Source organism: Haematobia irritans, chromosome 2 (assembly GCF_050003625.1).
Source record: "Haematobia irritans isolate KBUSLIRL chromosome 2, ASM5000362v1, whole genome shotgun sequence".
In the NCBI taxonomy this organism is placed as follows: Eukaryota; Metazoa; Arthropoda; class Insecta; order Diptera; family Muscidae; genus Haematobia; species Haematobia irritans.
Genome location: NC_134398.1, coordinates 219,526,048 through 219,597,740, shown reverse-complemented (window position 1 = coordinate 219,597,740; position 71,693 = coordinate 219,526,048). Strand labels below are relative to the sequence as shown.

The 71,693-nt window shown below is 30.8% G+C and overlaps 2 protein-coding genes across 2 annotated transcripts; both read right to left on the bottom strand.

The window, feature by feature from the left end:
- Nucleotides 1-12,323: 12,323 nt before the first annotated feature.
- Nucleotides 12,324-21,967, bottom strand: LOC142225292 (uncharacterized). The gene is made up of 2 exons (XM_075295068.1): nt 21,565-21,967; nt 12,324-13,622 (listed from the first exon to the last, which is right to left on the bottom strand). Exons 1-2 carry the CDS (start codon nt 21,594-21,596, stop codon nt 12,755-12,757), a joined length of 900 nt encoding a protein of 299 aa, XP_075151183.1. The 5' UTR covers nt 21,597-21,967; the 3' UTR covers nt 12,324-12,754.
- A 31,723-nt stretch (nt 21,968-53,690) lies between these two features.
- On the bottom strand, nt 53,691-66,014 carry sob (sister of odd and bowl). The gene is made up of 2 exons (XM_075297467.1): nt 63,733-66,014; nt 53,691-54,737 (listed from the first exon to the last, which is right to left on the bottom strand). The coding sequence occupies exons 1-2, from the start codon at nt 65,355-65,357 to the stop codon at nt 54,254-54,256; spliced, it is 2,109 nt and encodes a 702-aa protein (XP_075153582.1). The 5' UTR covers nt 65,358-66,014; the 3' UTR covers nt 53,691-54,253.
- Between the last annotated feature and the right edge of the window lie 5,679 nt (nt 66,015-71,693).

The window sequence follows — 71,693 nt, the reverse complement described above, 5'->3', positions numbered from 1 at the left end:
TTTTAGATGGAAATAAATTTTTTTACAAAATTTTGTATAGAAATTAACTTTTGACAAAATTTTCTATAGAAATTAAATTTTGACAAAATTTTCTGTAGAAAAAAATCTTGAGAAAATTTCCTATGGAAATAAAATTTTGAGAAAAATTTCTATAGAAAAAAAATATTAAGAAAATTTTCCATGGAAATACAATTTTCTATAGAAATAAAATTTTGACAAAATTTTCTATAGAAAAAAAGTTTTAACAAAATTATTTATAGAAATGCAATTTTGATAAAATTTTCTATTAAAATAAAAAAATAAAGAAAATTTTTATAGAAATACAATTTTGACAACGTTTTCTATAGAAATAAAATTGTGACAAATTTTTTAACAAAAATAAAACTTTGAAAAATAATTCAACAATAATAAATTTCTATAGATATAAAATTTTGACAAAAGTTTTCTATTTAAATAAAATTTTGACAAAATTGTTCTATGTAAAGAAAATTTTGACAAAACTTCTCTATTTAAATGAAATTTTTTTGAAATTTGGCACAACTTTCTATGGAAATAAATTTTTTTACAAAAATTTGTATAGAAATAAATTTTTAACAAAATTTTCTATAGAAATAAAAGTTTGACAAAATTTTCTGTAGAAAAAAATTTTGAGAAAATTTCCTATGGAAATAAAATTTTGAGAAAAATTTCTATAGAAAAAAATGAAAAAATTTTTTTCCATAGAAATAAAGTTTTGAGGAACATTTCTATAGAAAAAAATATTAAGACAATTTTTTATAGAAATAAAATTCTTACAGAATTTTCTATAGAAATAAAATTTTGACAAAATTTTCTATAGAAATAAAATTTTGACAAAATTTTCTATAGAAATAAAATTTTGACAAAATTTTCTATAGAAATAAAATTTTGACAAAATTTTCTATAGAAATAAAATTTTGTCAAAATTTTCCATAGAAATAAAATGTTGTCAAAATTTTCAATAGAAATAAAATTTTGACACAATTTTCAATAGAAATAAAATTTTGACAAAATTTTCTACAAAAATAAAATTTTGACACAATTTTCAATAGAAATAAAATTTTGACAAAATTTTCTACAAAAATAAAATTTTGACAAATTTTTCTACAAAAATAAAATTTTGTTTTGTTATTGTTGGTTTTGTTCTTTAAGCATTGTTGTCGTTTTTTTATTTCAGCTTAAAACCATACATTGACTAAACTACAAGAGTAGCTTAACCAACAGAGGAAAAGAATGTTTGTCAAATTTATTTGGGCAAAGCCCTATAGACTGCAAGATGGTTGGATGGACGCACGTTTCGGAATTACCACATTCCTCATCAGCATCCTCTACTTGCAGCAAAACTATCAACCAATTATCAGAATAAATTCAGGCAGTTTATTAAACCCAACAAAAACCACACTTGAACCCTCCGAAAAAAGGTTTTACATTGATAGCCGGCTTATGCCGAAATAAACTCGAAACGGAGGGTTCAAGTGTGGTTTTTGTTGGGTTTAATAAACTGCCTGAATTTATTCTGATAATTGGTTGATAGTTTTGCTGCAAGTAGAGGATGCTGATGAGGAATGTGGTAATTCCGAAACGTGCGTCCATCCAACCATCTTGCAGTCTATAGGGCTTTGCCCAAATAAATTTGACAAACATTCTTTTCCTCTGTTGGTTAAGCTACTCTTGTAGTTTAGTCAATGTATGGTTTTAAGCTGAAATAAAAAAACGACAACAATGCTTAAAGAACAAAACCAACAATAACAAAACAAAACAAATGGAAAAAGAAGAGGAGGCACGCTCAAAATAAACCCAGCCATGTGAATTCAAATCGATGATTTGACAGTGGCATAGGAAAAGAGATATGTTTGTTTCGAGTTTATTTCGGCATAAGCCGGCTATCAATGTAAAACCTTTTTTCGGAGGGTTCAAGTGTGGTTTTTGTTGGGTTTAATAAACTGCCTGAATTTATTCTGATAATTGGTTGATAGTTTTGCTGCAAGTAGAGGATGCTGATGAGGAATGTGGTAATTCCGAAACGTGCGTCCATCCAACCATCTTGCAGTCTATACACGCAAAAAAATAATTCTTTCCTCCCAAACGAAATTTTAGACAAACAAAGTTCGTTTCTTATTTGCTTTTCGCTGTAAGGAAGTGTATTTGGAAGAAAAGTATATACTTTTTGTGATAAACATTTATTCTTTTCCAGGATGTAACAACAATTTCATAAAGACTAACTAAAAAAAAAATTTTTTTCTTGCTAATTGCATTTTCCCACACATCTTTCTCACATCAACTAGTTTTTTTTAGTTCTTAACACCTTTTCCTGTAATACCAACAATGTAGAAGAAATTATACGAATTTATAAATTTTTAAAATTTTTTTACCTTTCGCCTGGACGGAGAATCGAACCGCGGACCATGCACTTTGTAAGCCAACACACTAACTACTGAGCTATGTACCTGTTATGGTCATCAATAGATAATTATCCATATAAGTTATATTTATATAGCATAGCTTGCGGCGCCCACGAACCGAATAAACAAAGTTTATTTAACAGAAACAAACATTTAGTTTGGCACCGTGGAGCAGTGGTTGCTACGTCTGACTCTCATGCCAAGGGTCGTGGGTTCGATCCCTGCTTCGACCAATGTTTTTGTTTTTGTTTTGTTTTTTTTTTTTTTACATACATTCTACATATGTTCGGAAGATTTCGAAAAAATGTTCAACATTACATTGTACTATATTAAATTTTGAACTGTAAAATGTGTTTTATTAAAGACCAAAAGTCAGAAAAGAACAGTGTTTGATATAAACGAAATGGACTCTGTTGTTGTTTCAAAAATAACTTTTTTTATTGAAAAAATAAAAACTTTGTAACAAACGAATTTTTTTGGTGATAAAAGTTTAAAATTTTCGAAGTAATTCAAAAAACTCTAACAAAAGAAAAACGTTTTCGGTACACGTTTTCCAAACGTTTTTTTTCTTTGCGTGTAGGGCTTTGCCCAAATAAATTTGACAAACATTCTTTTCCTCTGTTGGTTAAGCTACTCTTGTAGTTTAGTCAATGTATGGTTTTAAGCTGAAATAAAAAAACGACAAAAATAAAATTTCGACAAAATTTTGTACAAAAATAAAATTTTAAAAAATGTCTATAGATATAAAATTTTGACAAAATTTTTCTATTTAAATGAAATTTTGACAAAATTTTCTACAGAAATTATTGACAAGTAAAATTAAAAGTTGGACCAATTTTTCTATAGAAATAAACTCCTGACAAAAATTTCTATAGAAATAAAATTGCGACAAAACTTTCTATAGAAATGAAATTTTTAGCAAACATTCTAAAGAAATAAAATTTTGACACAATTTTCTATGGAAATAAATTTTTTTACAAAATTTTCTATAGAAATAAAATTTTGAGAAAAATTTCTATAGAAAAAAAAATTGAGACAATTTTTTCTATAGAAATATAAATTTTAAGGAAATTTTCTATAGAAAACAATATTAAGAATATTCTATAGAAATAAAATTTTGAGAAAAATTTCTATAGAAAAAAAAATTGAGACAATTTTTTCTATAGAAATATAAATTTTAAGGAAATTTTCTATAGAAAACAATATTAAGAATATTTTCTATAGAAATTTTATATAGACATAAAATGTTGACAAAATTTTCTGCAGAAATAAAATTTTGAAAAAATTTTCTGCAGAAATAAAATTGTTTTGTTTTGTTATTGTTGGTTTTGTTCTGTAAGCATTGTTGTTGTATTTTTATTTCAGCTTAAAACCATACATTGACTAAACTACAAGTGTAGCTTTATCAACAGAGACAAAATTTTCTATAGAAATAAAATTGTGACAAAAATAAAATTTTGACAAAATTTTCTACAAAAAAAAAATCTATAGATATAAAATTTTCGACAAATTTTTTCTATTTAAATGAAATTTTGACAAAATTTTCTGTAGAAATAAAATTTTCACAAAATTTTCTGTAAAAATAAAATTTTGACAAAAAGAGAAAAGAGAAAGAAGAGAAAAGAAAAATTTCTATAGAAAAAATATTGAGACAATTTTTCTATAGAAATAACATTTTGAGGAGAATTTCTATAAAAAATATTAAGAAAATTTTCTATAGAAATAAAATTTTGACAAAATTTTCTATAGAAATAAAATTGTGACAAAATTTTCTGTAGAAATAAAATTTTCACAAAAAGAGAAAAGAGAAAGAAGAGAAAAGAAAAATTTCTATAGAAAAAATATTGAGACAATTTTTCTATAGAAATAACATTTTCTATAGAAATAAAAAAAAAAAGTTTTTACAAAATTATTTAAAGAAATCAAATTTTGACAAAGAAATAAAATGTTGATAAAATTTTCTATAGAAATAAAATTTTGAAAAAAATGTGTATAGATATAAAATTTTGAAAAAAATTGTTCTATTTGAATAAAATTTGACAAAATTTTTCTACTTAAATGAAATTTTGACAAAATTTTCTATAGAAATAAAACTCTTGACAAAAATTTCTATAGAAATAAAATTGTGACAAAATTTTCTCTAGAAATGAAATTTTGAGAAAATGTTCGAAAAAATAAACTTTTGACACAATTTTCTATGGAAATAATTTTTTTACAAAATTTTCTATAGGAATAAAATTTTGCAAAATTTTCTATGGAAATAAAATTTTGACACAATTTTCTATAGAAATAAAATTTTGACAAAATTTTTTAAATAAATAACAAATTGATAAAACTTTCAAAAGAAATAAAATTGTGAAAAAATCTCTATAGACAATTTTGTCAACATTTTTTATAAAATTTTCTATAGGAAAAAAATTTGTCAAAATTTTCTATAGAAATATTTTTTTTTTACAAAATTTTCAATGTAAATAAAATTCTTGACAAAAATTTCTATAGAAATAAAATTGTGACAAAATTTTCTATATAAATAAAATTTCTTGACAAAAAATTCTATAGAAAGAAATTTTTGACAAATATAACTAAAATTTTGACTTACTTTTCTATAGGAATAAAATGTTGACACAATTTTGTATAGAAATAAAACTGTGACAAAAATTTCTATAGAAATAAAATGTTGACAAAATGTTCTAAAGAAATAAAATTTTGACAAATTTTTCTATAGAAATAATATCTTAAGAAAATTGTCTATAGTAATAAAATTTTGACAAAATTTTCTATGGAAATAAATTTTTGACAAAATAAAAAACAAAATAAAAAATGAGAAATATTTGGTAGTTTCTTGATAAATTTTTCTCATTTTCTTGGAAGATTGTGTTTGGCTCGAATAGCTCGACTAAAGGGGAAGAGGTTGATGTATTCAGAATTCATGTTTTTGGAGATACCTCAATCGGTTCAAGCGTATGCAAAATGGTATAGATCTTAATGGGCAATATTTCGAAAAACAATAAACCAATATTTCTTTTTATTCTCTTATCCCAACAATATAAAAAGCTCCCTCACATATATGCTTGCAGAAGTGTGTTGTAGTCCCTAGTATCGTGCTCCCACTTATCGTCCCTCTGATATCTATTCTGTTCAGAATTTCACCATCGGCAGTCATGTGGCCAATTTTTTCAACAAGAGGAATTTTGCGCAAAGTTTAAGTTTTACGATTTTATCCCACATTAGAAAATGATCAATGGCATTGCCGTTTCTCTCCATGTTTACTCCACTATCTCCTGACGGTTTGTCATGTTTCTACACGCAAAGAAAAAAAACGTTTGGAAAACGTGTACCGAAAACGTTTTTCTTTTGTTAGAGTTTTTTGAATTGCTTCGAAAAGTATACACTTTTATCACCAAAAAAATTCGTTTGTCACAAAATTTTTATTTTTTCAATAAAAAAAGTTATTTTTGAATCAACAACACAGTCCATTTCGTTTATATCAAACACTGTTCTTTTCTGACTTTAGGTCTTTAATAAGACACATTTTAAAGTTCATAGTAAAAATTTAATATAGTAGAATGTAATGTTGAACATTTTTTCGGAATCTTCCGACCATATCTGGAATATATGTAAAAAAAAACAAAAAAAAACTTTGGTCGAAGCAGGGATCGAACCCACGACCCTTGGCATGCAAGTCGGACGTAGCAACCACTGCTCCACGGTGCCCAACTAAATGTATTTTTCTGTTAAATAAACTTTGTTTATTCGGCTCGTGGGCGCCACAAGCTATGCTATATAAATATAACTTATATGGATATTTATCTATTGATTACCATAACAGGTACATAGCTCAGTGGTTAGTGTGTTGGCTTACAAAGTGCATGGTCCGCGGTTCGATTCTCCGTCCAGGCGAAAGGTAAAAAAAATTTTAAAATTTATAAAATCGTATAATTTCTTCTACATTGTTTGTATTACAGAAAAAGGTGCTAATAACTAAAAACTTCGTGGAAGTGAGAAAGATGTGAGGGAAAATGCAATTAGCTAGAAAAAATTTTTTTTGAGGTAGTCTTTATGAAATTGTTTTTACATCCTGGAAAAGAATAAACGTTTATCACAAAATGTATATACTTTTCTTCCAAATACACTTCCTTTCAACGAAAAGCAAATGAGAAACGAACTTTGTTTGTCTAAAATTTCGTTTGGGAGGAAAGAATTATTTTTTTGCGTGTATCCATTCACCAATCATCGTCAATATATTCGATGTCATCACAGCATTTGGTCCCTCCATTTTTTAAAGTCCAGTTCCCTTAATTTATGAATGATAAGGTGAATGAAAGGAGTAGCCCGATTCTATGTTCAGCTCAATGACAAGGAACCATTTTCTATAACCGAGTCCGAAAGACGTGCCACAGAATGTCTGAAGGCACTTAGACCAACGCTCACAATTTTATCCTCTCTATCATTTTTTGAAATTAAAAAGGTAAAAAGATGTATTTTATTTAGTCTTTATTTTATATAGATTTTATTAATTATACCCTGCGCCACACTGTGGAACAGGGTATTATAAGTTAGTGCATATGTTTGTAACACCCAGAAGGAGACAAGATAGACACATGGTGTCTTTGGCAATAATGCTCAGGGTGGGTCCAATAATGCTCAGGGTGGGTGAGTCGATATAACCATGTCCGTCTGTCCGTCCGTCCGTCCGTCTGTCTGTGAACACATTTTTGTGATCAAAGTCTAGGTCGCAATTTAAGTCCAATCGCCTTCAAATTTAGCACATGTTCCTAATTTGGGTCAGAATAGAACCCTATTTATTTTGGAAGAAATCGGTTCAGATTTAGATATAGCTCCCATATATATCTTTCGCCCGATATGGACTAATATGGTCCTAAAAGCCAGAGTTTTGGCCCAATTTGGTTGAAATTTTGCACAGGGAGTAGATTTAGCATTGTAGCTATGCGCGCCAAATTTGGTTGAAATCGATTCAGATTTAGATATAGATCCCATATATATCTTTTGCCCGATATGGACTAATATGGTCCTAGAAGCCAGAGTTTTGGCCCAATTTGTTTGAAATTTTGCACTCGGAGTACAATTAGTAGTGCAGTTAAGTGTGCAAAATTTGATTGAAATCGGTTCAGATTTAGATATAGCTCCCAGAGTTTTATACCGATTTGCTTGAAATTTTGTGCAAACATAACACTTAGTCGTATAGTCAAGTATGCAAAATTTGATTGAAATCGGTTCAGATTTATATATAGCTCCCATATATATCTATCGCCCGATATGGACTTATATGGCCCCAGAAACCAGATTTTTCGCCAAATTTGGTTGAAATTTTGCATTAGGGGTACAATTAGTAGTATAGTCAAGTGTGCAAAATTTGATTGATATCGGTTCAGATTTAGATATAGCTCCCATATATATCTTTCGCCCGATATGGATTTATATGACCCCAGAAGTCAGATTTTTGGCCGAATTTCGTTGAAATTTTGCACTAGGAGTACAATTGGTAGTATAGTCAAGTGTGCCAAATTTGATTGAAATCGGTTCAGATTTACATATAGCTCCCATATATATCGTTCGCCCGATTTACACTCATATGACCACAGTGGCCAATCCTTTACTCCGATTTAATTGAAATTTTGAACAGGGAGTAGAATTAGCATTGTAGCTATGCGTGCCAAATTTGGTTGAAATCGGTCCAGTTTTAGATATAGCTCCCATATATATGTTTTTCTGATTTCGACAAAAATGGTCAAATTCCAACATTTTCCTTGTAAAATCGCCACTGCTTAGTCGAAAAGTTGTAAAAATGACTCTAATTTTCCTAAACTTCTAATACACATATATTGAGCGATAAATCACAAATAAACTTTTGAGAAGTTTCCTTAAAATTGCTTCAGATTTAAATGTTTCCCATATTTTTTTACTAACATTGTGTTTCACCCTAGTGCATTAGCCGACGTAAATTTTGAGTCTATAGATTTTGTAGAAGTCTATCAAATTCTGTCCACATCGAGTGATATCTAAATGTATGTATTTGGGATAAACCTTTATATATAGCCCCCAACACATTTGACGGATGTGATATGGCATTGAAAATTTAGATCTACAAAGTGGTGCAGGGTATAATATAGTCGGCACCGCCCGACTTTAGACTTTCCTTACTTGTTTTTTACTAACATTGTGCTCCACCCTAGTGCATTAGACGACTTAAATTTTGAGTCTATAGATTTTGTAGAAGTCTATGAAATTCTGTCCAGATCGAGTGATATTTAACATAAATGTATATATTTTGGATAAACCTTTATATATAGCCCCCAACACATTTGACGGATGTGATATGGTATCGGAAATTTAGATCTACAAAGTGGTGCAGGGTATAATATAGTCGGCCCCGCCCGACTTTAGACTTTCCTTACTTGTTTTTTTTTTTTAATATTTATTATTGGAGAATTAGTTTTTAAATTAAAATGATGAAATAAATAAACAAAGTGGTAAACGATCCCTTGAAATACTTAAAAAGTTTTCGTTTGCATAAACTTCCATATTTAATTTTTGATGGAATTGAGTACCCTTCATATGTTATAACGAATTTAACGGCTCATACTTGAAACCAAATCGCAAGGAATTTTGTGAAAAATTAGTTCTGCCATTAATTTTACGAAATGAATTTCCCTTGACACTACCCAAATGATTTAATGGTTCTCTTGTATTTTTTTAGCTAAAAGCTTTTATTTAACAACCCATTTTGTTGGAAGTTTACAAATTCTATGAAAAAATAATAAAACAAAAATCCATATCTCTCTTCAAGGGCTCGCTGTTTTTTTTTTTTTGTCAATGGAGGTTGTGTAACTCAAAATTTTCCCACCGCCCAGATTGACTTCCATACAAAAGAAGAATGTGACAGATTACACCAAATATTCATGGGAGTACAACAAAACCCAGCAAACCAAACCACCGATGACCTACCATTCACCCAAAGCATCCATCACCTCATAGATCCATTTGTCATAGTGGTTTGCTGTTATTGGCTATTACACCACCAGGTATTGTTGATGTTTTGTTTGGGACAGGAACTCAACTTGTCAAGATTATGATTGTTAACAGATATTTCAAAATAAAAGTCCAACATTGCGTTTCGTTTCGTTTGTCTGCTTTAATCATTGATGGCACTGATGGGTTGTGGAGGAGTCTTTGTCGTTGGACCTTCCCACGATTGTTGGTTGGCGTTTCTCTTGGAATTGATAACTTTTACATGTGTTCTTCGCCACACCATTGATTGATTTATGTGATGATACATTTCCGATTCTAGATCATAGTTAATGGGAACCTTAAATGTTTGTCTCTAAGGAACGGAAGAAGCCTTCTCGATTTCAAAGAATTTGACAAGGGAGCTACACATGTCTTTCTTATCAGTTTCTAGTACATACACTAAGTGAAGCAAGTAGGTACACTCCCATGTCAGAAGGCCTACAAAGATAAGTTACTAGAATTGGATTTGACCAAACATTGAAGGAATTTTCGATAAAACCACAATTCTATAGAAATTTGATTTTCTTCGAAATCTTCTAAAAAATTTTAATTATAAAAACATTTTCCTTAGAAACAAATTCGATAAAAATTTTTGCAAAATTTTCTATAGAAATAAAATTTGGACAAAATTTTCTATAGAAATAAAATTTGGACAAAATTTTCTATAGAAAATAAAGTTTTGAGGAAATTTTCAATGGAAAAAAATGTTGACAAAACTTTCTATAGAAATAAAATTTTGATAAAAATTTCCATAGAAAAAAGTTTTGGCAAAATTCTCTATAGAAATAAAATTTTGGCAAAATTCTCTATAGAAATAAAATGTTAATAAAATTTTCTTTAAAATAAAAAAATTCACAAAATTCTCTATAAACAAAAAATGTGAAAATTTTCTATAGAAAAAATGCAAAAAATTTGCTATTTTCTATTGAAATAAAATTTTGACAAAATTTTCTAAGAAATACAATTTTGCCAAAATTTTCTACAAATATAAAATTTTGCCAAAATTTTCTACAAATATAAAATTTTGATATAATTTTCTATAACAAAAAAAAAAAATGGACAAAAATTTCTATAAAAAGTAAATTTTAACTAAATTTTCCAAAGAATAGAAATTTTAACATTTTCGACAGATATAAAATCTTGACAACATTTTTTATAGAAAAAGTAAAATTTTTAAAAAATTTCCTACAAATATAATTTTTTTTGAGAATTTTGACAAAATTTTCTATTACATAAAACTATGGAAAAATTTTCTATAGCAATAAAATTTTAAAAAAGTTTCTTTAGAAATGAAATTTTGAAAAAAAAAATCCAGTAAAAATACAATCTTGACAAAATTTTCTACAGATATAAAATTTTCTATAGAAATAAAATTTTGACAACATATTCTAAAGAAAAAAAAAATTGACAAAATTCTCTATTTAAAAAATTGTGAAAATTTTCTTTAGAAAAAATGAAAAATTTGCTATTTTCTATTGAAATAAAATTTTGACAAAATTTTCTAAGAAATACAATTTTGCCGAAATTTTTTACAAATGTAAAATTTTAACATAATTTTCTATAAAAATTAAATTTTAACAAAATTTTCCAAAGAATTGAAATTTTAACATTTTCGACAGACATAAAATCTTGACAACATTTTCTATAGACCAAATAACATTTTTACAAAATTTCCTACAAATATAAATTTTTTGAGAATTTTCAATTTTCTATTACATAAAACTATGGAAAAATTTTCTATAGCAATAAAATTTTGAAAAAGTTTCTTTAGAAATGAAATTTTGACAAAATTTCCAGTAGAAATATAATCTTGACAAAATTTTCTGCAGATATAAAATTTTCTATAGAAATAAAATTTTAACAACATTTTCTATAGAAAAAAAAAATTGACAAAATTCTCTATAGAAAAAATTTTGTGAAAATTTTCTATAGAAATAAAATTTTGACAAAATTTTTTACAGAAATAATAGTTTGATAAAATTGTGTATAGAAATAAATATTTGAAAAAAATTTCTACAGAAATAAAATTTTGAAAAACTTTTCAAATGAAATAAAATACTGAGAAACTTTTCAATAAAAATAAAAATAAAGAAATAAAATTTTAACAACATTTTTTATAGAAATAAAATTTTGACAAAATTATCTACAGAAAAAACATTTTGTAAAAATTTCTATAGTAGAATATTGTTAGAAATTTCTATAGGAAAAAAATTGTATTAAACTTTGTTTGTATATTTGCTTTAGAGGTGTGCTCGTGACAAGAAATTGTCGTGAATCACGAAAAAATTTCGTGACTTACGCGTGAGTCACAGTGATGGCAATGGCGTGAGTGAGCGTGACTATCAAAACAAAAGTCGTGCATGAGCGTGAGTCACGAAAATAATCTCTTCGTGAGTGTGCGTGAGTAACGAAATTCCGAAAATATGCCCACGAAAAAAATCCCGCCCACGGACATAAAACACTTACGAGATGAATTCATTTACAATTTTAGTTACACCTGGGTTGTTAGGAGTTTAATAACGCTCTCGATTTTAATCGTGCTCATGTTTTCAAACACGTCTCTAAGGTAAATTATTCATAAAATTTTTCGTGAGTCACGACATTTTTCGTAAGTCACAATATTTTTCGTGAGTCACGGTATTTTTCATGAATCACGACATTTCGTGCGTGAGTGTTCGTGAGTACAAATTTTCTTTTCGTGAGTGTGCGTGAGCGTGATTCCTACCAAAAATTATCGTGCGTGAGTAGGATTTTTCCGTAGTGAGCGTGAGTAAAATATTACTCACGTGCACACAGTGTAGAAATAAAAATTTGAGAAAACTTTTTTTTAAATTGTACACTTTCCTGGCTTGGTCTTCTGAAAGTGGACTGTATTCGGTTTTATCGAAGCTCGGAAAATGTAAGGAGTGCCAAGTAAAAGAAAAGCAAAAGAAATAGAACAAAGACAGGTTTCAGATTCAGAATATGTGTAACAGTTTTTATTTAAGGATCGCTGCTGCTTACCAGGTTGAAGTGATAAATTGAAGTGAGTAATGAAAAAAGTGGTAAACTATGAACAACTATTACAATCAAAAAAAGAGTACAATTCAGTGAAAATGAGACAACTAGTCTTAGATATAAAAGCTTTTCTTGCTTGACGATTTAAAGTAGAGTTACCACTAATAGAATATAAAACTAGAGCAATTATTTTCAATGCAAGTTAAGATGATAAATTCAATAATTCAATTCATTTGAAAGTAATTCATGTTCTTAAAGATACATTTTAGGATGTAATTAGAAAATAGACGAAAACTGTTAAACTGGGTTTAACATGCCGCCCGCCTTGCAGGACTGCAACGTTGGTAGCGACATGCTCCGGAAATAAGCCAACCGAAAATGCTGCTTTGTAAAATGGGCATATTTGATGATGTTCTTATCATTCCAGCTCTAAGTATTCCAGGTAATAGATCGTTGGCAATTATAATTTCAATGTTAACTGGATTATAGAAATTCGGATCTGCCAGTTCATTTATATGGTTATAAATAGCCTTTAGAGAAGGCTCCGTTGTTGGTTTTGGCAAATTGTTGTGGAATCGAGGTTGTACCAGGGCGTTGATTTGTATTTTAACCTGAGGGTCGTAATATGACTCTAAGTTAATCGTACAATATTTCATATTTTCTCTGGTAGTAGTACGCAGCTTCAAACGATCGACCAACCCTTTCAATATTGTGGTTTGAGCTTCTCCAGTGCTCAACAGAAGTCGCACTTTCTCTGGGCCATTTGATGTAACTACTCGGGCGAGCGCTGTGGGTACGAAGACGTGAGTGTGAAGACGGCGGCTCAATCTTTCGTGAAGATGGGATTGTCGACTACGACGATTGGGAACACTTTGTATTTGACGACTCACATTAGAACTTCGGCGGTTTCGAGGAGTGGATGATTGGACAGAAGGAGGTTGTTGTTGTGGAGTGTCTACGTGGACCATTGTATGGTGATTTTTCTGGCAAACCATGCATTTGTTTCGGGATGGACAAAAGTTTCTCTGATGAGCGGTACAAAGGCAGTTGAAACAAAATCCTTTTTCTCGGATAACATCACGGCGTTGTATTGCTGTCATTCTTTGAAACTGAGGACAATGTTTAACAAAATGACGCTTCTTGCAAATGCGGCACGTTGGTATACTAGAGTTTGAGCTGAAATGGTAAGATTTATTAGGTATGTGAACGGTTGTGAAAGAAGCTAAGGTTGATCAATTGGAAGTATGCACAGTTTGATTAAAGGACGTGTCAGAATGCCGTTTTGAGTGCGTATTTCGGCAACGCGTACATTACAGTCTGATCCTTTGAAGACCTTTATCACTCTGCCTAAACACCATTCGTTAGGAGGAAGGTTGTCTTCTTTGATTACCACGAAGTCATTAGGCTTCAGATTCTGTTGAACAGATTTCCATTTGTATCTCCTTTGGAGCTCACAAATGTATTCAGTCTTCCAGCGCTTGGCAAATTGCATTTGTAATGCCTTCAATCTTTGCCATCGATTGAGTAATGTCAGATTCCCAGAATATTCTTCAGGGGCAGCGACTAAAGCAGCTCCTCTCAGTAAATGACCAGGAGTGATGGGCACTAAATCAGTTGGATTCTCACTCATTGGGGAAAGTGGACGAGAATTCAGAACACTTTCGATACGAACAAGAAGAGTGGAGAATTCTTCAAACGTAAACTTAAAGTTGGAGGCCACTTTGCGTAAATGAGTCTTCATGCTCTTTACTGCTGCTTCCCACAGGCCACCCATGTGTGGGGAATGCGGAGGAATGAATTGCCACGAGAAACCATGCAAATTATATTTATCAGAAACAGATTTCTGGACATTCTTCAAAAATATTTTGAACTCAGCGGTTAATGCCCGACTAGCACCCACAAAATTAGTTCCATTGTCGGAAAACACTTTATTTGGGAATCCTCTGCGGCCAACAAAACGACTAAAGGTGGATAAGAAAGCTTCAGTTGTCAAATCTGAGCAGGTCTCCAGGTGGACGGCTCGAGTGGAAAGACACACAAATATGGCAGCATACCCTTTTATCAGTTTAGCATTTCTAAGTTTTGAGGATTTCAACTCAAAAGGTCCTGCAAAATCTACGCCTGTGTGCGTAAAGGGCAAAGAAAATGTACATCTTTCAGTTGGGAGGGATGCCATTATTTGAGTTCTTATACGATGCTTATATATAGTACAGATACGGCATTGTCTTATACAACTCCTGATCGCATTTTTCAAACGTATAACGTAAAATTCCTGTCGAATTGTGCGCAACATAACCTGATGTTCAGCATGTAACAGCATCTTATGTGTAAATTCAATAAATAATTTACACAGACGTGATCTTTCAGGCAGTATGATCGGATGGCGTTCGTTATAACTAAGATCTGAGTTACTTAAACGACCATTTACTCGTAACAGTTTGTTGTCATCAAGTGTCGGATTCAATGTCAATAGACGACTTTTTGAACTTATGGGCAAGTTATTTTCTAGCGAATGGTATTCAGAAAAATAATATTTCTGCTGAGCCAAACGAATCAGCTTGTATTTAACAAACGATATTTCCTCATGAGTAATGAAATCAGTATTACAGGTTTGTCTTCGACATTTGTTCATGAACCGATAAATAAAACATAGTACTCGCAACGCTCTCGGAAAAGATGAGAAACGATCTAATACATCTTCCTGTTGTGTATCAGTGTGAAAGTTATCTATTTTTCGTTCTATGTCAGGTTCTTTGAAGGTAGTAGATTTTGGCCAGCAATCAGATGATCCTAACAACCATTTTGGCCCGTGCCACCAAAGCGAGTTAGAGTCAAGTTCCGAAGGTGTACATCCACGCGTACCGATATCGGCAGGATTTTCATGCGTTGGAACATGTCTCCAGGTAGCATTCCCCACGTTACTTAATATCTCAGATATTTTATTGGCCACAAAGGTTTTCCAATGGAAAGGTGGCTTATCGAGCCACGCCAATGTAATCGTGGAGTCAGACCAAAGATAAACGTCGGATACTTGGCAGTTCATATTTTGACGGACAGATTTTAATAATTTGGACAGTAATGCAGCCCCGCATAACTCCAGTCTGGGCAGACTTACAGTTTTTAAGGGTGCCACCTTGCTTTTCGATGCTAGCAAATTAGAAGTTTTACTATTTTCAGGTGAAACAGTGCATATGTATATGCAAGCACAGTATGCTTTTTCAGAAGCATCACAGAAACCGTGAATTTGAACCTGTTTATCAGGGGAGTAACTTAACCAGCGGGGAATCTTTATACGCTCAATATCCGGAAAATTTGCAATAAAATGATTCCATTTCTCAAGTGCGTGTGGCTTGACTTCCTCGTCCCAGTCGGTCCCATCAATCCACAGTTGTTGCAATAGGACTTTTGCAACAATTATAATGGGGGATAACCACCCAGCTGGATCGAAAATTTTCGCTATTATAGACAATATTTTTCTCTTTGTTAAAGGAGCAGATGGAACAGAAATGTTCGAAATCTTGTAATAAAACATGTCAGTCAGTGCATTCCAACGAATGCCTAATGTTTTGGTCTCACTTGTATTTTCCAGTTTTAAGAAATCTTCGTTTAGAAGATCCTCGGGGGGCATTTGGTTCAGTATTTCAGTATGGTTGGCTGTTAGCTTTTTTAGAGGAAAACCAGCAGAATCGAGCAAAGCAATTAATTGCAACAAGTAATATTTAGCCTCAGCAAGCGAGTGGCCACCAGAAAGAATATCATCTACATAGACTTGATGTTTTAGTATTCCTGAAGCATTGGGATGTGTAGCCACTCCATCTTCGCTCAATTGTTGTAGTGTTCGGATAGCCAAATATGGGGCACAGTTAACTCCGAACGTTACAGTCTTCAGACAGTAATCGTGAATGTGTTCAGTTTCAGAATTTCGAAATAAAACTCGCTGAAATTGTCTATCATCAGAGTGTACATAAATTTGACGGTACATTTTTTGTATGTCACCGTTAAACACATATTTGTAAAAACGCCAACGCAATATCACATTCATTAAATCATTTTGAAGAATGGGCCCAGTATGTAAAATGTCGTTTAGAGAAAGACCGGTAGACGTTTTCTTTGAGGCATTGAAAACGACCCTAACTTTAGTAGAAGTTCGTTCAGGTTTTACTATAGCATGATGCGGTAAGTAAAACGAATAGTATTTTTCATCTTTACAGATTTCAGAAGAAGTAGTTGGCTCCATATGATCTAATTCCAAGTATTCAGATAGTACAGCTTCATATTCAGAAGCTAACTCAGGCGATTTTTGTAAAGTCTTTTCCGTACGTAGGTATTGGCCCATAGCTGCTCGTCTCGAAGATCCGAGAACTAATTTAGATGGAAAATCTTGTCGAAATGGCAATCGTACCATATATCTTCCATTTGGTAGGCGACTGGTGGTTTCAGAATAAAACTTTTCACACCAACTATCGTCATCAGACAAGGGATTTACAACAGGGACTTCTTCAAGCTCCCAAAATTTCCGAATGTCATCGTTTAAAGTTTCATGTGATGCCACCCACGAGGCAAAAGTCGAAATAGTTCGAGGTTTTGGAGGGCCACTTATAAGCCAACCAAATTCGGTGTTCTGGGCCAAAAGGCCCCCAGCTACATTCCTCTCTACTCCCGATAATATGATAGAAGGCAAAACATCACTTCCCAGTAACATATCTATGGGACCAGGCTTGAAGAAATTCGGATCAGCTAGCTCAAGTCGATTCAAATCGCACCAGCTAGTAATGCGTGTGGGAGAGCTTGGCATTAAGTGTTTTAAATTAGAAACAACTATAGCAGAGGTATTTAATCTAAACTGAGATTTGCGAGATTTCAATGTTATGTGACACATTTTTGTAGAATTCTCCAGTGTAGTTCCTCCAAGACCAGAAATTCTTGTGAATGATCTCTTCGTAGGAATCGCGAATTTATTTACTAATTTGTTGGAAATAAATGACTCCTGTGAGCCTTGGTCAATGAATACTCTAATAGTGATAGCCTGCCCCAAATGTTCCAAGTCCACTAAAGCGGTGGGTAATATAGTTTCCTCCCCAGAATTAGCATAGTTAGCATGGACATTAACCGTAGGTTCGGAGTAAGCAGCGGCCGACGTAGTCGGTTGGGTTTCAAGCGCACTTTCAACATAAAAAGATCCAACATTGGATTGAGGATTGTGTTGCAGTCGCGGTTGGTCAGAATCTGAATGCAGAAGCGTGTGATGCTTCTCTTTACATATCTGGCAGACATTTTCACTTAGACAGTTTTGAGACGTATGTCCGTACGACAGACAATTTTGGCATACTTTATTTTCCATAACACATCTCATTTTCTGCGAAAATGGCCAAGATCGAAATTTGGAACAGATACGTAATGAGTGACCCTTTTTGCATGCTTTACATGCACGTTTATCATTGGGTTCAGACTTGGTATGATAGGATTGCGTCTTATTTTGAACAGGGGCAGGGTTGGATGGTTTTCTCATATCAGATATTGATTCAAGCATATCTAGCCGTTTTGATATGAACTCATCAAGTTGCTCCCAAGAAGGCATTTGTTTATGGTCAGTAAGCGAATTCTCCCAAGCAGTCAAAGTTTCTTCAGGTAATCTTGATGACACCCAATAGACCAAAATAGGATCCCAAGACGCGACCGAAATATTATAAGTCTTCAAAATTGAAGTACAGTTATTAATCGTGTATTGCAAATTGCGCAAAGCCTTTCCCTTTTCAGATGTTACACGTTCCATTTCAAAAATTTTCCTCAGTTGGTGGTTTATAAGGATTCTTTTATTCTCATAACGCTGACGGAGCGCTTCCCAGGCCAATCTGAAGTTATCGTCCGTAAGAGCGAATTGCTTGACAATTTGATTGGCTTCACCACGAGTTTTTGCTCTCAAATGGAAAAGCTTTTGTGCCGATGAAAGTTTTGGGTGTTTAATGTAAATGGCTGAGAACATGTCCCGAAAACTTGGCCATTTATCGTAACCCCCTGTAAACAGTTCAGTATCGCATGGTGGAAGTTTAACAGAAAATCCGCCTTCATCAGACTGTCTAGTCTCAGTTCTGTCAGGTGCCACAGAGGACATCTCCATCTTTCGTTTCTCAATACCCATCAAGTCCAACAGAGAAGTCTTACATATCTTATATGACTTGCAAGACTCGTTGAATTTTGAATGTAGCGATTCCTTTTCCGATTGGGTGAACTTTTCTTCAGAGGTCATATCAGCCTCATATACTTGAGTTAAAGTGTGCCAACGCCTTTCCAAATCGTCAAGATCGACTTGTAAACTCGACAGCGAATGTTCAGATATATCGATTTGAGCGAAGTTCGCACAGAATGTGACCAATTGGTCCGAGAAAAATATAAATTTTTGCGAAGACATATTCCCAATCGCGTTGAATGTCAATGGAACAACAATTTAAGTGTTAACAATAGTGCTTTTGAAATCTCAAAAAATCAAATGTTGTCGTGAAAATGGGAAATCTACAGTCAACAGTGAAATGGGTATAAGTATCAAAACTTCACTGATCAAAATCAAATATCTAATTCAACAGAACAGTTGTTGTAGATGTGAATCTACACGCAATTACGAATGGTAAAAATGCACTAGAAAATGTTAAAATAAATGTGTATCAACAACAGAATATTTCAAAGATAATTTCCAACAACAGCAAATAGCCCAAATTAAATGTGTAAAAATAACAGAATATTTCAATGTAAATGCGTAGCATCAACAGAATATCTCAAAGATAATTTTTAACAACAGCAAAATAGCCCAAATGTGTAACAATAACAGAATATTTCAAATGTAAATGCGTAGCATCAACAGAATATCGTAGTATGTAAGTAACAGTGAGCAACAGTTGCAAATGCCTTAATTTAAAAGTGTAGAAACAACAGAATATATCGGTGTAGATGTTTAAATACTAAAATAAATTTGTATCAACAATAGAGTCTTCTCAAAGTAAATGTGTAACAGAAATAGAGTATTCCAAATCAACTGTGTACACTGAAAAAACAGTGAACCTACAATTTTCGTTAATTTCAGCAAATAATAGATTAATTTTAGAAAATTTTAACTAAACTGAATTAGAAACGCAGATGTCACGCCGATTTCACAAAAATAAGTAAATAATTGTCGAAAACTTCAAGAAATTGTATCAGACAAAATTCTTATTTCCAATTTATTAAAGAAAATTGCGTAGTTTGAAGGAAAAATTGTAGTTCAAAATTGCAAAAGTGTCCTCAGTGCCATACGAAGTTTAAGATGGGCGGATTATTGGTATATTTACAAATATTAAGAAATCCTTAACTATTTTGTGGGAGACACGAATTCAGTTAATCTGTCTGCTTCATTTGTGCATAATTTTCCCTCTGTTTCAGTTAACTTAACTAACGTACGCAAAAAATTATTAAAGTCGTGGAAACTTTCCCAAAACGTAACAATTCCATGAACTAAAATAGACTTAAATCGGCTTCACTTTTTTCTCTTTTTCTTGAGTGTAGATACACTAGAATATCTCAATGTAAATGAGTAACAGAAACAGAATATGCCAAAGTAAAAGTTATTAGCATTCAATTAAACTTTTCGCATACTGACAGGAAAATGTTAAATGCACATACTGTAAATAACAGGGGTTATCACTTCTCCATATATGTGGTAGACAATAACATCAAATTAAAAAAATCTCAGATTCTAAATGAGTTATGTGATATATATGTAAATATGTAGTAAATCATATGGCTTTTGGAGCTTCAAAAGCCGTCAGTCCTAGTGCTGATGTTATGTGTAGCATAGAATCTTGCCTGGACAAAATATGTGGGCGATATTGTATTTCAATAAGCCGTAAATTCCAAATTCGTTTGTGTTGTATATGTTTAGTTAAAATTTGATTGAAAAATTAGAATCCCAAACATTTCATTCTCCAGGATTCTTTGGGTTGGCAGTTCTTGATTCCGTTAATATATTTTGCCAATGCAAAATATATTTAATCAAAACACTTTAAAAATCGGGTATATAACTTGATATAATTTCTTTCAATGTCTTAAATTCCATTAAGATTGAAACGATTTTGTTTTGTCAATTTACTTTCGTAAATTTACATATTTTCTAATTTGATTAATTTCCGTCCTTGAAAGAAAATAAATTTTATTCATCCAAGTATATCTCGAAAATCCCGCGAAAAATGTATGAGTAGGAATATTTCTAGGATGACTTCTAGAAAACCTTTTGTAGAAACCTCAGGTTAATTAGGTGAAATCCAAAGTTAGAATATTGGATTTTGCCACAAAATTTTTTTTTTTTTTTTCAACTTTTGCTCTTACCAAAAACATACATATATGGTTGAGAAAGAAAGGAAAAGCCGTCAGCAGCAATCAAAACAGTGTGATTGTCGTAAAATAAATTTAAATACAATTTAATTTATTTATGGACCCAATTTCCAGTTTTCAGACTTGAAAAATTCTATATGATAATAATTTAGATAATTCTCCGTAAAAGAATATATAAGCAGAATGATAAGCAGAACCAGAGAAAAAGTATTTTTGAATTTTGGTTATAGATGTTATTATCGGTACGATCTTTTGTGATAATCCCAGAAAAAATAGAAGTATCAGAACTCTACAACTCCATCTGAAATTGTTCGGATATGTATGGATCAAACATTCCTTCCATATGTTGGCACAGAGGAGTAACTACAATTGGTATTAAAAAATATATTGGTAGAGTTCACTGCACTCAATTTTCTCTTTTCGAAATATGTAATTTGAACTTTCAAGGGAGCAAGAATGGTTTCAATTTTGGCAAATGCACAATCTTCATATCAAACACAAATTATATTCTCAACAACTTTTCCGCGAAAAAAATGTGTAGGATCATAATAAAAAATATAAATATATGTGTTGTAAACAATCCAAATAAATGTATATATTATCTATAAATAACATGCAATATAATCTGAAAAAGAAATCTTTCATACATAAGCATTCATTTCAAGCATCAATTATCATACATCATCCATTCCAGTATTTTTCATAATATGAGATGCGGTAACTCTGACAAACTAGTAGTTACAAACATTCGTCGACTTACCATATGCATAGAGCCAAATGTGTTATACTCATATCTCTCTAATGGTATACTCCAATTTGTATGTACCAAAAAACCACATGAATCGCTATATACAATGCCATGTATGTCGACACCTTACTCTTGCCACAAATTTAATGCCACTGATATTTGCCTTCAACTCTGATTTTGCTTGTTTTGTTCTCCGGGAGGGAGGGGTGGGGAATACAATGTTAACCACAGATCCAACAAAACTCTTTCTTTGAAATATTTGCTTCGCCAAATTTGATTTAAAAATAACTGCACAGCTTTTCTCAATTTTCTTTTCTTTTCAATATAATAAAAATCACATTTATTTCAGTACTTTATAATTAATTTTCTTGAAAATTTTGATTGATTTCTCCGTTTAATTTTTTCTGTTATGCGTTCTCAATGCGTTCTCAATAATGAATGACTTTGATCAACTGTCTTTGATTTTCTTATGGCTCTCTGGGCTTTAGCTAATTATTTTGTAGGAAAGAGAATAGTGTTGCCTTATTTGCAGTGAGCCGTGGGATAGGAATCCACTTCTCGGGATGCATGCATATTGACTAAACTGCAAATAACAAAGTTTAAGGTTCATACGTATTCCAATGGGAATTCATGTCAATCAAATGGAGACTATTTATGAAAATTAATGTGTGGCAACGATGATTATGAAAATTAAACTCTTTCAACCTAATGAGAAGAAGAGTTACAGGCCCAATTCGTCCAGTTTAAATTTGGCGTATGCAAATAAATATTGTTCGTGTAATTGAAAGTATGTGATTAAATTGAAGCTGTGAGCTAAAAAACACATTGGCTGCAAACACTGAAGTTTGGACTGCACTGCCAAGACAAATTTTTAAATATATAACATATATTTCTTTTAAAATTTTGGTGTGTAGTTTAAAATTTGTGGGACGAAACTGTTGTTTCCTCAATGGTCACAGGCCATGGATGAAAGCATAACATTGAATCAAATTGAAATATGGTGGCAAATATTTTTTTTTATAACCCTTGATGAATATGTTGGAGCTATTTTAATTTGGTTGACGATTCAAGTAGTTGGAGAGAGGTATGTATGTAACAATCCGTTATTTGAGAATTTGAGTGTAGCTATGTATAAACACGTGTGCATAGGAGATTGCCAGTGCTAAGAGAATGGAGTTACATATAAACTTGATGGCTCTTTTAACAGTGCAACGATAACAAAAACAAAAAGCGAGGGTCTGTTTCTCGCATGTAAGCCGTATTATGTTATGTTAGCCGGGATGTTAAGAGTTTGTATGTATGTTCGCAAGTAAAATGATTGATGTTAAAGTGTTACTGATACAGTGTATAGATGAATGTTAATTGCTGACATTGAATATGGACATTCTTTGTTCAGGCAGTGCAATAAAAAATTTGATGCACAGAGAATTTACAAAAAATGTATTCCAATTGCTATTTAACAGGAAAAGAAAATTTTCTCCTCAGTATACAAAAAATGTATTCCAATTGCTATTTAACCGGAAAAGAAAATATTCTCCTCAGTATTACACGCCAACATATAATTTCCCTTATTAGTTTTCAGTTGATTTTTCTTTTCTGTCGCGGGGTAAGCTCAAGTAGCCAAGAGCTTTACCAAAGAGATATTCCTTAAAAATTTTATGTATAAGATGATGTGCATACATATAATTAGTGATATATTTATAAAGTGGTGAGTTGGTAACGCAATTTTTGTTTTTTCAGCCTAAACAAATAAGCAGAATATGTACATAGATCGGTACGACGAAAAAAAAAATATTTTACCCGTTAGGCAAAGAGATCAGATTAGAATTGCTTCTCTTTCACGTTTGTTCCTTTTGTGGTAAAATAGACCAACAAAAGGTTATTTTTGGACTTTGATCTTTTCAGATTCTTTTGCGGTCACCTTCAAAGTGGTGAAGAATGTATCCAAAAATTATGCTTTCTCAGAGAAAGTTTCAAGTTAGCTTTCGTAGAAAGCTCTTTTCAAGTTGAGATGTAATACAGACGGATTTAAAGAGTTAAATTTTTTTTTTTTTCGAGAAAATCATTGATTTTCCCAATCCAGTCTTAACAAAATATATTTTTCACTCGAACAGATCTCTTTTTTTTTCAACAGGAAGATATTCAATTTCACTTCTTTATGATTTCTTCACACAATCCTAATCCGTTCACATACATAAAAAATCTCACCTACCTTCGATTCATATTTCTCTTGCAAGCGGTTGCGATTTAATTATTTTAAGCGGTGGACGTGATCCAGTTAATTGCAATCTTTAACCCAGTTCCTTAATCCGGTTCAGCAAGGACCATGTACACTTTCCTGGCTTGGTCTTCTGAAAGTGGACTGTATTCGGTTTTATCGAAGCTCGGAAAATGTAAGGAGTGCCAAGTAAAAGAAAAGCAAAAGAAATAGAACAAAGACAGGTTTCAGATTCAGAATATGTGTAACAGTTTTTATTTAAGGATCGCTGCTGCTTACCAGGTTGAAGTGATAAATTGAAGTGAGTAATGAAAAAAGTGGTAAACTATGAACAACTATTACAATCAAAAAAAGAGTACAATTCAGTGAAAATGAGACAACTAGTCTTAGATATAAAAGCTTTTCTTGCTTGACGATTTAAAGTAGAGTTACCACTAATAGAATATAAAACTAGAGCAATTATTTTCAATGCAAGTTAAGATGATAAATTCAATAATTCAATTCATTTGAAAGTAATTCATGTTCTTAAAGATACATTTTAGGATGTAATTAGAAAATAGACGAAAACTGTTAAACTGGGTTTAACATAAATTTTCTATATAAATAAAGTTGTGATATTTTACAGATATAAATTGGTGATGGATTAATTAATACATTTTTTACATTTTTCTATTCATTAATTTATTTCCATTTTAATATAAACCTTAATGTATCCCTTGATTTACCAATTAATCAACAAATATTGTCACTTAATGGTTAAACAACAAATTAGATATGGCGCATAATATTTTTTACTTTTATCTGATATACTTGTTGTTAAACAAAATTTTGCCGTTTGCATTGTTGGTGTTTTTTTATTGGGTTGTTAGACGAGTTATTTTAACAAAAATAACCGGCTGCCGCACCCACATTTTGTCACGTCCAACAATCTTTGTATGTTCTTTGTGTAGCAGTTAAGAATTGTAACGACATGTTCACAACATTATATTCACAAAGTTCTACACAATTATTTCATCTTGCTTTCTATAGGTATACGTTAATTCAATACAAGCCTAAATCGATGCGAGGATGGCCTAAAGCAAAAATGGTAACAAAAATGTTTGTAATTCGAAAAGAAAATATTTTATCGCCTAACAGCACTTCGTTGATCGAATAGTAAAATAGGTAAAATGTTATAAGCAATTTTTGATCGAAGAGAAAATATTTTCACCTATAGTCTAATTTCTCCATACTTTTAAGGTGGCTTATATGAGTGTTTCAAACCAGTAAACATAAGTATAAGTGATATTCCTTAATGTGTGTGTGTGTCATACCCAGTTTTAAGTCAAATTCTCCATTTGGGTCATATGAGAGGTATTCACTTTCTCACTTTAAATCCTGACTTTTTCTACACCTATGACATTCTTATTCAACTCTAATCTCATTTCTGGAGAATACAGAAATTTACCACCATGCATAAAGAGATAGAATTTCCCCAATATGTTGAGTAGCTCTCTCCACCTCAATCAGCATGTTAATCGGTCTGTAAGGCGAGTGATATCAATTGCACGAAAACTCTATCACCATAGCCACCATCATCCATTTATCCATCCACTAGGCAAATGATTGCTCATTACTGCTTACCTCCACTATGTTGATGGTTTATCAACGCGTGTACAAAACAAAAAAAAATAAAAAGTTCCCATAGCTAATGGCAATCATGATAAGCCCAAATTATTATGTGAGGAGAATAGTAATTGACAAACCCCGTAGAGAACAAATGGAGAGAAAAGTCTATGGTGGGACACGAACAGAATCTGCTCATACAGCGATCAGAATGAGGTATGATTTGTGTTTCGTTTGAATTATGCAGCGGGTGTTTACACACTTACATGAGATACTAAGTGATAATAAAAAGTAAATCAGCACTGTGGTTTGAAAGGATCTGAGTTTCATTAAAATTAATTAAATGAAAACAGAATATATTCTCCAATATAATGAGAATTTTTTAATGTTATAGAAAATTTTGTCAAAATTTCATTTCTATAGAAAATTTTCTTAAAATTTTATGCTTATAATTTATCTGTAAAATTTTTGTCAAAATTTTATTTCTATAGACATTTTTGTATAAATTTTATTTCTATAGACATTTTTGTATAAATTTTATGTTTATCGAAAATTTGTCATAATTTTATGTTCATAGAAAACTGGTCAACATTTTATGTTCATAGAAAATTTGTCAAAATTTTATGTTTATAAAAAATTTAGTTAAAATTTTATTTTTAGAGAAAAATTTTCAAGCTCTTATGTTTATAGAAAATTTTATCTTTGTAGAAAAGTTTAAATTTTGTTTAAAATTTTATGTCCATAAAAAATGTTATTTTTATGGAAAATTTTACCAAAATTTTATTCTTAGAATAAATTCAGGCAGTTCATTAAACCCAACAATGCACCACACTTGAACCTTCCGAAAAAAGGTTTTGCATGATAGCCGACTTATGCCAAACTAAATTCGTACAGACATATCTCGTTTCCTATGCCACTGTCAAATCACCAATTTTGAGTGCAGTTGGCTGGGTTTATTTTGAGCGTGCTTCCTCTTTTTTTTCATTCGCAAGTAGAGGATGCTGATGAGGAATGTGGTAATTCCGAAACGTGCGTCCATCCAACCATCTTGCAGTCTATAGGGCTTTGTCCAAATAAATTTGACAAACATTCTTTTCCTCTGTTGGTTAACCCTCTAATGCCCCAATTTTTTTGCCAGCTGATTCAATTTTCAATGTTAACGACACAAAAGCAAGAGAACTAAGCAAGAAAAATTTATACGGTAAAATTCAGCATATGCTGCAAAGCCTCTTGAATAGTTTCAAATAAGTTTTCTTTTTATTTTGCTCATTTTTGTTGTCTTAAGGTGTATTTTACCAAAAGCTTCCTTATTAAATCAAGACCGCCTGAAGGCGGGCTTGGGCATTAGAGGGTTAAGCTACACTTGTAGTTTAGTCAATGTATGGTTTTAAGCTGAAATCAAACACAACAACAATGCTTAAAGAACAAAACCAACAATAACAAAACAAAACGAATGAAAAAAATTTATTTTTATAGAAAATTTTGTTTATTTTTATGGAAAATTTAACCAAAATTTTAGTTATAGAAAATGTCAAAATTTTATTCTTATAGAAACTTTTGTCAAAATTTTATTCTTATAGACAATTTTGTCAAAATATTATGCTTATAGGAAACTTTGTCAAAATTTTATTTTTATATAAAATTTTGTCAACATTTTATTTTTATAGAAAATTTTATCTCAATTTTATTTTTATAGAAAATATTGTCAAAATTTTATTTCTATAGAAAATTTTTCAACATTTTAGTTTTATAAAAAATTTTGTCAACATTGTAATTTTTTTTAGAAAGTGTTGTCAAAATTTTACTGCTATAGAAAGTATAATCAAAATTTTATGTTTACCATTTTTTTCCAAAATTTTATGCTTAAACAAAATATTTCAAACATTCAGGTCTGTCGAATATTTTGTAAAAATTTTATGTTTATAAAAAAATTAGTTAAAATTTTATTTTTATAGAAAAATTTTATGTGTATACAAAAGTTTAAATTTTGTTTAAAATTTTATTTCCATAAAAAATTTAACCAAAATTTTTTCTTTACAGAAAATTTTGTCAAAATTTTATTTTTATAGAAATTTTTGTCAAAATTTTTTTTTTATAAAATATTTTGGCAAAATTTTATTTTTATGTAAAATTTTTTCAACATTTTATTTTTGTAGAAAATGTTGTCAAAATTTTACTGTTATAGAAAATTACTGCTATTAAAATTTTATTTGTATAGAGAATTTTGTTAACGTTTTATGTTTAAAATTTTCTTTAAAATTCAGTCAAAATTATATTTCAATAGAAAGTTTTATCAATCCTTTATTTCTATAGAAAATTTTCTCAAAATTTTATTTTTTTAGAAAATTTTGTCCAAATTTTGTATCTATAGAAAATTTTGTCAAAATTTTATGTTTATAAAAACTTTTGTCAAAATATTATGTTTATAGAATTTTTTGTCCCAATTTTATTTCTATAGAAAATTTTGCCGCAATTTTAAGTTTATAGAAATTTTGTCAAGATTTTATTTCAATAGAAAATTTTGTCAAAATTTTATTTTAATAGAAAATTTTGTCAAAAATTCATTTCTGTAGAAAATTTTGTCAAAATTGTATGTTTCTAGAAAATTTTGCCAAAATGTTATTTCTGTAGAAAATTTTGTCAAACTTTTATTTCTATAGAAAATTTTGTCAAAATTTTATTTCTATAGAAAATGTTGTCCACATTTTATTTCTATTATTTTTCTATCGGCTATAGGTCTATAAATTAAACTTGAAATTGTTGTTTTTTATTATATATTTATTTTGTATAAATTTTATGTTTATCGAAAATTTGTCAAAAGTTTATGCTCATAGAAAATTTGTCAAAATGGTATATTTATAAAAAATTTAGTTAAAATTTTATTTTATAGAAAATTTTTTCAAGTTCATATATTTATAGAAAATTTAATGTTTATTGAAAAGTTTATATTATGTTTAAATTTAATTTCCATAAAAAATTTAACCAAAATTGTATCTTTATAGAAAATTTTGCCACAATTTTAAGTTTATAGAAAATGTTGTCAAAATTTTATGTTTAAAGAATTTTTGTCAAGATCTTATTTCAATAGAAAATTTTGTCAAAATTTTATTTCAATAGAAAATTTTGTAAAAAATTAATTTCTGTAGCAAATTTTGTCAAAATTTTATGTTTCTAGAAAATTTTGCCAAAATTTTATTTCTGTAGAAAATTTTGTTTAAATTTTATTTCTGTAGAAAATTTTGTCAAACTTTTATTTCTATAGAAAATTTTGTCAAAATTTTATTTTTCTAGAAATTTTTGCCAAAATTTTATTTCTATAGAAAATGTTGTCCACATTTTATTTCTATTATTTTTATCTCGGCTACAAGTCTATAAATTAAACTTGAAATTGTTGGCTTTTTTTATTATATATTTATTTTGTATAAATTTTATGTTTATCGAAAATTTGTCAAAATTTTATGCTCATAGAAAATTTGTCAAAATGGTAAATTTATAAAAATTTAGTTAACATTTTAATGGTATAGAAAAATTTTCAAACTCATATATTTATAGAAAATTTAATGTTTATTGAAAAGTTTAAATTTTGTTTAAAATTTTTTCTTTATAGAAAATTTTGCCAAAATTTTATTTCTATAGAAAATTTTGTCAACATTTTATTTTTTTAGAAAATGTTGTCAAAATTTTACTGCTCTCAGAATTTTATTTTTATAGAAATTTTTGTCAAAATTTTATGTTTATAGAAATTTTTTTCAAAATTTTATTTCTATAGCAAATTTTGTCACAATTTTAAGTTTAAAGAAAATGTTGTCAAAATTTTATGTTTAAAGAAAATTTTGTCAAGATTTTATTTCATAGTTTTTCATATTTTATTTCAATAGAAAAATTTGTCAAAATTCCATTTCTACAGAAAATTTTGTCAAAAATTCATTTTAGTAGAAAATTTTGTTAAAATTTTATGGTTCTAAAAAATTTTATGAAAATTTTATGTCTCTAGAAAATTTGTCTAAATTTTATTTCTACGATTTTTATTAAATTTATTAAACTAGAACCTGTTCGTTTTTTGTTTTTATTTTCCGATATTTTTACGGTAGAAAAAGGGACAGAGAAGCAGGAAGACAGCGGAGAAAATCCTTGAAAACCGTTCTGACGAAGACAACCGGAATATCGAAAAATGAAAACAAGAAACCAAATATTTCAAGTTTAATTTATAGACCTATAGCCGAGATTATAAGATAAAAATCATTAAAATTAAATTAAAAGGTCAACAATATCAACAAGCTAATTTTTTTTATATAGCAAAGTTTGTCAAAAATTTATTCCTATAGAAAATTTTATCAAAATTTTATGTTTAAAGAAAATTTTATCAAAATTTTACTTCAATAAAAATTTTTATCAAAATTTTACTGCTGTAGAAAATTTTGGAAAATTTTACTGCTATAAAATGTTGTGTTAAAACTTTATTTCTATATTTGTCAAAATTTTATTTCTCTAGAAATTTTTATCAAAATTTTACAGCTATAAAAATTTTTTGCCAAAATTTTACGGCTGTACAACCTTTTATTTGAATTTTATTTCTGTAGAAAATTTATTTTTTATAGAAATTTTTGTAGAAATTTTATGTTTAGAGAAAATTTTCCAAAAATGTCTATTATTTTGCCACAATTATATTTAAAATTTTCCTTTTATAGATATTTTTAAACTATTGTAATTGAATAGAAAATTTTGTGAAAATTTTACTGCTATAAAATATTGTGTTGAAATTTTATTTCTATATTTCTCAAAATTTTATTTCTCTAGAAATTTTTATCAAAATTTTACCGTTATAAAAAAGTTTGTAAAAATTTTACAGCTATAAAATTTTTGTGCCAAAATTTTACCGCTGTAAAAATTTTTATTAAAATTTTATTTCTGTAGACAATTTTCTGAAAATTTATTTTTTATAGAAATTTTTGTCAAAATTTTATATTTATAGAAAATTTTCAAAAAATGTATATTTTTTTGCCACAATTATATTTAAAATTTTGCTTTTATAGATATTTTTAAACTATTGTAATTCTATAGAAAATTTTATGAAAATTTTACTGCTATAAAATATTGTGTTAAAACTTTATTTCTATATTTGTCAAAATTTTATTTATCTAGAAATTTTTATCAAAAGTTTACCTTTATAAAAAAATTTTGTAAAAATTTTACAGCTACAAAAATTTTTTGACAAAATTTTACGGCTGTAAAAATTTTTATTAAAATTTTATTTCTGTAGAAAATTTTCTGAAAATTAAATTTTTATAGAAATTTTTTGTCAAAATTTTATGTTTATAGAAAATTTTATTTGTATAGAAAAGTTTCCAAATATTTCTATAGAAAATTATGCCAAAATTTTCGTACTATAGATTTTAGCCACAATTTATTTAAAATTTTGCTTTTATAGATATTTTTAATTCTATAGAAAATTTTGTGAAAATTTTTTTGCTATAAAATATTGTGTTAAAAATTTATTTCTATATTAGTCAAAATTTTATTTCTCTAGAAATTTTTATCAAAATTTAACTGTTATAAAAAAATTTTGTCAAAATTGTACAGCTATAAAAATTTTTTGGCACAATTTTACGACTGTAAAATTTTAAATTAAAATTTTATTTCTGTGGAAAATTTTCTGAAAATTTAATTTTTATAGAAATTTTTGTTAAAATTGTATGTTTGGAGAAAATTTTATTTGTATAGAAAATTTTCTCAAAATTTCAATTGTACAGAAAATGTTGGTAAAACATCGTAATGGTATGTTTATCACTGTGTTTAGGTGCTAATTACACGTTTAATGGCGGTAATGCAGTTCCATATTATAAAATTCAGAATTATTATGTTTGCCTTCCAACAATGGTCATAAAATGTCACCGTCGTCATCGTCGTTGCTGTTGGCATAGTCCTCTCACCGCTGTCATGTCGTCAGTGTTGTGAAGTTTGTTGGACATATTACAAAACTCCTGACAGAAAATGAAAAGAACCGCTTGCCGCCACATCAAACATTTGACACCAGAATGGGACAGACAAAGTGACTGCAGTTTAATTTACGTTTCGTTTGTGATTAACCGATATCGGGCAATTCACCTACTCCCGTTCACAGAGATAACTCAGTGTGGATTGTTTTGTTCTGTGGACAAGAAAAAAAAACGAGATGGGGGCTGGAATTTCAGAGGGGTAGAGGGTGTATTATAAAGAACCACTCCCACCCTCTTTCGTGTAATGGGTTAGTCACCTAACGATAATAGCCTTTGAGGTGTGCGACATTTTATTGGCCTTCTTTCGCAAGTGATAATGCATTTTTTTTGTTTATTTGGTTTACTTCACAAATCTCAATATAATTATAAGCGGTTATCTTATGGTGTAATCAATTGAAGTGCCTTTTAAGTAACTCCGAATTTGATACTGTTAGGAATTCCGAAATTCACAAAATTTCCCTTGAATAATTACAAATATAAGATGGCTAGAATACTATCATATATTGAAGTACAAATAAGGAAACCTCCTATTTCTTTACAAAAGGCGGATGGTAAATATAACAGATTAATACGTAGGATCTTAATTTCACTTCATTATGGAAGGGTTAGGATAGGTTCTACTTCTTCTTTCTGCCTTTCTAGCAGAGTACTTGAAAGCAGGGCTGTGGAGTCGAGCCAATTTTGCTCGACTCCGACTCCGACTCCGACTCCAGCATTTTTCATCAGCTCGACTCCGACTCCGACTCCGGAGTCGACTCCGGGTAATATAACTAAATCTCATTTTAATACCACTAATTTGTAGTTCTATTGTGGGGGTACCGTAAGTGGACGATATAAAGTATCGTGTTTATTTATGTGTGCCAAAAAAGATCTTAATTTCACATTAGATGCCAATTGAATTCTATATTTCAAATTTATGGCAATGTTTAAAAAATAAAACAATGATATAAATACCCATCATAATATGAGAATATACCAACAGTATATGTATTTGTGGACCAAAATTATTGATACTATTTCAAATCCTTTAAATTTGTTGCGAGCTATATAAAGGTTTATATTGCCATATGCATGAATTTGAATCTGAATCGATTTAGACAAAATTGTATATACTTCTACAAAATCTATGTACTTAAAATTTAAATCTAACGTTATGGGACGTAACACAATTTTAACGAAAAATAAAAATGCAAGGAAAGTCTAAAGTCAGGCGGGCAGATTATAATATACTCTGCACAACTTTGTATTTAGATCTACATTTTGATAAAATCTCAAATCAGACTTCTACAAAACTCGGACAATAATTGTTTAGACAATTTCGCAAAAATGCATTTATGATTCATTCATTGAAAAATTTGAAAATTTGAGTCATTTCTACAAGTTTTCGACTTAGCAGCAATTTTTCCAAAATTGTATGCTCACTGAATACAATTTTGGAAAAATTTTTGTCTAGTAAATAAAATTTTGCAAATTTTTATATAGAAATAAAATTTTGGAAATTTTCTACAGTAACAAAATTTTGACTAAATTTTCTATAGAAATAAAATTTTGGCAAAAGTTTCTATAGGAATCAAATTTTGACCAAATATATAGAAATACAATTTTGAATAAAATTTTTGTAGAAATAAAATTTGGCAAAATTTTTTATAGAAAAAAAGTTTAAAAAAATTATCAATAGAAATACAATTAAAAAAAATTATGTAGCAAACAAAATTTTGCAAAATTTTCTATAGAAATAAAATTGTGCAAAATATTCTATATAAACAACATTTTGACTAAATTTTCTATAGAAATAAAATTTTGACTAAATTTTATATAAAAAAATATTTCTATTTTAATAAAATTTTGAATACATTTTTTATAGCAGTGAGTATCAGTGAGCATCAGTAAGAAAAAAATTTAGAAAATTTGCTATAGAAATAAAATTTGACAATTTTTTCTTATAGAAATAAAATTTTGAAAAAATTATCAATAAAAATACAATTTTTGTGTAGTAAATAAAATTCTGCAAAATATTCTACAGAAACAAAATTTTGACTAAATTTTCTATAGAAATAAAATTTTGACAAAATTTCCTATAGAAATAAAATGTTGACCAAATTTTCTGTAGAAATAAAATTTTGACCAAATTTTCTAATAAAAAAATCTATTACTATAAAATTTTGGCAAAATTTTCTATAGAAATACAATTTTGACTCAAATTTTTATAGAAATAAAATTATCAACGGAAATAAAATTTAAAAAAAAATTTGTGTAACAAACAAAATTTTGCAAAATTTTCTATAGAAATAAAATTTTGCAAAATATTCTATAGAAACAAAATTTTGACTCAATTTGCTATAGAAATAAAATTTTGACTAAATTTTCTATAGAAAAAAATATTTCTATAGTAATAAAATTTTGAATAAAATTTTTATAGAATTAAAATTTTGACAAAATTTGTTATAGAAATAAAATTTTGACAAAACTTTTTATAGAAATAACATTTTGACAAATTTTTTTTTAAAAACAACTTTGAAAAAATTTTCTGCCAATATTCCACATATGTATATTGCCTTAAAATAAAATAAAAATAATATCGATTGTTCGAAAAATTTCAAATAAATTGATATGGGCATTAAAATGGATCGATCTAGCCCATCTGCTAGTCAAACATTCTAGGAAACATAAAAAGATAGCCGTAATTGGAAGTTGATTTTCATTTACAATCATGCTGTACATTGATCGAATGAATAACGCAATGGAAACTAATTTGCGTAAAAACTTGTTACAAAAGTTACAAAAATGTGAAGTGTTTTAAAAAATTTGGTTTAGCCGGAGTCGGAGTCGAGCAAAATTTTTACGACTCCGACTCCGACTCCAGCAAAATCTTCAGACTCCGACTCCAAGACTCCGACTCCGACTCCGGCTCCACAGCCCTGCTTGAAAGCGGGATTCATTTTTCTCCCCAGTATTGCAATGTTCTGCTTTATCGTAGATTTCATGATCAAATTTTTGTCAACCTTGTATTTCTATAGATAATTTTGTAAAAATTTTATTTCTATAAAAAAATATGGAAAATATTTTTTACTATAAATAAATTTGCCAAAATTGTATTCCTATATACGATTTTGTCAACATTTTGTTTCCATGGAGGATTTTGTCACAATTTTATGTTTGTAGAAAATGTATGTCAATATTTTACTTCATCAGAAATTTTGGCCAAAATTTTGTTTCTATATTAAATTTTGTCCAAATTTTATTTCTACATATTTTTTTCTTAAATTCAATTTTATAGAAAATTTTGAAAATATTTTAATTCTATAAAAAAATTTGTCAAAATTTTATTTCAATAGAAAATTATGCCAAATTGTATTACCATAGAAAATTTTGCCAACATTTTTTTCTATGGGATTTTTTTTTAAGATTTGTAAATTTTGTTAAAATTTTTGTAAATATAAATTTTTATAGAAAATTATGCCAAAATGTTCGTACTATAGAACATTTTGCAACACTTAAAAATTTTTAGTCCATAGAAAATTTTGTCCATTTTTTTTACTATGTTCTATAGTTGCCTAAATGTTATTACTATTACAAATTTTGCCAAAATTTTAATCCCATAGAGGATTTTCTCAAAATTGTATTTTTTCAAAATTTTTTCTATCAAAAATTAGGGTAAAATTTTGTTAATTTTTTTTTAAACAAAAATTGTGGCCAAAAGTTTGTTTTTATATAAAATGTTTTCCTAATTTTATTTCAATATAAAATTTTTGAATTTTTTTTTATATAGAAAATTTTGTTAAAATTTTACTGCTATACAATGTTCTCAAAATTTTATTTCTATAGAAAAGTATGCCAAATTATATTACCATAGAAAATTTGGTCGAAATTTTATTTCTATTGAAATTTTTTTTTTAAATTTGAAAATTTTGTTAAAATTTTAGTTCTATAGAAAATTATGCCAAAATTTTATTTCAATCGAAAATGTTCTAAAAATTTTAGTTTTATAGACAGTTATGCCAAATTTTATTACTATAGAAAATTTTGCCACATTTTTATTTAAAATTGTGATTCTATAGATCTTTTTAAACAGTTTTAATTCTATAGAACATTTTGTCAAAATTTTAATTCTATAGAAAATTGTGTCAAAATTTTAATTCTATAGAAAATTTTGTCAAAATTTTAATTCTATAGAAAATTTTGTAAAAATTTTAGTTTTATAGAGAATTTTGTCAAATTTTATTACTATAGAAAATTTTGGCAAATTTCATTTCTATAGAAGATTTTTTTTTGTAATTTTTAGTCAATAGAAAATTTTGTAAAATTTTTATTAATATGTTCTATAGTTGCCTAAATGTTATTACTATTACAAATTTTGTCAAAATTTTATTTTCTCAAAATTGTATTTCTATAGATAATTTTTTCAAAATTGTATTTCTATCAAAAATTATGGTTTTGCAATTTTTTTTTTACAGAAATTTTGGCCAAAAATATAAAAAAAATTTTTGTCCTAATTTTATTTCTATAAAAAATTTTTTCCCAATTTTATTTCTATAGAAAATTTTGTCCTAATTTTATTTCTATAAAAAAAAATATTTTTGAAAAATTTTATTTGTATAGAAAATATGTCAAATTATATTACCATAGAAAATTTGGTCGAAATTTTTTTTTTTTTAATTTGAAAATTTTGTTAAAATTTTAGTTCTACAGAAAATTTTGCCAAAATTTTATTTCAATCGAAAATGAAATTTTTAGTTTTATAGAAAGTTATACCAAATTTTATTACTATAGAAAATTTTGCCAAAATTTCATTTCTATAGAATATTTTGTAAAAATTTTTAGTCTATAGAAAATTTTATTACTATACACTAATAGAAAAATTGCGTTCCACAATCGTGAACGGACGGTGACAAAATGAAACCGAAACGTTCACAAAAAATCAAAACGAAATGTTCACGATTTTGTCCACGGGCGTTCACGATTTCATGAACGGCATTCGTTTTTCTTTTTCCATGAAAATTCTTCAAATAATCGTTAGACGTTGTTATGGCAACTCCGCCGGTGGTGCAATGAGCTAAAGCCACTGTTAACGCGTATGGTGCACACAACACAGGTTCGAGTCACGGTAGCGGAAATCTTTTTTTTTTTTTTTAATTTTGTTTCGTAACCATTACGTTTTCAGATCATGAACACTCGTTGTTGTTTTGACAACGGATGGTGTCATTTTAACGTTGTCAGATTGACCCCGTCTGTTCTCAGTTTGACAACACATGTGTGTTGATTCACTTTCATGAACGAAACGTTTTGAAATGACAACGCCGTTCATGATTTTTTCTATGGGTGTAGAGTTTTTTGTCCAAATTGTATTTCTATAGGTAATTTTTTCCTAAAAAAATTTTGTCAAAATTTTATTTCTATAGAAAATTTTGTCAATTTTTTTCCTATAGAAAATTTTGTAAACTTTTTCCCCTATAGAAATATTTGTTAAAATTTTATTTCTATAGAAAGTTTTGTCAACATTTTATTTCTATAGAAAATTTTGCCCATATTTTATTGCTATAGAACATTTTGTAAAAATTTGATTTCTATAGAAAATTTTGTCAAAATTTTATTTCTATAAAAAATTTTGTCAACATTTTATTTTATAGAAAATTTTGTCAAAATTTTATTTCTATAGAAAATTTTGTCAATATTTTATTTCTATAGAAAATTTTGTCAAAATTTTATTTCTATAGAAATTTTTTTCAAAATTTTATTTGTATAGCTTATTTTGTCTAAATTTTATTTCTATAGAAAATTTTGTCAAAATTTTATTTCTATAGAAAATGCTGTCCATACTTCATTTCGATAGAATATTTTGTCAAAATTTTATTTCTGTACAAAATATTGCCAATAATTTAATGCTATAGAAAATTTTGTAAAAATTTTATTTCTGTACAAAATTTTATTTCTATAAAAAAGTTTGTCAAAATTTTATTTCTGTAGAATATTTTGTCAAAATTTTATTTCTATAGAAAATTTTGTCAAAATTTTATTTCTATAGAAAATTTTGTCAAAATTTTATTTCTATAGAAAATTTTGTCAAAATTTTATTTCTATAAAAAAGTTTGTTAAAATTTTTTTTCTGTAGAAAATTTCGCCAAAATAATATTTCTATAAAAAATTTTGCAAACATTTTATTTCTATAGAAAACTATGCCAAATTTTATTACTATAGGAAATTTTGTAAACATTTGCCTTTTTTTTGCAAAATCTACCAAAACGTCAAGTATTCCATCGTCATCCTCAGATTACGTCAAATTTAACTACAGCTGTCATATATATATATATATACATATTTGGTATATGGTCTCTAACAAACATGTAAAAATTGGTCCACATCGGTCAATAATTATATATAGCCCCCATGTAAACCGATACCCCGATTTGCCTTGCGGAGCCTCTAAGAGAAGCAAATTTCATCCGATCCGGCTGAAATTTGGTACATGGTGTTAGTATATGGCCTCAATAATAATTTAATGCTATAGAAAATTTTGTAAAAATTTTATTTCTGTACAAAATTTTATTTCTATAAAAAAGTTTGTCAAAATTTTATTTCTGTAGAATATTTTGTCAAAATTTTATTTCTATAGAAAATTTTGTCAAAATTTTATTTCTATAGAAAATTTTGTCAATATTTTATTTCTATAAAAAATTTTGTCAAAATTTTATTTCTATAGAAATGTTTTTCAAAATTTTATTTGTATAGCTTATTTTGTCTAAATTTTATTTCTATAGAAATTTTTTTCAAAATTTTATTTGTATAGCTTATTTTGTCTAAATTTTATTTCTATAGAAAATTTTGTCAAAATTTTATTTCTATAGAAAATGCTGTCCATACTTCATTTCGATAGAATATTTTGTCAAAATTTTATTTCTGTACAAAATATTGCCAATAATTTAATGCTATAGAAAATTTTGTAAAAATTTTATTTCTGTACAAAATTTTATTTCTATAAAAAAGTTTGTCAAAATTTTATTTCTGTAGAATATTTTGTCAAAATTTTATTTCTATAGAAAATTTTGTCAAAATTTTATTTCTATAGAAAATTTTGTCAAAATTTTATTTCTATAGAAAATTTTGTCAAAATTTTATTTCTATAAAAAAGTTTGTTAAAATTTTTTTTCTGTAGAAAATTTCGCCAAAATAATATTTCTATAAAAAATTTTGCAAACATTTTATTTCTATAGAAAACTATGCCAAATTTTATTACTATAGGAAATTTTGTAAACATTTGCCTTTTTTTTGCAAAATCTACCAAAACGTCAAGTATTCCATCGTCATCCTCAGATTACGTCAAATTTAACTACAGCTGTCATATATATATATATATATATATATATATATATATATATATATATATATATATATATATATATATATATATATATATATATATATATATATATATATATATATATATATATATATATATATATATATACATATTTGGTATATGGTCTCTAACAAACATGTAAAAATTGGTCCACATCGGTCAATAATTATATATAGCCCCCATGTAAACCGATACCCCGATTTGCCTTGCGGAGCCTCTAAGAGAAGCAAATTTCATCCGATCCGGCTGAAATTTGGTACAAGGTGTTAGTATATGGCCTCAATAATAATTTAATGCTATAGAAAATTTTGTAAAAATTTTATTTCTGTACAAAATTTTATTTCTATAAAAAAGTTTGTCAAAATTTTATTTCTGTAGAATATTTTGTCAAAATTTTATTTCTATAGAAAATTTTGTCAAAATTTTATTTCTATAGAAAATTTTGTCAATATTTTATTTCTATAGAAAATTTTGTCAAAATTTTATTTCTATAGAAATTTTTTTCAAAATTTTATTTGTATAGCTTATTTTGTCTAAATTTTATTTCTATAGAAAATTTTGTCAAAATTTTATTTCTATAGAAAATGCTGTCCATACTTCATTTCGATAGAAAATTTTGTAAAAATTTTTTTTCTGTACAAAATTTTATTTCTATAAAAAAGTTTGTCAAAATTTTATTTCTGTAGAATATTTTGTCAAAATTTTATTTCTATAGAAAATTTTGTCAAAATTTTATTTCTATAGAAAATTTTGTCAAAATTTTATTTCTATAGAAAATTTTGTCAAAATTTTATTTCTATAAAAAAGTTTGTTAAAATTTTTTTTCTGTAGAAAATTTCGCCAAAATAATATTTCTATAAAAAATTTTTCAAACATTTTATTTCTATAGAAAATTATGCCAAATTTTATTACTATAGGAAATTTTGTAAACATTTGACTTTTTTTTGCAAAATCTACCAAAACGTCAAGTATTCCATCGTCATCCTCAGATTACGTCAAATTACGATACCCCGTTTTGGCTTGCGGAGCCTCTAAGAGAAGCAAATTTCATCCGATCCGGCTGAAATTTGGTACATGGTGTTAGTATATGGCCTCAAACTCCCATGCAAAAATTGGTCGATATCGGTCCATAATTATATATAGGCCCCATATAAACCGATCCCCAGATTTGACCTCCGGAGCACCTTGGAAGAGCAAAATTCTTCCCATTCGGTTGAAATTTGGTACGTGATGTTAGTATAGGGTATCCAACAACCATGCAGGAATTGGTTCCTATCAGTCCATAATAATATATAGCTCCCATATAAACCGATCCCCAGATTTGACCTCCGGTGCCTTTTGGAGAAGCAACATTCATCCGATCTGGTTGAAATTTGGTACGTGGTGGTAGTATATGATATTTAACAACCATGTGAGTTTAAATTTGTGGATGACAGACTTTCGTAGAAGTTTCTACGCAATCCATGGTGGAGGGTACATAAGATTCGGCCTGGCCGAACTTACGGCTGTATATACTTGTTTTTGTTAGTCTTGTAAAAATCCCTCGATTTATGCTTTCAAACTTGAAAGGGTCCCTAAAAAACAAAATTTTATGATTTCTTGACCAGTTTACATTTTAATATGAAATGTGTTGAGATCTTTTTAACCATGTCATCTTGTTCTTAACCATGTTCTTGTTGTCGTTGCTGTTTGCTGGATATTCGTTTGTCCCTCTGGTCGTTTTAAGGCTTTGCCGCAACGACTTTTTTTACGAGCTTTTGACACAAAATTGCTGCAATTTTACACTATTTGCCTTACTTAGTTAGACAGGCTTTATTGTTTGCCAGAAAAGTAAAAAAAAAATTGGTGAGGCTGGTCCAATACTTGAAAGGAGCAAAGATGTATGCTCAACCGAAATCAAAGAGCCAGCAAGCAAGCGAGGCTTAACCATTCTCGGCTAGCTCTAAGAGATCTAGGAGGCTTTTTAAGTTTATGATACATTTCGAAGATCTACAACAAAAGTCCATGGTCTAATTTGTGGCCGATGGTCTGTTAGACATTCACCTGATCGTTGGCCATGGTACTCGTGCTCATTGCGGATGTTTACCTTTTGTAGGATTTGAAGACCAATGTTGACAATGTTCATCACCACCATTATACGACAATCACCGACCAAAGAACTTAACCAAACGGCCAGCCAGCCCATATTCAAGTGATGGAGTGATGGGAAAATTATGAAATTTCTTTATTTGTGTGTAACTAACAATTATGACAGACCAAGAGATGGACAGACAGACGGACGGACGGACGGACATAGCTACAAGGATGGACGGACCTTAGCCGGTATAAAAGAAGAATGGGCGACTGGACAGATAGATAGCAAAGGATGGACGGACAGAGTCGGCAATGTGTTCGCATTTGTATGCAATGCAAATACAAGACATGGTTTGTCATTAAGCTTCGAGTAGTGACAGACAGCAACAACGAACGGATCTTCAATGTTCAAGTGGGAAAAACAAACAAAAACATCAAGCAGATGCCGTCGCATCTTTTGACGTTTGGCGTACGCTTTGAATGTTCCGCTTTCTTTACATTTGTATCGTTTTTTTTTTTTTTGTTTGGTGGAATGCCACCTATAATGAGGCCATAAACATGAGTGAATCGATCCATAAACACTTTTGTAGCCATCCTGTCTAGTTGTCCGCCCGCCACCCATTTGTCTGTCCGACCGACCACCGTCCGTCCCTCCGTCCCTGGGGGATTTATATAGTATGTGGGGCGTGGTTGTACAAACATCCATATCTATCAATTGGTTTTGTGGTCTGTTTACTCGGATAGCGGATAAGGTGTAAGTGTCGCTCACTTTACTTTGAACCTAAATGGAGGAAGTGCGCTTATGTCGTCATAAAATGTCACTGAATATGAATTCTCAGAATTTCGCAGTTATTGTGAATTTTACCCATAGCTTTGGAGTTTTTTTTTGGCTTGGGAATATGGCAAAAAGTCCCGCCAAATGCGTTTTTTCAAACATATGAATTGAGAGCAATGGGTTCTTGCAAAGTCTAGTAGGCTTTTATCTCCTCATCTTATCACTGGATACATGTCCGAGAGTTTCAAAGATTGTCTATGAAGATGTGACCGTGTAATCCACCTTCAAATCTTAAAAACCCTTGAAGCTCTCGAAACGAGAGAATGTTTAGTGGGTTAGAGCGATAAGGATAGTCATAGTCGAGGGAGAAAATAGGCCACAAAGAATGGACGTGTTGCACTATCCTGGACCTTCTTAAGAAGGAAATCACGATTGTTTCACTATTTCATCCACTCGACAAAACTAGAGCGCACATTAATGAGTTAGGTTAGGTTAGGTTGTAGAGGATGACCTCAATTTTGTGTTGAATTGATGTCCACTTAGACCAGTATAGGTCCATTGTGATTCCTCGATGTGATCTTTCCATCTTCTTCCTTCCGATGCGGTCCGCCTTGTCCCAGAACGTTTCCTTTAAAAGAAATCTCAGAATAACCAGCCAGAAGCCCTGATGAATGCAAGTAAAGGGTGATACGGTCAAAATTTGGTCAATATAAACTTGACGTATTTCTTTCAATTTTGCATTTAAAAAACACCCCTCACTTTGAAGGTGTGTGTGTGTAGAATGTTGCTCCTATTTTGATTTTGGAATTCACTCTTCAGTTGTCAAAATGCCGTCCAAGCAAGAAGAGAATCGTATCAAAATTTTGCTCGCGCATCGCGAAAATCCGAGCTACTCGCACGCAAAGCTGGCAAAATCGCTAAAAGTTGCCAAATCAACCGTTACAAATGTAATTAAAGTGTTTGGGGAACGTTTGTCGACAGCCAGGAAGTCTGAATCGAAAACCGCAAGCCGCTGAGACGACAAAGAGAGTTGCCCGTAGTTTCAAGCGAAACCCTAACCTCTCTCTCCGAGATGCTGGGTGTATCGTCTACAACCGTGCATCGAGCCAAAAAACGAGCCGGACTATCGACTTACAAGAAGGTAGTGACTCCAAATCGCGATGATAAACAAAATACGACGGCCAAAGCGCGATCCCGGAGGCTGTACACGACGATGCTGACGATGTTTGACTGCGTGGTAATGGACGACGAAACCTACATCAAAGCCGACTACAAGCAGCTTCCGGGACAGGAGTTTTATACGGCAAAAGGTAGGGGAAAAGTAGCAGATATTTACAAGCACATAAAACTGTCAAAGTTCGCAAAGAAATATCTGGTTTGGCAAGCCATCTGTACCTGTGGCTTGAAAAGCAGCATTTTCATAGCTTCCGGGACTGTCAACCAAGAAATTTACGTGAAAGAGTGTTTGAATAAACGTCTGCTGCCTTTCCTGAAGAAACACGGTTGTTCCGCACTGTTTTGGCCGGATTTGGCATCTTCCAATTACGGTAAAAAGGCCATGGAGTGGTACGCCGCCAACAACGTGCAGGTGGTTCCCAAGGACAAGAACCCTCCCAACACGCCAGAGCTCGGCCCAATTGAGAAATACTGGCCTATTGTCAAGCGGAACCTAAAGAAGACCAAAAAAACTGCTAAGGTCGAGCAGCAGTTCAAGGCAAACTGGCTTTCTGCGGCGAAGAAGGTGGACAAGGTGGCTGTACAAAATCTGATGGCAGGTGTCAAGCGTGAGGCCCGGCAATTCGGATTTGGAAAAGCTAAAGCCTAACGGAATGTTTTTCCTGAATTTTATACTAATTGAACTTGAAAAAGAAATTTAATTTGATTTTTTTAAATAAACGATTTCACCGATTTACACGCGTTTTCCCTTGACCAAATTTTGACCGTATCATCCTTTATAAACCTTCATAATAACTCCCAAAAAATTTAAAGGAGTTGAGATGGTAACACAAATTTTGGTCTACATAGTGGTGAATGGTATAATATAGTCGGGAGGGGCCGACTTTACTTATTAGTTTCATCTACATTTTTAAACGCCAAGCAATAAGTCTGAATTCGATCACGAATATCTTTAATCGTAAATGCAATAGATCGAAATGCTTTTGTAAGCTTGTAAGCAATAATATGAAGTGTTACTGGAATAAATTTGTCAGCTTTAAAGTGAGCGGTTTATAATGGGAAAATAGTTTCGTATCAATACTTCTGAGTTAAAATTGGATAAAGGTATTTGAATAACATATCGCAAATGTGACATACATGTCTCGAATTCCATAGACTTGGTATAGAGTAGCATTTTATTGATTCCGGCCCACTTTAAGCTTGGTCAATTGTTTAGAGTAAAGCCGTAACTGAACTGGAACCAATGAAATGACAATGATGAAAGAAATACCGACTTGAAATGAATGAATCCATGAACCAAATCGAAATGGTATAACTTTATCGCCACTGATAATATATATTTGTCTTTATTATTGTGAAGTTTATCCATAAAAAGTTTCAATAGTTTGACTTGTCCCCCTCTGAACGATTATAAATACTTTATGGTATCTGTAGCGTAACTCTCGTTATACGAAATACCCAAATGGAATATGCCCATACCAAGCAACTTTATAACATTTCCTTTCTTTTCTTCCATTAGCAAAAGGGTGCGAAGGATATATGTACGTTAGGTAAAATCCAAATTTCTTCAAACTTACAAATTTCTTCAAACAATTTTTAACCCTTAAATGTGCACTGTATCTTTAACGACACAACCAGAAAAAAATTATTACGTCTTCTAATTCTGACTGAATTCTACGAAATCAAATTAGTTGCATTTATAACATCATAATACAGTTTCACAAAATATAAGCATAAATCCGGCAAATCTATAGTACTTCTGTGTAATCTGAAACCAAAAATGAAAATCAAATTTTGCCCGAAAATTTAAAAACCTACAAATTGGAAGATAATTAATATTTACCAGAGATAAAAGTAATATTAAACAAGTATATACGACCGTAAGTTCGGCCAGGCCTAAGCTTATGTACCCTCCACCATGGATTGCGTAGAAACTTCTACTGAAGACTGCCATCCACAATCGAATTACTTGGGTTGCGGTAACACTTGCCGTTGGGAGCCACCGTGGTGCAATGGTTAGCATGCCCGCCTTGCATACACAAGGTCGTGGGTTCGATTCCTGCTACGACCGAACACCAAAAAGTTTTTCAGCGGTGGATTATCCCACCTCAGTAATGCTGGTGACATTTCGGAGGGTTTCAAAGCTTCTCTAAGTGGTTTCACTGGAATGTGGAACGCCGTTCGGACTCGGCTATAAAAAGGAGGTCCCTTGTCATTGAGCTTAACATGGAATCGGGTAGTACTCAGTGATAAGAGAGAAGTTCACCACTGTGGTATCACAATGGACTGAATGGTCTAAGTGAGCCTGATACATCGGGCTGCCACATAACCTAACCTAACACTTGCCGATGGCAAGGTATCTTAAAACTTCCTAACATCGTAATATATACCACATAGTCATAAGCGTAGGAAGGCCTCTGGGGAGGGGGCTTAGACCCCCCCAGAAAAATTTTAGCCCCCCCCCCAGAATTTGAAACTCTATTTATGATTTTCCATTTTTCAATAAATGTCAATAGTTTTTTTAATTTTTATAACAATTAAACAAGTATATACAATCGCACAAAGTTCCGCTAACGACTTTCATGAACAATCGAATTACTTGGGTTGTGGTAGCAGTTGCCGATGGCAATGTTTGAAGTCAGATATTTATGAAATAAAGCTGTGGTTGACCTTTTGATTGATTTAGTTTAGTCAATTTAATTAAAAAAATAGTAATTGATATTAAAACGCCAAAAAAGTAGTGAACATGTTCTTTTTGGGCCTAGAAGTGGTGCAAAATTGGCGGAGAAGCAATGAATGTAATATGAGCTTGTCATAGGACAAATGTCCACCGTTTCAACAGCCGTTGCAATGAACTTGCATCACTTCTTAAGGTGAGATCCGAATTCAGTTTTTTGAATGTGAATTAAAAAATTTTGTGATATTTTCCCAAATAAATAATTTTTTTATTGTTTTTATGATTTTTAATGCATTCTGACGCTTGTTTGAAACGTTTTTCCTCGAATAATTTCCAAAATTATAGATTTTTATTATATTAAAGAAAACCAAAAATTACACATTAAAATATGAAAAAATGAAGTAAAAAATCTTCCTGTGTAGTTAAACTAATTGAGGACATTTTTGGAAGTGCTTTTAAAGTTGTGCCTTTAGAACAACTCACAATTTTTTTGCTTGAAAAAGTGTGAAACTACTTTTAGTTGCTTTATCATAAATTAATTGACATTAATTGAACGTATAAGTTCAGTCTATAAATTTTTAGCTAGGGGGGCTATATCCCCCCTAGGAATATTGTCTAGCTACGCTAATGCACATAGTCCATACTTGGTATAATTAAACTAAAAAAGGCCGATTAAATACGTATATAATTAAGTTTAAAGTTTCTATAGAAATATAATTTTGACAAAATATAATTTTGACAACATTTTCTATAGAAATAAAATTTGGAAAAAAAAATTCTATAGAAATAAAATTTTGGCAAAATTTTCTATAGAAATAAAATTTTGACAAAATTTTCTAAAGAAATAAAATTTTGACAAAATTTTCTATAGAAAAAAATTTTGAAAAATGTCTCTATAGAAATAAAATTTTGACAAATTTTTCTATGGAAATAAAATTTTGACAATGTTTTCTATAAAAATAAAATTTTGGTAGATTATTTTTGGCTCGAGTGGCAACCATGATTATGAAACGATATCATATGCTGACACCAAGTACCAAATTTCAACCGGATCGGATGAAATTTGCTTCTCTTAGAGGCTCCGCAAGCCAAATCTGGGGATCGATTTATATGGGGGCTATATATAATTATGGACCGATATGGACCAATTCCTGCATGGTTGTTGGATACCATATACTAACACCACGTACCAAATTTCAACCGGATCGGATGAATTTTGCTCCTCTAAGAGGCTCCGGAGGTCAAATCTTGGTAATCGGCTTATATGGGGGATATATATAATTATGGACCGATATGGACGAATTTTGGCATGGTTGTTAGAGACCATATACTAATACCATGTACCAAATTTTAGCCGGATCGGATGAAATTTGGTTTTCTTAGAGGCTCCGAAAGCCAAATCGGGGGATCGGTTTATATGGGGGCTATATGTAATTATGGACCGATATGGACCAATTTCTGCATGGTTGTTAGAGACCATATACTAACACCATGTACCAAATTTCAGCCGAATCGGATGAAATTTGCTTCTCTTAGAACAATCGCAAGCCAAATTTCGGGGTCCGTTCATATGGGGGCTATACGTAAAAGTGGACCGATATGGACCAATTTTTGCATGGTTGTTAGAGACCATATACAAACATCATGTACCAAATTTCAGCCCGATCGGATGAATTTTGCTTCTCTTAGAGCAATCGCAAGCCAAATTTAGGGGTCCGTTTATATGGGGGCTATACGTAAAAGTGGACCGATATGGACCAATTTTTGCATGGTTGTTAGAGGCCATATACTAACACCACGTACCAAATTTCAACCGGATCGGATGAATTTTGCTCCTCTAAGAGGCTCCGGAGGTCAAATCTTGGTAATCGGCTTATATGGGGGATATATATAATTATGGACCGATATGGACGAATTTTGGCATGGTTGTTAGAGACAATATACTAACACCATGTACCAAATTTCAGCCCGATTGGATGAATTTTTCTTCTCTTAGAGCAATCGCAAGCCAAATTTAGGGGTCCGTTCATATGGGGGCTATACGTAAAAGTGGACCGATATGGACCAATTTTTGCATGGTTGTTAGAGACCATATACTTACATCATGTACCAAATTTCAGCCCGATCGGATGAATTTTGCTTCTCTTAGAGCAATCGCAAGCCAAATTTGGGGGTCCGTTTATATGGGGGCTATATGTAAAAGTGTACCGATATGGACCAATTTTTGCATGGTTGTTAGAGACCATATACTAACACCATGTACCAAATTTCAGCCCGATTGGATGAATTTTTCTTCTCTTAGAGCAATCGCAAGCCAAATTTAGGGGTCCGTTTATATGGGGGCTATACGTAAAAGTGGACCGATATGGCCCATTTGCAATACCATCCGACCTACATCAATAACAACCACTTGTGCCAAGCTTCAAGTCAATAGCTTGTTTCGTTCGGAAGTTAGCGTGATTTCAACAGACGGACGGACGGACGGACATGCTCAGATCGACTCAGAATTTCACCACGACCCAGAATATATATACTTTATGGGGTCTTAGAGCAATATTTCGATGTGTTACAAACGGAATGACAAAGTTGATATACCCCCATCCTATGGTGGAGGGTATAAAAATCTGTAAGCATCTCTATTTTTTTACTAAAATCAAATTGTTTATTTGTGAACGAAAACTTAGTTTAATGCGCATGATACCTTTAAAATACAACCACTTTTTGAAAAATGTGCTATGCAGATATTCTTTTCTACCTTTTTGCATATTATCAATTTTTTCAAAGGAATCGGTGTTTTTGTGCATTTAAGGGTTAAACGTGTTGTTTGTTTGCTTGTATTTGTCTTTGTCTCATTTATTTTGTACCGGTTCTTTACGGTAATAATCGGAAATGCGATTTATTTTTCATACTTAAACGTACACTCGCACACATTCATATACTCGTAAATAGCTCTAATGGCAATTAAATATAAAACTTCCAAGAACACATGTCTCATCGTATATTTCGTTCGTATTGACGTAGTTACATAAAATGCTTGCGCATTTTATACAATGAGATATGAAAGGCATTTTGGGTAGAATGAGCTACGTCAATTTGGAATATGCTCAAGGATAACAAATAGTATAATAGCGGTAGGGTGCAAAGAAAATTTCTCTTTTCGGATTCAATCATGTAATTAATTGATCTAGTTAATTTTTTAATTGAAAACTTCTTTAAACACGAAAATGACAGTATCAAACACAGAATTAATTAAAAACATTATCGATTAAAAATGTATTTGATTTCTTTGGCACTTTCACTGTGGTATCACAATGGACTGAATAGTCTAAGTGAGCCTAAAATAGCGGGCTGCCACTATAGCTAACCTAACTTACCCAGCAAAACAAATTGGAAGTTGTTCTAAAACAACTTCCAAAAATGTTTTCCCAAAGATTTTCTTTACACAATTAAAATTTGTTATAAGTCGTTTTTTTCATATTTTTAATGGATAATTATTTTTTTTTTTCAAATGGATTAAAACAGAGTTATAATTAATAAAATGGTATAAATAATTCAAATTGTGCGAATTTTTGACAATATTTGAGGTCGAATGTTTCAGACAAAGTTTGCAAATTTTAACAAAATTTTTTAATTCACATTCAAAACACTGAATTCGGATCACACCTTAAGAAATGATCCAATTAAAAGGCACAATTTTCTACAGAAATCAGATTTTGCAAAAGTTTTCAATAGACATAAAATTTTGACAAAATTTTCTATACACACAAAAAAAAATTTTCTGATTCAATCACGAAATTAATTGATCCAATTAATTTTTAATTGAAATGTCTTCAATCACAGAAATTATAGTATCAATTAAAAACTTAATTGAATGTCAATTAAAAATTTAATTGATCCAATTAAAAAATTAACTGATACTATTATTTTTGTGATTAATTTTTGTTTCAATTAAAAAATTTGTTGAATCAATTAAATTTTTAATTGAATATTTTTTAAAACTCAATTAAAATTTTAATTGGAGAAATGTTCGTGAAATTTTTTTGTGTGTAGAAATAAAATTTTGACAACATCTTCTATAGAAATACAATTTTGACAAAATTTTCAATAGAAATAAAATTTGGCAAACATTTTCTAAAAAATAAAATTTTGACAAAATTTTCTATAGAACTAAATTTTTGACAAATTTTCTATAAAAATAAAATGTTGACAAAATTTTCTATAGAACTAAATTTTTGACAAAATTTTCTATAGGAATAAAATTTTGACAAAATTTTCTATAGGAATAAAAAATTGACACAATTTTCTATAGGCAAAAAAAGTTGACAAAAATTTCAATAGAAATAAAATCTTGACAAAATTTTCTATAGAACTAAATTTTTACCAAAATTTTCTATAGAAATAAACTTTTGACAAAATTTTCTATAGAAATAAACTTTTGACAAAATTTTCTATAGAAATAAAATTTTGACAAAATTTTCTATAGAACTAAATTTTTGACAAAATTTTCTATAGGAATAAAATGTTTACATAATTTTCTATAGGAATAAAAATTTGACAAAAATTTCAATAGAAATAAAATTTTGACAAAAATCTATATAGAAATAAAATCTTGAAAAAATTTTCTACAGAACAAAATTTTTGACAAAATTTTCTAGAGAAATAAACTTTCGAAAAAATTTTCTGTAGAAATAAAATTTTGACAAAATTTTCTATAAGAATAAAAATTTGACAAAATTTTTTATAGAAATAAAATTTTCAACAAACTTTTCTATAGAAATACATTTTGAACAAAAATTTCTATAAAATTAAAATATTGACAAAATTTTCTATAGAAATTTTTGACAAAATTTTCTATAGAAATTAAATCTTGACAAAATTTTCTATAGGTATAAAATTTTGACCAAATTTTCTGTAGACATAAAATTTCGACAAAATTTCTTATAGAAATAAAATTTTGACAAAATTGTCTATAAGAATAAATATTTGACAAAATTTTCTATAGAAATAAAATTTAAAACAAAATTTTCTATAGAAATACATTTTAAACAAAAATTTCTACAGAAATAAAATTTTGACAAAATTTTCTATCGAAATTTTTGACAAAATTTCCTATAGAACTAAAATCTTGACAAAATTTTCTATAGGAATAAAATTTTGACAAAATTTTCTATAAAAATAAAATCTTGACAAAATTTTCTATAGGAATAAAATTTTGACCAAATTTTCTATAGACATAAAATTTTGACAAAATTTTCTATAGAAATAAAATTTTGACAACATCTGCTACAGAAATACAATTTTCACAAACAGTTTCAATAGAAATAAAATGCTGACAAAATTTTCTATAGAACTAAATTTTTGACAAAATTTTCTATAAGAATAACATTTTGACAAAATTTTCTATAGGAATAAAATTTTGACAAAATTTTGTATAAGAATAAAAATTTAACAAAATTTTCTATAGGAATAAAAAATTGACACAATTTTCTATAGGCAAAAAATGTTGACAAAAATTTCTATAGAAATAAAATCTTGACAAAATATTCTATAGAAATTGTTGACAAAATTTTCTATAGAAATAAAATCTTGACAAAATTTTCTATAGAACTAAATTTGACAAAATTTGTAACTAAATTTTTGACAAAATTTTCTATAAAAATAAAATGTTGACAAAATTTTCTATAGACATAAAATTTTAAAAAAATTTTCTATGCAAATAAAATTTTGACAAAATTTTCTATACACATAAAATTTTACAAAATTTTCTATAGAAATAAAATTTTGACAACATCTGCTATAGAAATACAATTTTGACAAACATTTTCAATAGAAATAAATTTTGGCAAACATTTTCTAAGAAATAAAATGTTGACCAAATTTTCTATAGAACTAAATTTTTGACAAAATTTTCTATAAAAATAAAATGTTGAAAAATTTTCTATAGGAATACAAAATTGACAAAATTTTCTATAGGAAAAAAATGTTGAGAAAAATTTCTATAGAAATAAAATCATGACAAAATTTTCTAAGAACTAAATTTTTGACACAATTTTCTATAGGAATAAAATTTTGACATAATTTTCTATAGGAATAAAAAATTAACAAAAATTTCAATAGAAATAAAATTTTGACAAAAATTTTCTATGGAAATAAAATCTTGACAAAATTTTCTTTAAAAATAAAATCTTGACAAAATTTTCTATAGAACTAAATTTTTTACAAAATTTTCTATAGAAATAAAATGTTGACAAAATTTTCTATAGAACCAAATTTATGACCAAATTTTCTATACAAATAAAATTTTGGCAAAATTTTCTATAGGAAAAAAATTTTGACCAAATTTTCTATAGGAAAACAATTTTGACCAAATTTTCTACAGAAATAAAATTTTGACAAAATGTTGTATAGAAATAAATTTTTTGACAAAATGTTCTATAGAAAAAAAATTTTGACAAAATTATCTATAAAAATATTTTTTTTTAATATAAAATTTTTACAAAATTTTCTTTACTGATAAAATGTTGACAAAATTTCTAAGAAATAAAATTTTGACCAAGTTTTCTATAGAAATTAAATTTTTAGAAAATTTTCTATAGGAATAAAATTTTGACCAAATTTTCTATAAAACTAAAATTTTAACAAAATTTGCTATAGAAATAATATGTTTAGAAAATTTTCTATAGAAATAAAATTTTGACAAAATTTTCTTTAGAAATAAAGTTTTGACAAAATTTTCTATAGAAATAATATTTTGACAAAATTTTCTATAAATTCAATGTAAAATATTTTTTTCGAATAAAAAAAAATTTGTTTAAAAAACGAAACTGGGCTCTTCGTCTAGTCGATTTTTTGCGAAAAAATGATAAGTATAAGTGGACATTTCAAAATCCTCAGACTGGTTAAAACGACTTTTGATATTTTTGCAAATTGACATAGAATGACTAATTGACTATTGATGTTTGCCAAAATCGACTAGTCGGCGGATGCGTTGCATGGTCCAATTATTACCAAAATGTCAGTTTTTTCATCATTCCTCTCAAAATGTCTAGATATCAACAATGCGAATATATAACCAATATATATCACGAAAATATCACCAAATCGGTAATGTAGATGACTAAATTTATTGTTTTATTGTAAAAGTGAAATATTGTCGTATTTGAGACATTCATTTATTTATAATAATTTCGCCATTAAAATTAATTAAATTATTTAACTAAAATTTCAATTAATTAAAAACCTTAGCTGAATTTATGTTGATTATTTTCAATTTCACTTTTCAAATTAATTTCTTGATAAAACTCAAACTGTGATGTATACATTTCTTAACTTGAACATATTAATAACTATTTGAAATTGGCTTCTTAATTAGAAATATTTTGGTGATATGGTCTCTATGATCAATTAAATGCGAATGAATTTGTGATTAGCGAGGCAAGGATTGTCTCTAATTTGTGTATTGCTTCCGCCTTCTAAAATTTCTCAGGAGAGAAAACTCTTCTTACAGTGTAATAATAAAACACAGTATTTTTTAAATTTATTTTTTTATAAATTTATTGATTTTTTATATTTTAATATTATACTTAAAACTTAAGTACTATTAACGATATGTATATAAACTACATAAAATATTTTCAAGTCTTTTGGGGACTTTGTAATGCTTCGAGCAACTCTTATAATAAAGAAAAATATCTTCCTTCGAAAAAAAAACTTATGGGACGTTTTCATGTGTAAAATAAAATTGAAAATATTAAAAAATAGAAACTAAACATTTATTAATATTTTATAACCAAAAAAAAAACGGGACCACAATTTGTATTTAACAACTACAAATTAAAACTAAATGTAAAAAAATGTCATTAAATTGGATTTTAATGGAAGACCAAATGGTTAGAATGTGTTTGGATGAAATGGAGGGAACGTCAAAGAGCTGTAAGAGAATATTATGTGGGAGAACAAGTTTGAAGAAATGTTTGTATTAACACCATCTCATTTATCTCTTAGTGTTATCATTAATCACAACTTGACATTAACATGATCTATACATGTCGTTTCCCCCCTTCCCACCACAATTATTTGCTGATGTATGCATGATTTTATAGGTGATTGCTGTGATAATTGAGATTAATAATTACTACAATTTGTACTTAAAAAAATCTAGTGAGAACCACAAAAATAGCTTAGGCAGAGATACTTAAGCAATATCAAATAGAGAGAGAAAATGCTAAGAGAATCATCATACACAAAAAGGGTTTTTTTTTGGAAAAGAGAGAACTTATTATCAAACAAAGCAAGAGATTTAGAAATAGAGAGGGAGAGAGAGTAGTGCTAAATGCTTACAACCAAGTCATAGACTATAGACTTTAGATAGATGATCCACTATTCTCTTTAAAAACAATGTGTCAGTTCCAAAAATTAATTTTCTGACATTTCGTTTTGATTTTTTCGTAAAGAGTCAGTCCCAAACATTAATTTTCGTGCATTTGCTTTTGTGTTGTTCGTAAAGAGCAATGCTGCTCAAAATTAAATTTCGTATTTTCGCGATTTTGGTCACAATTTTTTGTTCAAATATGAACTTTTAATATATTAATTTATTTATAAATCCTCTGTTGCATCATAAACGTTCTAATTTTGTGTAAAATTGGCAAACTACAAAAAGGAAAACGAAAGAGATTGTAAGCGTGCTCTTATTTTTCTCGTTTATTCTTAATCTTCGGAACTGTCACAAATAGTTTGACACTCATGGCTCATCTACCTAAAGTCTATAGTCTATGCAACCAAGTATTATATCTGTGTGTGTGTGTATTTTTTTTCTTCATCTTCCATTTTAATCATTGACAGCTATTAAATCCATATTCGCTGATTTTCTTGATGATGACGTACACACGGCCGATAACATGACACTACTTGCCGATGATGATGAAGACTGAGGACTCGGTGAACCTAATCCCATATCTTTTGATCCCGAACTATTGAGCAACTCATTAACTGTAGAACTCAGAGATATCAATGAGTCGGTCATAGCTGTACTGGCATTCGATGTTAGATTATGTGTCAGGCTATGTCGTCTTAAATCACAATTCCGTCGGAAGACCTTACCACAGGCATTACAATTGTATGGCTTAATGTCGGTATGGGTAAGCAGATGTGTCTTTAAGTTTGACCTCTGGTTAAATGAACGATTGCACACGGGGCATTTATGTGGTGATTCTTCCATATGGAGGATTTTATGCACAGCCAATGTTCGTGACTGACAAAAACCCTTACCACATTCGGCACATTTAAAAGGTTTCTCCTTGGAGTGTATGTACCTGTGGAGCAAATGAGATGAGGTAATAAGAAAGGGAAACAAAAACAAAGCGCAGCTATAAGTAAATGATGTATGCATGTTTATCTTATGTTCCACAAACAAAAGGAGAAGACATGGTCCATTAGATTGATTGCGGAATCGTGTCAATTAAAAATGCCTTACATATATAGTACACGAAAAAAATATTGACTCAATAACAAGGACTAATAAAAGTTAGATTTTTGGATACAAAATGTATTTACATTTTTTGTAATTTCGTAATACCTTGCCGATTGCAAGTTATCTTAAAACATCCTAACACCGTCTTCTAAATTGTAAGTTAGCCCATACGTCCTATATATTAAACCAACAAAAAGGACGCATATAATTCAGTTTGACAAAATTTTCTATAGAAATAAAATTTTGACAAAATTTTCTATATAGATATAAAATCTGAACAAAATTTTCCATAGAAATACAATTTTGACAAAATTTTACATAGAAATAAAATTTTGACAAAATTTTCCATAGAAATAAAATTTTGACAAAATTTTCTATAGAAATAAAATTTTAAAAAAATTTTCTATAGAAATAAATTTTTGACAAAATTTTCTATAAAGATATAAAATTTTGACAAAATTTTCCATAGAAATAAAATTTTGACAAAATTTTCCATAGAAATAACATTTTGACAAAATGTTCTATAGAAATAAAATTTTGACAAAATTTTCTATAGAAATAAAATTATGACAAAATTTTCTATAGAAATAAAATTTTGACAAAATTTTCTATAGAAATAAAATTTTGACAAAATTTTCTATAGATATAAAATTTTAACTAAATTTTCTATAGAAATAAAATGTTGGCAAAATTTTCTATAGAAATAAACAAAATTAACAAAATTTTCTATAGAAATAAATTTTTGACAAAATTTTCTATAGAAATAAAATTTTGACAAAATTTTCTACAGAAATAAAATTTTGACAAAATTTTCTATAGAAATAAAATTTTCTATAGAAATAAAATTTTCACAAAATTTTCTATAGAAATAAAATTTTAACCAAATTTTCCATATAAATAAAATTTTGACAAAATGTCCCATAGAAATAACATTTTAAGAAAATTTTCTATATAGATATAAAATTTTGAAAAAATTTTCTATAGAAATAAAATATTGACAAAATTTTCTATAGAAATAAAATTTTGACAAAATTTTCTATAGAAATAAAATTTTCACAAAATTTTCTATAGAAATAAAATTTTGACAAAATTTTCTACAGAAATAAAATTTTGACAAAATTTTCTATAGAAGTAAAATTTTATCAAAATTTTCTATAGAGGTGACAAATTTTCTATCGAAATAAAATGTTGACAAAAGTTTCAATAGAAATAAAATTTTGGCAGATTATTTTTGGCTCGAGTTGCAACCATGATTATGAACCGATATGGATCAATTTTTGTGTGATTGGGGATCGGCTATATATTATATGGGGACTATATATAATTATGGAAAGATATGGACCAATTTTTCCATAGTTTTTAGAGACCATATACTAACACCACGTACCAAATTTCAAGCGAATCTGACGAATTTTGCTCCTCCAACAGGCTCCGGAAATCAAATCTGGGAATCGGTTTATATGGCGACTATATATAATTATGGACCGATATGGACCCATTTTTGCATGGTTCTTAGAGACCATATACTAATACCACATACCAAATTTCACCCCAATCGGATGAATTTTTCTCCTCCAAAGGGTTCCGGAGATCAAATCTGGGGATCGGTTTATATGGGGGCTATATATAATTATGGACCTATATGAACCAATTTTGTCATGGTTGTTATAGACCATATCCTAACACCACATACCAAATTTCAAATTGATCGGGTGAATTTTGCTCTTCCAAGATGCTCCGGAGTTCAAATCTGGGGATTGGTTTATATGGAGGCTATATATATTTATGGACCTATATGAACCAATTTTTGCATGGTTATTAGAGACCATATACTTACACGACGTACCAAATTTCAACCAGATCAGATGAAGTTTGCTCCTCCAAGATGCTCCGGAGTTCAAATCTGGGGATCGGTTTATATGGGGGCTATATATTTATGGACGGATAAAGACCAATGTTTGCGTGGTTGTTAAATACCACATGTTTACACCTCGTACCAAATTTCAACCGGATCGGATGAATTTTGCTTCTCCAACAGGCTCCGGAGGTCAAATCTGGGGATCGGTTTATATGGGGGCTATCAGGGCTGTGGAGTCGGAGTCGGAGTCGGAGTCTTGGAGTCGGAGTCTGAAGATTTGGCTGGAGTCGGAGTCGGAGTCGGAGTCGTAAAAATTTTGCTCGACTCCGACTCCGGCTAAACCAAATATTTTAAAACACTACACATTTTTGTGACTAAAAAAGTTTTTACGCAAATTAGTTTCCAATGCGTTATGCATTCGATCAATGTACACCATGATTGGAAATGAAAATCAACTTCCAATTACGGCTATCATTTTATGTTTCCTAGAATGTTAGACTAGCAAATGGGCTGGATCGATCCATTTTAAACCCCATATCAATTTATTTGAAATAATTCGAACAATAATTCGAATTTATTGTTTTTAATTTTATTTTAAGGCTATATACCTACACACATATGACAGAAAAAATTGTCAAAGCTGTTTTTTATAGAAAATTTTGTCACTATTGTATTTATATAGAATGTTTTGTCAAAATTTAATTTCTATAAAAAAATTATTCGAGATATTATTACTATAGAAATATTTTTTTCTATAGAAAATTAAGTCAACATTTATTTCTATAGAAAATAAAAAATAAAACAAGTATATACAGCAGTAAGTTCGTCCGGGCCGAATCATAAATACCCACCACCATGAATAAAATATACTAATTTCCTTAGAAAATTTCATGGGGGTTTGATGACAGATCAGTTTAACCAGTTCGCATCCCGAAAATAAATGCAAAGATTTTACCTATCAGATTCCGGATTTATAAGAACTATTTTTGTTTGAGTTTTAAAGGAATCATAAACATATCCTGTAAATGTGCAAGAAAATTAAGAAAAAATACCTTGATTTGAAATCTAAAATCTATAGTACACCAACTGTTTTATGATTACGAGAAGAATTATCTGGCAAATTTACATTTATGGTAAATGCACCTTCTGTACCCTCAATATCTGAAATCGGTCTATATGGAGGCCTTACCAGCGTTGCAACAACGAATTTTTATTTTGGACCAAATTTTTCCAAAATTCGTACCAGGGGACCAGTTTTCTAATTTAAATTAATATAATTTAAAAGTTACAATTTTTCTAAAATTTTTCTTCGAAAGAAAATTTTTTCAAAATTTTATTTCTATATAAAATTTTGACCTCATTCTATTTCTATCGAAAATTTTGTCCATATTTTATTTCTATAGAAAATTTGGTCCAAATTTTATTTCAATAGATTTCATTTTAGCCAAAATTTCAATTTAGCCAAAATTTAATTTCTATAGAAAATGTAGCCAAAAATTAATTCTATTGAAAATTTAGCCAAAATTTAATTTCTGTAAAAAATTTAGCCAAAATGTTATTTCTATTACATATTTAGCAGAAATCTTTTTCTATAGAAAGTTATCGCAAAATTTTATTTTTTCTTAAAATTTGTACAAAATTTTTGCATAATATTGTATCCCAAAATTTTTTAAGAAGCTTATTTCTATACACAATTTTGTTAAAATTTTATTTCTATGAAAAATTTGTTAACATTTTATTTCTATGAAAATTTTGTTAAAATTTTATTTCTATAGAAATTTTTGTCCAAATGTTATTTCTGCAGAAAAATTCCATTTGGTCTGACCATCAGACCAACTTCAATAATTTTTTGGATCTATTTTGGTCCAATCGGACTAATGGGGTTACGCCAGAAACATGGAAGGATACGTACAGTATTCAGCACATCTATTGTAGTTCTAGAATATAGACCCCAAAACGGAGGGCCGGTTTGTAAGGAGACTATATCAAAAACTGGACCGATACACAATATATTCGGCACACCTCTTAATGGTCCTAGAATACCTCCAGATTTCAAATTTCAGGCAAATTGGATAAAAACTACGGATTGTAGAAGTCCAAGAAGTAAACTCGTAACATCGGTCTAAAAGGGGGCTATATCAAAACTTCGTCCAATAATGACCATCTTCGGCACGCCTTGTAATGGTCCTATAATACCTCTAGATTTCCAATTTCAGACAAATTGGATAAAAACTATGGATTCTAGAAGCTCAAGAAATAAAATCGGGAGTTCTGTCTATATGGGAGCTATATTAAAACATGGTCCGATAATCACCATTTTCAGCACTCCTCCTTATAGCCCTAGAATACCTCTAGGTTTCCAATTTCTGGCAAATTGGATAAAAACTACGGTTTTTATAAGCCCAAGACCCCAAATCGGGCGATCGGTTGATATGGGAGCTATATCAAAACCTGGACCGATCTAGCTCATCTTCGACATGACAAACTTATTATACCCCTGTCACCATTCTATGGTGGTGGGTATAAAAATATTTTTATGTAGAAAATTTTGTCAAAAATTTATTTCTATAGAAAATTTAGCCAAAATTTTGCTTCTATAGAAAATTGTGCAAAATTTTATTTACACAAAAAATTTTCCAAAATTTCTATTAATAATTTTTTCAAATTTTTTTTATAGAAAATTGTGCCAAAATTTTGTTACTATAGATTTTTTTTATACAAAATTTTATATTTTATTTTTATAGAAAATTTAGTCTAAATTTTCTTTCTATAGAACATTTTGCAGCATTTTATTTGTTTAGAAAATTTTGCAAAATTTTATTTACTACACAAAAAATTTTCCAAAAATTTCTATTGATATTTTTTTCAAAATTTTATTTCTATAGAAAATTTTGTCAAAATTTGTTTACTATAGTTTTTTTTATAGAAAATTTGGTAAAAATTTATTTATATAGAAAATTTTCTCAAACATTTATTTATATAGAGAATTTAGTTCAAATTTTGTTTCTATAGAAAATTTTGCAAACTTTTATTTACTACACAAAAATTTTTCCAAAATTTCTATTTATATTTTTTTTCAAAATTTTATTTCTATAAAACAATTTGTCAAAATTTTATTTATATAGCAAATTTTCTCAAATTTTTTTCTTACTGATACTCACTGATATGTCGAAAACTGGTAAAAGTGACTCAAATTTTGCTATATAAAAAATTATGAATGTTTCCCAAATACTGCACGAGATTTTGTAGAAGTCTGATTTCAGATTTTATCGAAATGTAGATCTAAATACAAAGTTGTGCAGAGTATGTTACAATCGGCCCGCCCGACTTTAGACTTTCTTTGCATTTTTATTTTTTGCTATAATTGTGTTACGTCCCATAACGTTAGATTTAAATTTTAGGTACAGAGATTTTCTAGAAGTATATACAATTTTGTCTAAATCGATTCAGATTCAAATTCATGCATATGGGAATATAACCCTTTATAATAATTTTCGTCCACAAATACATATACTGTCGGTATCTTCTCATATTATGATGGGTATTTATATCATTATTTTATTTATTAAACATTGCCCTAAATTTGAAATAAAGAGTTTAATTGGTATAAATGCGAAATTAAGACCTTTCTTGCACACATAAATAAATACGATAGTTTATATCGATCCATATATATACCCCATATATACCCCCTCAATAGAACTATAAAATAGTGGTACTAAAATGAGATTTAGTTATATTACCCGGAGTCGACTCCGGAGTCGGAGTCGGAGTCGAGCTGATGAAAAATGCTGGAGTCGGAGTCGGAGTCGGAGTCGAGCAAAATTGGCTCGACTCCACAGCCCTGGGGGCTATATATAATTATGGACCGATATAAACCAATTTTTGCATTGTTGGTGTTATACTAACACCACATTCCACATTTGAAGCAAATCTGACGAATTTTGCTGCTCCAAGATGCTCCGAAGTTAAAATCTGGGGATCGGTTTATATGGGGACTATATTTAATTATGGAAATTTCCGAAATTTTCCTTTTTAACTATATTTGTATACTTATTTACGAAACTCGCAAAGGCAACTTTTAGTTTTGGTATCATGGAAAAGTAAAAAAAACCTATAGGGGTAAATTTCCAATAAACTGAAGAAGAAATATTTGTATAATCAGAAATGATATGTGTATTTATAATTTTAAGCCGACTTTGAAAACTCCCCTAAAACAAATCAGCTTTATTTCCTGAACAATATACAACAATTTCAAGAGATTACCGTCGGCAATCGACCAATAATTTTAATACTGCAGTATTGGAATAACATTGGACTTGATGGATATCCCTCAATATCCAATTTTTAATATAGGACCCATATAAACCGATATGCATTTTGTATTTTTGAGAGCCAAGAATTACTCTGGAACCATAATGGAAAAATATTCCAATTATAGTCTATTTCGGTAAATGCCTAAAATACCTTCAAAACAAGTCTATACAGTAGTAAGTTCGACCGGGCCGAATCTTAAATACCCACCACCATGAATCAAATAGCAGGTTGGCTGATAAATTCCCGGTCTGACACAACCTTCAAATGACTCGTATCAAAATTTGACGTCTGTAAGCCAATTAGTTTGTGAGATAGAGCGTCTTTTGTGAAACAACTTTTGTTATTGTGAAAAAAATGGAAAAAAGGAATTTCGTGTTTTGATAAAATACTGTTTTCTGAAGGGAAAAAATACGGTGGAAGCAAAAACTTGGCTTGATAATGAGTTTCCGGACTCTACCCCAGGGAAATCAACAATAATTGATTGATATGCAAAATTCAAGCGTGAGCACGGAGGACGGTGAACGCAGTGGACGCCCGAAAGAGGTGGTTACCGACGAAAACATTAAAAAAATCCACAAAATGATTTTGAGATAGCGGAGGCCTTACAGATATCAAAGGAACGTGTTGATCATATCATTCATCAATATTTCGATATGCGAAAGCTCCGTGCAAAATGAGTGCCGCGCGAGCTCACATTTGACAAAAAACAACAACGTGTTGATGATTCTGAGCGGTGTTTGTAGCTGTTAACTCGTAATACACCCGAGTTTTTCCGTCGATATGCGACAATGGATGAAACATGGCTCCATCACTACACTCCTGAGTCCAATCGACAGTCGGCTGAGTGGACAGCGACCGGTGAACCGTCTCCGAAGCGTGGAAAGACTCAAAAGTCCGTTGGCAAAGTAATGGCCTCTGTTTTTTGGGATGCGCATGGAATAATTGTTATCGATTATCTTGAGAAGGGAAAAATCATCAACAGTGACTATTATATGGCGTTATTGGAGCGTTTGAAGTTCGAAATCGCGGCAAAACGGCCGCATATGAAGAAGAAACAAGTGTTGTTCCACCAAGACAACGCACCGTACCACAAGTCATTGAGAACGATGGCAAAAATTCATGAATTGGGCTTCGAATTGCTTCCCCACCCACCCACATTCTCCAGATCTGGCCCCCAGCGACATTTTTAAAAGGATGCTCGCAGGGAAAAATTTTGGCTGCAATGAAGAGGTGATCGCCGAAACTGAGGCCTATTTTCAGGCAAAACCGAAGGAGTACTACCAAAATGGTATCAAAAAATTGGAAGGTCGTTATAATCGTTGTATCGCTCTTGAAGGGAACTATGTTGAATAATAAAAACGAATTTTGACAAAAAAAATGTGTTTGATTGATTCTAGAAGCCCAAGAAGTAAAATCGGGAGATCGGTCTATATGGGGGCTATACCAAAACATGGACCGATATTCACAATTTTCGCCCCACCTCTTTATGGTCCTAGAATACCTCTAGATTTTAAATTTCAAGCAACTTGGATAAAAACTACGGATTCTAAAAGCCCAAGAAATAAAATCGGGAGATCGGTCTATATGGGGGCTATATTAAAACATTCTACGATAATGACAATTTTCGGCACACTTCTTTATGGTCCTAGAATACCTCTAGATTTCCAATTTCAGGCAAATTGGATAAAAACTACGATTTCTATAAACCCAAGACCCCAAATCGGCGGATCGGTTTATATGGGAGCTATATCAAACCCTGGACTGATATAGCTCATCTTCAACTTGGGCTGCATGCAAACAAAAGACGATTCTGTGCCAAATTTCAGGACGATGGCTCCTTTATTTAAGACTGTAGCGTGATTACAACAGACAGACAAACGGACATGCTTATATCGTCTTAGAATTTCTCCCTGATCAAGAATATATATACTTTATATAGTGGGAAATCGATGTGTTACAAACGGAATGACAAATTTATTATACCCCATTCTATGGTGATGGATATAAAAATTACGTTCCAAAATCGTGAACGGACGGTAACAAAAGTAAACGGAAGTTCACGAAAAATCAAAACGGCATGTTTACGGTTTCGTCAACGGGCGTTTACGATTTCATTATTGGCCATGATTTTTCATTTTTCGTTGGCCATGATTTTTATCTATAAGAATGTCTAAAATATTCGTTAGACATTTTTATGGCCACTCCGTCGGTGGTCGCGACTGTCACGTTAGCGATTTTTTTTATAAATTCGTAACCATTCCGTTTTCAAATCATGAATGCTGGTTGTTGTTTTGACAATGCATGGTGTCAGTCTATCGTTGTCAGATGGACACCGTCTGTTCTCTGTTTGACGCCATATGTGGGTTGATTCACTTTCATGAACGGATCGTTTTGAAATGAGCACGCCGTTCATGATTTTTTCTAAGTAATGCACACATTTGAACTCAAATATGCCTTCCTTTTGGAAATCAACATTCCGAAATCAATCTTATCTATGATGCTTCAAGTAATATAAATGTTTGGAAGAGGCGTAAAATTCAACTTAGAATGCAATGAGTAAAAAAAAAATGAAAAATTCTTCCAACGTTTTCCTCTCCCAATCTAACGAACCATATTCACCAGTTTTCTATATGAATGCAATTGTTCGATTTAATCAACTTACCTATGATCCCTTAAATGATCCTGGCGCCGGAAGGCTTTACCACAAATATCGCAAGAATAAGGTCTCTCATCGGTATGGGTTCTTTCGTGAATGAGCAAATTATAGGACTTGGTGAATTGGCGATTACAGAATTTGCATATGAATTGCTTTTTGGCCCTTTGGGCATTGGCCAAAACAGCGGCGGTAGTTTGGGTACCATTTCCACCACTCGAACATAGCGAAGATTCCGTGGCAGAATTAGAGGAAGTAGCATGAACGGAATGACATTCGGCCACAGCCAACGTGTTGAGTTTATCTTGAAACATCGAAGCCTGTAAGGCAGACATTTGATCCAAATCCTGGGAACAAGAAGTCTGATGAGGATGTTGCTGTTGATGCTGCTGCTGCTGATGTTGCTGAGCCCCCGATATGGAACTTAGAAGAGCTGAATTGAATAGAAAACTATTTTCCAATTCGCTAGAATCAAAATTGAGAGTATCATCACTGGTATTATTGAGTATGGGCAAAGGATCACAATCTCCCAGATCTGATGCAGAAGATGTTGCCGTAGCATTTGATGAGTGCAGCGAATGAAAAAGGCTATTTGCCGAAGGTAATTTTGTGGTCCTTTCCGTATAGGATGATGATGACGATGATGATGCAAGTGTTTCATGATCATTACAATTGCTTGAATCCTTGCCCTGGACATGCGATGATGTTAGGGTGACTGTTGATGAATTTTGTTTGTTATTATGACCGGAGTCATTTCTACGTTCATTGCCCAGCTCCAGAGTAGATGAGCCTCCACCTGCACTACCGCCGCCACTATTATTTCCCACGCTGCTATTAAAACGAAAAACATCTGATTTACCAGTGATTCGCTGCAAAGCCAGATATGATTCTAAGGCTTGCAAATTTAAGGCAGCAGCAGCTGGTGAATTTACGGGAAGTAAGGCTGCTTGTTGCAAACTTGTTACCATTGTACCTTGCAATGATAGAAAGACAGCAGCTGCAGCTGCTAAATCATTGGTACTGGTTGCGGTGCTGGTGGAGCTATTGTTGTTGTTGTTATTGTGGTTTGAAACGCTGGAGTTTTGCGAATTCATATTCATCGAATTGGAGGAGTTGTTAGCTTTGCTAGACAACGTTTGTTGAGTATTTGTTGATTTGCCAGAGGCATTTCCATCCTTGGAACAAGACGACGATGATGATGATGTTGCTGACGATTGTGAGGATGCCGATGAGGATGATGATGATGGTGCTGGTGGAAGTGGGGCCGTCGCATTGGGAACTGATGCTGATTGCTGTTGTAGCTGTTGCAGGGTTGAAGCATTGACCAAAACTTCCAACAATGCTGGATTATTAATGATTTCGCTAATGGCCTGTTGGGTTTGAACTGCACTGGCACTAGCATTAGTGGCGGTGGCCAAGGCGTTAGAGCAGGAAGTGGAAATACTAAGCATTTGATGGCGACTATGATTGACCTCGCTCCTATTCAAATAGGAATCATGGGAATGACCTTTTTTCGTCGATGCTGAAGAGGAGGAAGAGGATGTGTTGGAACAGGTTGAGGTATTTCCCATATTTGTTGATGAACCCGATGTTCCTGCAGCATTTCCATTATATTCCACCTCCAAAGAATCCATAATCAATGGAGATGCAGTGGAGATCTTAGCGATGCGTAAAGTGTTACTAACTATTCTTGTGGGGAGTTTAGTGTCTCCGTGATCTGACAAGACTTCAACAATCCGCTATTGAGTGATTGCTTTTCAAAAGACAGCAACGTTTAAGATTTTCGAAAAATTTTCGGTTACAAAAAATCTCAGGAAGAGTCTTATCACACGACACCATAAATCTTCTAGGAGTCACGCTTTTCCAAAGCCATAAAATACAAACTAGGCAGGTATGCTTCACTTTTCTTTGTTTTTTCCTTGAAAAATTTCCAACGATCAACTACGCCAATTATGGGTTTGGATCAGCTCGATAGTGGATGGATCCCCTTTCCAAAATAGGCCAATTAAACCATTACACGCACTTTCCTATTAACACTTTTACTTAGCACACATACACTCACAGAGGGGGGAGAGAGAAGACCCGAAACAGGGGATGAAATTTCCACCCCTGATCGAATTGTTTTAAAAGTCCGTTAAAAATTTGTTTTGTTTTTTATTTTATTGTATGGTTACTGGCTTTACACAAACTCTATACACTGGCATGGACGGAATGACCACTGCGTTTGACGTTTCCCTGAATACGAGTAGCGATAAGTGCGCCCAGTGTTGAGAAGTCCACGAACAAACTAAATGTCCATTGCCTAGTGTATTTCACGCGGACCACAAGAAGAGAAAAAACACACCAACAATCTTTGAGTAACCACTACCAAAAGCCACCAATACCATCAAGGCAATTACATACTCGCCACTTGCTCGTTTTTTGGCCGACAAACCAAAAAAGATCTCTTCGTTAAGACTTTGTCATGGTATTCGGAATAGGGAAGTGTTTCTTTCTTGTAGAAGAGTGAATGGGAGAGAAATACTCTTAACTGAGCTAATTTTCATAAGAGGAAAACAAATATTAACTCTCTCTCTCTCTCTGGGGGGAAGAATGAGAGTGATCATAACGGACAGGTGAGCAAAGGTGTCATACTACACAGGCTCACACATACACTAACTCATATGCGTACCTAAATTGACTCTCTGTGGTTTATATAGCTAAGGTGAGTAATATTATGTTGACTCTCAGAACAAGTTCCTTAGGGAACTAAGTATGCAGTGTATGAGATGGCACAGTGGTCTCAGTCGCAATATTATAACAAAGAATTTTTTTTATTGAATTTCGTAGGGCGTCAGAAACTTTATATTCATGCCTAAATGGACGGTAGGAGCGTTATTTATTTATTTAATGTTTACATGCACAACAAGACAAGGTCTTATAATTAAACTGCAGAATTCTCATAACATACAATTTTACGGTTATCTAGTCAATTCAATTGAAGAGTTCTGATATATGGGTCTCAGAAATCAGATTTTACAAATGATTTTCCAAAGAAAAACACATTTTTTTTGTTTCAAAACTCGTTTTTATTATTCAACATAGTTCCCTTCAAGAGCGATACAACGATTATAACGACCTTCTAATTTTTTGATAGCATTTTGGTAGTACTCCTTCGGTTTTGCCTCAAAATAGGCCTCAATTTCGGCGATCACCTCTTCATTGCAGCCAAATTTTTACCCTGCGAGCATCCTTTGAGGTCTGAGAACAAGAAAAAGTAGCTGGGGGCCAAATCTGGAGAATACGGTGGGTGGGGAAGCAATTCGAAGCCCATGAATTTTTTCCATTGTTCTCAATGACTTGTGGCACGGTGCGTTGTCTTGGTGGAACAACACTTTTTTCTTCTTCATATGGTGACGTTTTGCCGCGATTTCGACCTTCAAACGCTCCTATAACGCCATATAATAGTCACTGTTGATGGTTTTTCCCTTCTCAAGATAATCGATAAAAATTATACCATGCGCATCCCAAAAAACGGAGTGATGGAGCCATGTTTCATCCATTGTCACATATCGACGGAAAAACTCGGGTGTATTACGAGTTAACAGCTGCAAACACCGCTCAGAATCATCAACACGTTGTTGTTTTTGGTCAAATGTGAGCTCTGCGCGGCACAGAACTTCCGCATATCCAAATAGTGATTAATGATATGAGCAACACGTTCCTTTGATATCTTTAAGGCCTCTGCTATCTCGATCAACTTCATTTTACGGTTATTCAAAATGATTTTGTGGATGTTTTCGTCGGTAATCACCTCTTTCGGGCGTCTACTGCGTTCACAGTCCTCCGTGCTCATTTCACCACGCTTGAATTTTGCATACCAATCAAATATTGTTGATTTCCCTGGGGCAGAGTCCGGAAACTCATTATCAAGCCAAGTTTTTGCTTCCACTGTATTTTTTCCCTTCAGAAAACACTATTTTATCAAAACACGAAATTCCTTTTATCCATTTTCTCACAATAACAAAAGTTGCTTCACAAAAGACGCTCTATCTCACAAACTTATTGACTTACAGACGTCAAATTTTGACATGAATCATTTGAAGGTTGGTACTATATAAAATAATATGCATTTAACACTAACGACGCCATCTATGTGTCAGACCGGGGACTTATCAGCCACCCTGTTAAAGCTTTATTGAGTTCTCCTTAAAGACTAAAAAATATAAAAAGCGCTTAAAATAAAGAATGCTCCTAGCATATATATATGCACATAGATAAAAGCATACGTTAAGTTAAATGAATTCAGTAAAAGAAACAAAACGAAATGTATTCAAAATTAAACTTAAAATCAACATGGCGTCAAAGGGTACCTTTTTTAAACTTTTGCGGCTGATGAACATGGTTTCAACATACTGCCGGGCCTCGGATGGAGGCTACTCGGCAAATAATCTGTCATCATGACGAATGAGAGGACAAAATAACCGAAGGAACAGAATCGCAGTAAAGATCACAAAAGCCACTGATAACCAACTCAAATATCGTGTATTGTTGTAGGATGCTTGGATTCTTTTCCACTTTATTGAGGGGACCTAGAATAATTCTGCGTTAAAGGTGATGACTCCGTCAATTTTGAAATTCTGAGTTTCAGAATGATCAAGTTTGCGACAACCTGCGTATTTGGAAATGTCAGGACGATGGCATCGTTGTGGTACATAGCAGCAATCGCTTAGTAATAGCACCTACAGGCGCTGAAATCTCGCAGAGCCAGTATGCACCCTCAAATCATAAAGGACTCAGGTCAAAGGTAGATTTCACATTACCTCTCAATAGGCATGATTTATGAACTTGTGGATACAGAGCTCCAGTATATGGTTTTCTTTGACAAACCAATTCACATTTAATGCTGGCTCTTTGCGTCTTTCGGCATCTTGTGGAATCCAATCATATGGTCTTGCATTTTCAAATATTGTCTTGGGGGAAATAGCAACCGATCGTATAATTTCTCAACCATTCAATTTAAACATTTTGCTGTTGTTCCTTGGGGGAAGAATGTACGTTTTATATGCCTGATTCCGCCTCACTTTCTTCTCAATGCATCATTGTGTGATCAGGGCAGGTAGAACGGTTATGTCCGAAGCCAAAGCAATTGATACAGGCATCTTGGCCCACTATAGAGGCATGACTGTCTTTGTTTGATAAATTACGTTAGTTTTATCAATATTTCAATGGATTGTTCCATGTACACTCTCAGGCAGCACTCACCATTACAGCAAATTATAATGGTCTGAATAATCAAGATGAGAAGCATAAAATAATCGGCTTCTACAAGAGCTTAACCTAGGTTAGTTAGGTTAGGATAGGTTAGGTGGCAGCCCGATGTATCAGGCTCACTTAGACTATTCAGTCCATTGTGATACCACATTCTCAACTTCTCTCTTATCACTGAGTGCTGCCCGATTCCATGTTAAGCTCAATGACAAGGGACCTCCTTTTTATAGCCGAGTCCGAACGGCGTTCCACATTGCAGTGAAACCACTTAGAGAAGCTTTGAAACCCTCAGAAATGTCACCAGCATTACTGAGGTGGGATAATCCACCGCTGAAAAACTTTTTGGTGTTCGGTCGAAGCAGGAATCGAACCCACGACCTTGTGTATGCAAGGCGGGCATGCTAACCATTGCACCACGGTGGTTCCCCAAGTTAAACAAGTATATACGGCCGGATAGGATGAGTTTTGCTCCTACAAGAGGCTCCCGAGGTCAAATCTGGGGATCGGCTTATATAGGAGCTATATATAACAGGTTGTCTGACATATAGATGGCGTCGCTAGTTAAGTGCATATTATTTTTATATAGTACCAACCTTCAAATGATTCGTGTAAAAATTTGTCGTCTGTAGTCAATTAGTTTGTGAGATAGAGCGACTTTTGTGAAGCAACTTTTGTTATTGTGTGTTGGCTTGATAATGAGTTTTTCCCTGGGGACTCTGCCCCAGGGAAATCAACATTAATTGATTGGTATCCAAAATTCAAGCGTGGTGAAATGAGCACGGAGGACGGTGAACGCAGTGAACGCCCGAAAGAGGTAGTTACCGACGAAAACATAAAAAAAATCCATTGATCGAGACAGCATAGGCCTTAAAGATATCAAAGGAACGTGTTGGTGATATCATTCATCAATATTTGGATATGCGGAAGCTCTGTGCAAAATGGGTGCCGCGCGAGCTCACATTTGACCAAAAACAACAACGTGTTGATGAGCGGTGTTTGCAGCTGTTAACTCGTAATACACCCGAGTTTTTCCGTCGATATGTGACAATGGATGAAACATGGCTCCATCACTACACTTCTGAGTCCAATCGACAGTCGGCTGAGTGGACAGCGACCAATGAACCGTCTCCGAAGCGTGGAAAGACTCAAAAGTTCGCTGGCAAAGTAATGGCCTCTGTTTTTTTGGGATGCGCATGGAATAATTTTTATCGATTATCTTGAGAAGGGAAAAACCATCAACAGTGACTATTATATGGCGTTATTGGAGCGTTTGAAGGTCGAAATCGCGGCAAAACGGCCCCATATGAAGAAGAAAAAATGTTGTTCCACCAAGGCAAAAATTCATGAATTGCGCTTCGAATTGCTTCCCCACCCACCGTATTCTCCAGATTTGGCCCCCAGCGACTTTATCTTGTTCTCAGACTTCAAAAGGATGGTCGCAGAGAAAAAAATTTGGCTGCAATGAAGAAGTGATCGCTGAAACTGAGGCAAAACCGAAGGAGTACTACCAAAATGCTATCAAAAAATTGGAAGGTCGTTATAATCGCTCTTGAAGGGAAATATGTTGAATAATAAAAACGAATTTTGACAAAAAAATGATTTTTTTTTTGTTAGATCGGGGACTTATCAACCAACCTATTAATTATTGACCTATTTTTGCATGATTGTTAGATACCATATACTAAAACCACGTACCAAGTTTCAATCGGATCGGATGAAATTTGCTTCTGTAAGAGGCTCTGCAAGCCAAATATGGGGGTCGGTTTATATGGGGGCTATACGTAAACGTGGTCCACTATGGCCCATTTGCAATACCATCCGACCTTCATCAATAACAACTGCTTATGCCAAGTTTCAAGTCGATAGCTTGTCTCGTTCGGAAGTTAGCGTGATTGCAACAGACGGACGGACGGACATGATTAGATCGACTAAGAATTTCACCACGACCCAGATCTTAGAGCAATATTTCGATGTTTTATAAACGGAATGACAAAGCTAATATACCCCCATCCTATGATGGAAAGCCGTTCATGAAATCGTGAACGCCCGTGGACGAAACCGTGAACATTCCGTTTTGATTTTTCGTGAACGTTTCTGTTTCATTTTGTTACCGCCCGTTCACGATTACGGAATGTATTTCTTTTTTTTTTGTTAGTGAAAAACTAGTGTTAATCGATAATGATCTTTTTAGTTCCTGTAAACAACAAAAATAGCGCTCGTATGTCAAAACGTTATGAGTACGTATAACCTCAACAAGTATATACGGCCGTAAGTTCGGCCAGGCCGAAGCTTATGTACCCTCCATCATGGATTGCGTAGAAACTTCTTCTAAACACTGCCATCCACAATGGAATTACTTAAGTTGCGGTAACGCTTGCCGATGGCAAGGTATCTTAAAACCTCCTACCACCATCTTCTAAATTGTATGTAAGTCCATAAGTGGTATATATTAAATCAAAAAAGATCGATCCAATACGTATATAATTCAGTTTGACAAAGTAGACATAAAATTTTGACAAAATTTTCTACAGAAATAAAATTTTAACAAAATTTTCTATAGAAATAAAATTTTCACAAAATTTTCTATGGAAATAAAAATTTTGACAAAATATTCTATAGAAAGAAAATTTTGACAAAAATTACTACAGAAATAAAATTTTAACAAAATTTTCTATAGAAATAAACTTTTGACAAAATTTTCTATAGAAATAAAATCTTGA

What these genes read in the sequence shown, in the direction of transcription:
- LOC142225292 (XM_075295068.1), bottom strand. Translation starts at nt 21,596, where the DNA reads ATGAGTATAACACATTTGGCTCTATGCATATG. An exon ending in CATTTGGCTCTATGCATATG is followed by an intron (nt 13,623 to 21,564) that starts GTAAGTCGACGA and finishes TTACCATTTCAG; the next exon opens with CTCAAACTCTAGTATACCAA.
- sob (XM_075297467.1), bottom strand. Translation starts at nt 65,357, where the DNA reads ATGGATTCTTTGGAGGTGGAATATAATGGAAATGCTGCAGGAACATCG. An exon ending in GATCATTTAAGGGATCATAG is followed by an intron (nt 54,738 to 63,732) that starts GTAAGTTGATTA and finishes TTTGCTCCACAG; the next exon opens with GTACATACACTCCAAGGAGA.